Raw genomic sequence first — 70,121 nt, 5'->3', positions numbered from 1 at the left:
TCAGCTCTGCTGTTGCCTGCAAAATTGTTACTGTCATCCCCAGCCCGATCAACTCTCCTGCCTCTGACTGATCTTTATCACACTCAGTTTCTGCTCCTCATCCTTAATTGTCTCCTCTTGACAAGACTCCTCCTCTTAACTGTTCCCCCTAAACTGGGGCTGGATCAACATTGGAGGATAGAATAAGACCATTACCCCCTCTCTTCAAGTATATTCTCCCTTAGCTGTAGGGGTCCATTTAAAGCCTGTGGGTCCAGTCTGGCATGTGAGCCATTGTCGGCAGCACATCTTTACCTTGAAGCTCTGCTGCTCTATTTTGAATTTAGGCAGGGATTTTCTTCCATGTGACATTCCACCTTCTTCATCTCAGCCCATTGCCTGGGCTTGAGATCATTCTGGACCCTGATTTTATCATGTATCACATTCACAGTCCTACCTCCATCCCCACCCCAACCTTCAGGTCATCTGTAGATGCAGTCAGGACACTTTCAGTGCTGTGATGTACACTAAAACGTGTGCATCCTTCGGTCTGGGTTTGAATCCTGGATCTTCAACTAGATCTGAGCCACCCTGAGTTTCACTTCCCCACCTCCCTCATCTACAGAAGGGGACTGTGACTCCCACCGCCAGGGATGGAGTGGCAGTTGAGTGAAGGAGCATCTGTGGATACTCAGCACAGTGCCCTGCAGACACTCAGTGGGGGGGGGGGGGGTGCTGAGTCTTGTTCACCCAAGTCGCTAAGAAACATGCTGAACTCATCAGGGATGAGGGAGCATAACAGTAGAGTCCTGCTAACCCATCCCTTGGCGCCCACCCCTCGTGACAGCCGCTTGACCAGATTCCCATTTATAAGGACATCAGGAGGCCTTGACAGGTGCTGAACATTAACGTCACTAGCACCACATTGGTCTCACAACAATTTTTTTCAGGAGATGAAAAGTGGAGAAGAGATCATCATCTGTCCAGAGACCAGACTTGCTGAAGTCCCTATCATACCCTACCCTGAGCTGAGGGCTGTGGAGGAGATGAAGAAAGTGAAGCCTGAGCTCCCAGACCAGGGTGGGCAGGGCTGGACCAAGAGTCATACTGCAGGCTTATCCCAAATACCTCACCAACCACAAAACCCTATGTCACTTTGAGAATGTGAACCTGTGAATCCCAGTCCACAGATGGAGTGTATTGAGTCAGGATGGAAGGATGGCCAAGGAAACTGGCCTGCCCTGCTCTCCCATGAGCCCAATGCATAATTGGTGGGTTGAAGAAAGGGGAGGGAAGAAAGGAAGACAGGGCAAAAGCTTCCAGACCAAACTTCTCAGAAAGTGGGACGTATGCTTGGGTTTCTCCCACGTCACAACAAGACTACCATAGCCTGGACCTCCCTGCAGCCAAACCAGACGCACCCCTGCTTCAGCCAAGGTCACTTAGGCATGAATTCATTAATCATTTATTAGATTCCTAACCTGTGCTAAACAGTAAAGCAACCCCATAGATCATCGCCATCCATCTTGCTAAGAGTTCTAGTTGAGGTAGGTGCATTAAGCATCCAAAAATCAGGGAAGAGTCATAGAGAAGCATGGTGAGCTCTGCCTCAAAAAGCGGCTTGGAAATTGGCGAGGTGAAGTGCTTCAAGTAGGGGGAACCACAAGTACAAGCCGTGGAGGCATGACAGTGTTTGGAGTGCCTGGGACACAGGCAGGCTGTGGTGGGCAGTGATACTGTAGAGTTAGATGGGGCCAGGATCTTGAAGGGCCTGGATGTCAGTAAACAGGGTTTAGACTTTTTCATAAAGTGATGGGAAGCTAAGGAAAGTCTCTGAGCAGTAGGAGAATATGATCTGACCTATATGTTGGAACAGTCTCTCTGGATGGAAATAGGGGGTCCCAAGGACAAAGATGAAAATGCAGAAAGACCAGGTTCCAGGGTTACAAGAGTGAGCCCCCAGCTTAACTACTGAGCCACACACAAGGCTTTATTTAATATTAAAATCCCTGCTAGAATTTTTTAAGTTCTTATCACTGGCTCCCCATCCCTAACTCTACAACTTGCTTTTAGATTAACCCTCTGACACCATTTGATGAAGAATGAATCATGGCCCCAGTGAGGATAAACACCTGGGCCTTTCTTGGCTGGGAGACAGACAGACTCAGAGCTTCGGACCTCATTGCAGCTGCCAAGACCATGCAGGATACCATAAATGAGGCTTGCGATGTACAGGAAAGGCAGCAGGCTCTCTTAGAGCGTCCTGTTGTCTGAGCCTTGCCTTCAGCTGAAGAGATAAGAACCTACCACTTCTGCCACGGGAAATCACAAAGCAGTGACTGATCAGGGAGCCGCTGCACAGGACTCATTATGGTGCTTGCCAGCGGGCTAGACACCCTTATCAGGGAGAAAATTACATCAGGCCCCCTGAATTAACTAGTGATTGGAAGCAGATTTCTTGGGATGCACTTTGTTAGATACCTAATAGCGGGGGAGGAAGGAGGAGAGATACAAGCAGGCAGAGCCTGAAGCTGGCAGGGCGAGGGACAAATGTCTTTGTTAAACAGAATTTGTCAGTTTCCGCTCCAGGCTCCCTGGGGAAGGTTCAGGACCAGCTAATTGAATTAAGAGCCCTGCACTCCAGCGGGAAGGCTCAGGGCGGGGTGAGAGGCAAGCAGCCCCGTAGGCGGGCACTTGCAGCACCAAGGACAGCAGCTGCAACCTGGCTTGTCTGTAATGGCCAGGGCAAGCTGGGACTGTTGCATTTTGCATGATGGGGATCTCGGGGATGGAGCGGGTAGGGGAGAGGCAGACAATGTAAGTGGAGGAGAGGAAAACAGATGACTCAAAAGGCCTTGAGCTTGTGATGCTATTGGTCTGGCCTGTCTCAACAGATCCTTCTGCAGGCAGCAGTAAAGACTGAGAGGCATAAGAACAGGATGCCTTCTCCCCACCATGGTGCTCATGTTTTGAGGGACAGCTGGTGAGGCAGGACAAGGAGGGGTGGGCTGAGCTCTGATTCTGAGCCAGTGCGTGGCTGTGCATCGCTTTGAGCTTTCAAAGTAGGTCTCCAGTCATGGCTCTAATGAAGCAAGATATGCTATAGCCATGGAGCCACAGAGCAAGGGGCCACTTGACAGGCAGCGTAGGACCTGCTACGTAGAAAAACAAGTAAGCAGGCTTGTGTGGTGGGCCAGCAGACTGGAGGCAGAAGGGAGAGCCAGGCAAGGCTGGGCCTCAACAGGGAGGAGTTAGCCCCCCTCCTTCACGCTGATCCACAACTGCCAGCAGCCTGGCCCCTCTCTATCATCTTAAACAACCTCATTTCCGGTGAGTAGCAGGGCGGGGAGGGCACAATCCCCTCCCCAAACCAGGCAGGTTGACGATCTGCAGAGGTAAGGGAGGGGACTATTAGGGAGAATTGGGACACTTTATGAGGCACTGTGGGCTTGCGCCATGACAAGAGCAGCCACCTCTGGCCTTCTCAGTGGGGTCTATACTATGGGGAAGCCTAAAGAGTTTTCTAAAAAGTTACCCACCCATCTTGCCTCAGCCCCCAGGCCACAACAGACTCTGGCAAAGTTGATTGGAAATATGGACAGGAGACCTGCAGGGGTGGGGTGGGAAGGTGCTGGTACAAACAGCCATGGGAGCAGATACAGACAGGCCAGGGCCAGCTGTGGAGCGGACAGAGCCACTGAGTCAGCAGGGCTACAGGAAGAGCATCAGGGGGGTCAGAGGGGGTGAAATCGGCAGAACAGGCTGTAGTCCATAGATGCTCTGCTTGTCCTTCCCTCCTTCTCCAAACACTGCCGCCCACCTGAGACTGATGGGTGAAGACAGTGGATTGAACTAGGCTCAGTCTCAGTTTTATGTTATCTTTGAGATGGAAATAAGTGAATTACGCATAATAAATATCAGAATCTACATAAAAGTACCTGGTGAATGCCCAGTTCCAGTCAGGAGGCCGGTGAATGTCAGCTCTGAATCACTGAGTTGACCCAGCTGGTGCTGGGGCTACCACACAGGGTGGATGTCAGAGAGACAGGGTGTGGGGGTGGGGACGTCCTCAGCATTGTGTCCCTGTTTTCAGAACTGATGGGGCACCTCTGGAGACCTCTCCCTTTATTTCATTACTTCTACTTCCTTCTCTAACAGGATTAGATGGCAGTGTATGAAATCCAGAGCATCAAAATTGGCTTGCTGCCTGGAAATGAGGAGAAATGTCATTATGGGTACTGAATCAGCATCTCACACCAACCCTAGAGGCCACCTTGCCAATGAGGAGTTAATCTTTGCCCTAGATGGTTCTTCTTTCCTTCATTCTCTCTTGCATCCATCCATCCATCTGTCCATCCATCCATCCAATACACCTTCTGTTGTTCTCTGCAGTTAATCAGGTGTTCAGTTGTTCTGAACTGGAGAGAGATATGGTACTTCTTTCTGTATAAAACAGACAACCCCAAATCCCCAAACCATCTGACTCAGATGCTATACTGGGCGTGTTCACTGAGGAGCCTTTGAGTGTATCTTGCCCTCCTTGAACCAGAGCTACTGAGAGGAGCAGGTGAGAGAGACAGCCAGGCCTAATGCCTGGGGACAGAGCAGGCCCAGAAGTCTTGGTTTTGACATGCAGTAGGTGCCATCCCATTCCAAGAGTCTGTACATAGATGCTTTCTCTTTGGAATGATTCATCCTTGTGCCCATTGACAAGGGGGAAATGAGGCCACACTGGACTGGATACCTCTCTGCTTCTGTGACGATCCTTTACTGACACAAGCCAGAAAAGATTTCGTGTTAGTAAATTTCTGCACACCAAATTTTATTTTTAAAGGACACAAAGGAATCATTATTTAAAGGATCCCAGTGGTAAAGAATCTTTGTCCAAATTCATCTGATTCATATGGGTGGGTTTTCATATAGAGTATCCACTTCTCCATTAGCTCAGGGTCAGACATCTGTACACCTCTAACCCTGGCACTGTGCACATCCTTCTATTCACTTCCAGAGCAACACTCCAGACAATGGCATATTCATCTGCTGTCTGGCCAAGACAGAATCCCATCAGCTGATGAAGGGTGGGAGTGGGTCACCTTTGAGGTCCCTACTAACTTAATATTGCATAATTCTTTGAACAATGGGTACTTTTTAGGGCTATCTACTTTCAACAGAGCTTTAAAGCAACCTTTCCCCAAGTGAACATAAAACATGTTCCTGAGTCCAAGAAACTTAAAGTTTTGTTAGAAAAACAAAAATGGCAAACAAGCCTGGAGTCAGAGACCAATGTAAGCAGAGAGCCAGCAGCCAGGCTGGAAGAACCCAGAAAAGGTTTGCGCAAGTAGAAGCAGGGCCCGCTAGGCTTCCAGGGCCAGTATTTGAGTGAGGGCCAAATTCTAGACATGCAGAGATGAGAGTGAAAGTCATGCCCAGGGAGGAGGAGCATGGGAAACAGGATGTGGAAGGAGGAAGAGGACCATCAGAGAGAGAGGAGAGATGTTCTGTTTAATTGGTGATAAGAGGAAAGAATGACAGAGGAGATGGAATGGAAAATAAGTCTATACAGCAAAGGGTATCACAGGAGTGTGGAGGTTTTATTTATTTTTTAAAAGGTTTATTTATTTATTTTTAGAGGGGAAGGGAGTGAGAAAGAGAGGGAGAGAAACATCAATGTGTGGTTGCCTCTCGTGCATTCCCAACTGGGGACCTGGCCCGCAGCCGAGGCATGTGCCCTGACTGGGATCAAACTGGCAACCCTTTAGTTTGCAGGCTGGTGCTTAATCCACTGAGCCACACAGCCAGGGCAGGAATGTGGAGATTTTAGAAACTATTGTTACTGCACTGAGTATGAAAGTCATAGAGGACATAATTTAGTCTTTCAAAAATGTTTATTGAGCACCTACAATGAGGCAGACATAGCAAATAAACGAGGTCCCAGCTTACATGTAACTTACATTCTAATATGGGGAAAAGAGGAAGGAGGCAGACAGAAAACAACTAAATGCATTTTTTGAAAGTGAATTTTCTGGTCAAGTAAGTACTACAAACCCAGTAAAGTGATATAATGTGAAGAGAGAGTAGTTTGGAGGAGGGCTTACTATAGATGGGATGGGCCTCTATCTCAAAGAGCAGCGCCTCTCTGAGAAGAGCACGTTTGGGCTGAGACCTGAGTGAAAAGAAGGGGACAGCCTGGTAAAAACCCACGAGGCTCTCCATGTAGAGGGAACAGCAGATGCAAAGGCCTTGAGGCAAGAAAGAGCTTAGCTTGTTAGAGAAACATCAAGGACAGTCTGGTTAGGACCCAGTGAGCAAGAGGGCTGGATGCAGACATGCAGGGCCTCCTGAGCCATGAGCAGGACAGGCTTGGGGTATGGAAGGTGCACTTAAGGCAGAAAAGCACAGAGAAACTTCTCTGCATCTTCTGTTCCCAGAGGCCAGAAAATTTCTTAACACCAAACAACAGCAAGGTTCTGCCCATCCTGGACCCTCAGATCTTAGATGAGAAGCTGGGTTCCACCCGTGAGTCCTGGCCCAAGGCCACAGTGACCTCCACGATGAATTCTAGCACATCCATCTGTGAGCAAGCAGAGAAAGAGCCTCAGATGCCCTCGATGCCCTGTGAAATGGTGAGTGCCTTCCCTGCAGGGCAAGGAGAGCTGGAACATCGAGGGGCAATTTGAAAAAGGCTTGATTGCCCCGTGGGCCTGGTTCACTCCTCAGGTGGCAAGTAGACCTCCCCTTGGGGGAACTCTATGAGTTACCACAAGTCTAAACTTGTAGAAGGTGTGGACTCTTCATCTTAAAGAGTTTCTTTATCTTTTGAATTGAATGCCCATATGATCTTTTCAAAACAAACCTTGCAACACTTGTATGAGCTGGTTCCATTTACTCAAGTAATCTCAACTCAGAACTTCCTCAGGAGCACATTCACTGGGTAATGGGAAGCCCCCTGAGAGATTAGTTTTAGCTTCTTAAAAAGGAAATTGAGCCTTGAAGAAAAGAGGATACTGTCTTTGGTCACAGAGTCTGTGACCTTGACCGTGAGAGCTGGCATGGCTTTCTATTGCCAGTTGGCCAAATGCTGGGAAAAGGTTGGTGAAGGTGGTCAAGGTGGTGTCTTAACCTGGGGAGGGGTCAATGCTGGGTCCTAGCACCCTGCCGCAGAGTTAGAGTACAGGCCACCAAAAAGACAGTACAGTCAAAGTTTCTAACTCAGGCACCACCCTGATGACCATGGGTGAATTCAAGTGCAGCTTCCTCCCTTCTTCCACAGTGGATCCCATGGGGAATGCTGCCTCAGAAGATCCTGAGAAAAGGCCCAAGCCAAGGCCTCTACCCAAAAGGGATGCGCTGGGCTTTATTTTCTCAAGATCTGCCCCTGTCCCCACTAACAGCCTTCACATCTGCTCTGGCACGTCTGCCCCTTTCTGGGACATGTCCCATTGGATGAATAGGAAGCGTTGCTGTTTACCGGGTGTGCTCAGGGTGCTCCCACATGATATGTTCATTTAGTCTCTATGTTATTTAACTCTTCTCTGATCTTAATTATTTCCTTCCTTGTACCCATTTGGGGCTTAGTTTGTTGTCGTGCCTCTAGTTCTTGTAGATGTAGGGTTAAGTTGTTTATTTGAGATTCTTCTATCCTTTTTAGGTAGGCCTGTATTGCTATGAACTTCCCTCTCAGGACTGCCTTCACTGTGTCCCACACATTTTCGGCTATTGTGTGTTCATTTTCAATTGTTTCCAGAAACTTTTTGATTTCTTCCTTGAGGTCATTGTCAACCCATTCATTATTTAATAGCATGTTACTCAGTCTCCATGAATTTGAACGTTTTCGAGTTTTTTCCTTGAGGTTGGTTTTTAGTTTCAAGCCATTGTGATCTAAGAAGAAGCTTGATATAATTTCAATTTTCTTGAATTTGTTGAGACTTGTTTTGTGTCCTACCGTGTGGTCTATCTTTGAAAATGTTCCATTTGCTTTTGAAAGAATGTATATGTTGATTCTTTAGGGTGAAAGGTTCTGTAGACATCAGTTAAGTCCATTTGATCTAGAATATTGTTCAATGCCACAATATCCCTGGTGTTTCTTTGCTTGGAAGATCTGTCCATTGTTGACAATGGGGTGTTAAAGTCCCCTACTATGAGTGAATTGTTATTGATATCTTTTTTTGTAGTCTTCCAAGATTTTCCTTATATATTTGGGTGCTCCTATGTTGGGTGTATATATGTTTACCGGGGTTATATCTTCTTGATGGATTATTCCCTTAAGTATTATGAAATGTCCTTCTTTGTCTCTTTTTATGGCCTTTGTTGTGAAATCTGTTTTGTCTGATATAAGTATTGCTACCCCAGCTTTTTTTCATGTCTGTTTGCTTAGAATAATTTTTTCCAACTCTTCACTTTCAGTCTGTGTAGATCTCTTGTTCTGATGTGGGTCTCTTGTAGACAGCATATATGCAGATCATGTTTTCTTATCTATTAGTTACCCTTTGTGTTTTGATTGCAGCATTTAACCCATTTACATTTAAGGTTATTCTTTATAGGTACGTATTCATTGTCATTTTGCCCCTTTGTACCTATGTTTCTCTCTGTCTCTCTGTTTCTTCATCTTCTTAAAGCAGATCCTTTAGCATCTCTTGCGATGCTGGTTTGGCAAAAATGTATTCTTTTAGCTTTCTTTTGTCTGGGAAACTCCTTATTTCACCTTCCATTTTGAATGAGAGCCTTGCTGGGTAGAGTAGTCTTGGTTGCAGACCTTTTTTTTTTTCATTGCTTGGAATATTTTTTGCCATTCCCTTCTGGCTTGTAGTGTTTCTGCTGAGAAATCTGATGATAGCCTTATCGGAGCTCCCTTGTATCTTACTAGCTGTTTCTCTCTTGCTGCCTTTAGGGTTCTCTCTTTGTCTTTGAATGTTGCTATTTCAATTATGATGTGTCTTGGAGTGGGCCTGTTTGGGTTCATCTTCATTGGGACCCTCTGTGCTTCCTGGACTTGCATCATCAACTTAGGGAAGTTTTCTGTCATTACTTTTTCAAACAGATTTTCTATCCCTTGTTCCTCTTCTTCTACTTCTGCTATCCCTATGATATGGATATTATTAGGGTCCAAGTGTCCTGCAGCTCTCTTAAAATCTCTTCATTCTTTTTCAGTCTTTTCTCATTTTGTTGCACTGTCTGAGAACTTTTTCTAAGTCATCCTCCAGCTCACTGATCCTATCCTCTCTTTCATCTAACCTCCTTTTATTCCTTCTACCATGTTCTTCAATTCAGAAATTGTATTCTTCATTTCCTCCTGGCTCTTATTGATAGCTCCTATGTTCTTTTTAATGCTGGTGTAGTTCTCAGTAAGTGGTTTGTAGCTTGCTTCCCTGGAGTTCTTCACAATTCCCCTGGAGGTCTTTGTGGTGTTCTTTGAGCTTGCTGAGCTCATTAAGATTTTCTGTAATCATTATTTTGAATTCCATGTCTGATAGTTTGCTTGCCTCTATTTCGTTTAGCACTCTTTCTGGGGATTCCTCCTTTCCTTTCAATGTCAGTTTGTTTCTTTGCCTCCCCATTTTTGTGACTGTTCTTGTTTGTTTCTGCTTATTAGATTGATCTGCTTTGACTCCTTTCTTCATGGTGTGACCTTCTGTGGTAGGAATCCTATAGGATTCAGTAGTGCAGTCTCCTTGATCTCCTGAATCAGATGCTCTTAGAATGCCCTTTATGCTGTTTATTTGGGCTCTCTGGTTGTATGTGGGTTTTGGTTGTTGTTGTATTGCTCTATGGTAAGTCCTTCCCTCTGGATAGCTGACTTAGAGTCACTCTGCCCATCACATCTTGCATACTGTTGTAGAAGTGCACTTCCTTTACTTCCTGAATCCTCCCCTGCTGATGTCATTTCATGTCCCAGTCTGGGCCTAGGCAGCCTGTTTGATACGAACAGAGATCCACTGTCTGTCTCTTTTGGCTGCTAATCTATTTAATCTGTGACCAGCCATCAGGTTTAAGCACTGCTGGGTAGGGCAGATTAATTCTGCGTGCAAGACTGTTGCTTCCCCTCAGGCTGACGCCACTTGGAGGGGGGTTGTCTGCCTGCAGTATGGATGACAAGTCAGCACTGGGACCCCGTTGGCTGCTTTCTCAGTTCTCTCCTCAAAGCCACCACCCCAAACTGTCCTTAAGCGTCTCTAATCCACTTTGCCCTCCCTTTGCTGGAGCCCAGAGTATTTTTGTACATAGTCCCTTTAAGAATCTCTCTTTCTCTCCAGCCCTCTCAGGCTGACAAAAACCCCATGGCCTTTTGCTTTTCATAGCTGGATGCTGTTTTACTCTCAGCTCTGTTGCTGTAGGCTGGGAAGCCCAGCTGGGGGTTTAGACCATGCCCTTCTCCGGGGGAACCCCCAGCTGCTGAGCTATTTCTCTGTCCCTTCAGCTGCCGCCCATGGGAACCCAGCCAGCCCTCTCGTGTCTCTGCACTTCCTACCAGTCACATTGTGATGAAGTGGCCTTTTCTGTCAGTCTCTTTTTATAAGGCTTCTCTCCAGCTAGTGTTCAGATGATTTCTCCACAATTAAGTTGTAATTCCAGATTGGTCCTGGGAGGAGGTTAGTGTAGCTTCTAGTACTCCTCCGCCATCTTGGATCTCTGTCCTGAGGATTTTTATTTTCTCTTAAAGGCAAGAATTTTGGGGGAGGGTTTTAGCAGAATATTCATCAGCTTTTCAGGTGTGTCCTTTGTGAGCCATGGTTTCCACTGATAGGTTGGTGCCTGGGCAGGGGGTGGTCATTAGTCAATGCACCTGGTCCTGAGACAGCCAATCACTTGTCTGGTTTTGCTGCTTTTCTGGGCTTGGAGCTGAAACGCAGCTGAGGCCTAGATGTTATCCCTAGGGAGGAAAGGTTACCCTGGAGGCAAGGTCCTTGTCTCCCTAGTTCTGCCCCTTGCTAGGCACCTGGAGCTTTCCACCTTGGTGACCTTCTGTACCTGGCCCGTTGTCCTTGCTGTGCTCATGTCTAACTGCCTATCACAAAACCGTAAGAGATGGGACAAGACTACAACTTGAAAAGTCAAGGTTAGCCTTGAGGACCAACTTTTTTCAAGCAAGAGTTTGAGTAACCATTGTGAGTGACAGAGGGGAGAAGGAGAAATAAGTGGCCCAAGGGGACTAAAACAGGATTCTGTAAGGCTCTGAGTGCAAACAAGGAGCTCAGGGCTGCCCCATACCCACAGGCTGTCAGTGATGTGAGTGGGTCTAGATGGAGAACTTACTCAGCCTGCCCTCTTGAACACCACCCTAGCACACCTATCAGTGGGCTGGTCCTTCTAGGCTCCACTTGTTGGGCATCTGGTGAGGCCGCAAGCACTGGATGCTCCCCATGGTTTGCTGTTGGGTTAGGTCCATTCAGTCACCACCATTCAGCCTTTGAAGTAAGAGCACACTGGCTTCCTCGTCTCTGGGCTCCACAGCCCAATCCAGGCCTGGCCCAACACAGATGTAGGTAAATTCTTATTAAGCCATGTGTTAGAACCCCTAGCTAGACAGAAGGACTTTGGAAAGAGCCTTAGAAAGCATCTAGTCTGAGCTCCTAATTTTACAAAGGATGGTAACGAGGACGAGGTGGGATGATCCTGCCCACGGCTTTGGACCCTATGTTGCCTTGCATATAGCCAAGCAAATACCAGATGGCTGTGGAGGCCTGGATGCCTAGCCCTGGGCCCTTCAGTCACCCGACACCACTGGGTGCTTCAGACACTCACATAGTATTCAGGACAGTGAGGCTTTCCCTCTCCCTTACCCATCCCAGCCTGTCCCAGGCCCCTATTCTGGTCCCTCTTGTTCCTCACTCTTGGCTTCATTTCACTTACCCTCCCACCCCTGCCTTCAGTCTTCCAACTCATCATTCCTCCCTGCTCCCCTACCCACCACTCCTCTCTCCCCTCTCCTCTCTCCCTTATCCCCTCTCTCTCCCACCGTTTCTCTCAACCCGATCCTTTGTCCTCATTGAGTCCTAGAGACCCAGCCCCCAGCTCCAGCTCTTATCAACAAGTCCGAGCCTGGAAGGACAAAAGTAGGGCCCAGACAGCCATTTACATAGCCGGGGGAGCACAGTCACAAGCAACAGAACTTGAATGACTAGCAATGGTATACAGGTCCATGACAATTACAAGTATCCATGTAGTAATGGGTCACTGTTCCATAGCAACAAAACAAAATTACAACCAAGAGACACAGTGACAAATGAGAGAAAGCAACCAGGGAGCAGTAGAGTGCAGCTGCATGGCAATAGACCCAGTCTGTCCAACGCTACCACACAGCACTGCTACAGGGAGGTGCAGCCACAGGACATAGCAATGAGAGAAGAACATGGACTGTCAGCTGTAGACAGAGCCATGGAGCGGTAGAATACACCTGACTGCCGCTCAAACACATCCGGTGGCAATGGCATGGTCACAAGGTGTGTGACTCCTGAACGTGTGGTCAGGGAGTAGTCACCAGCAGCAGAGCTTCAGGGTGTAGCAGAGGGCCCCAGTGACATGGCAGTGTAGTGAGCAAAGGATTAAGCTGCCTCCCTGGGTTCTCAACCAATCCACCTGGGCTGTGAGCCTCTTGATATCACCTGATTCCCAGAGTATGTTTGTCTACATCTAGTGTTGTAGCACGTTCCCCAGAACCCAAGAAATAATATTGCCTCTGATTCCCTTCAGAGCCTACTCTGGCTGAATAGGAAATTGAACACTTTCTGGAGAAGAAAGCACCTTGGGAACGGAGAAGGGAGTGGAGGAGACGTAGGTCTGTACCCTCTCTTCAGGGAGGATGCCACGGAGGCTCTCTGCTGCCCCATATCTGCCAGTCCTATCTCCACAGCCCCACCAAGCCCTACTGGGGCACCCCTCCCCCTAGTGTGTCCTTGGATCGTCTTCCTTCCAGGGCTGCAATCCAGGCAATTCTTCCACCTTGGGCTCCCTTCATCTGCGACACTTGGTTTTGACACGGGCCTTTCAATCACCTTTTTGTCAATGTAGTGCTAAGCTCCCGTCCTAAGTGGACCTCTGGGGTCAGGGTCCCACAGGTGTGATCTTGAGTCAAATGTAGGGCCTGGGCAGAGCTAGAAGAAGCCTTCATCTCCCTTTTTGAGTAGCCCAGGAAGTCTTTTGAAAGAGGTGGGCTTTAAGTGGGATGAAGAGTGAGAGACATCCTGAACATCACTGCTCTCCAAACATTAACTTGAAAATGTCCTCCTTCACTCCTAGACTCTCCACCCCCACCTACCTCAGGCTGAGCCAGGCAATTATCCACCCCCACACAGCAAGGGAGAGTAGGTAAGTGAGGAGCTCCATGCTGTGTGCAGATACACCTGGTTCCATTCGCACAGAGCTTATAAAGCCCCTGCCATTTTCCTGGTCCCCAAGTCCTCAGCAGCTATATCAGCAATCCTCCAACCAGCCAGAAAACCAGAACTCCCACCTCTGCCAGATGTCTACCTGAGTTCAGCTGCGCAGGCAGTGAGGACAAGAGAAGACTGAGGCGAGATAGAGGCCTCCAGCCAGCAGGAGTGAGTCACACCCAAGGAGATGAGGGGTAACAGAGTGATGCAAGAGCAGGCACATGTAAATATTGGCAAGGGATGAATGGCAAAGGGGTATGACCAAAACAAGGTATCTTCTTAAGTGTCACACCTACCTAACATTGTTGGGCATACCTGGTGAGACCTCAGTAAAAAGAAAGGGGAACAAGGTAGGCTTCCTGGAGGAGGCAGGCCATGCTTTGGATCAACAGAGACAGAAGTACTCAGTTGCTATTCAAGAAGTCTGTGTTCAGTGTTGTTTCAAATTCAGAAATTCCAGCACAGGATCTTTCCCTCATTTCTCTGTCCCTCTCTCCTTTCTCCCCTACCCCCTTTCTATTTCTGTCTCTCTCTGCTTCTGTTTTTCTCTAGTTATCTTTATTTCTTTCTGATTTTCTGGTTTTCTCTCCCTCTCTGACACCCTCTGTTTTCCTCTCTCCTTTCCTCCGCTGCTCAGAGATTTGCGGCAGATCAGAGGCCCTCATACCAGCACATGAATAATTGACAAGGGTTGTTTAAAGATTCAGTGGAGTTTCTCCAACCTCGCCACACTGGAATAACTCATTTCTTTCATTCTTTCTTTGAAAGCCTTTCCCCCACACCCCTCATCTCTCCCCTCCCAGTCCCTACATGCTACCCCTGTCTGAGCATAACGCTTTTGTTTCTCTTTTTTTCTTGAGTCTGCTGGACCTCAGAAGGATCTCTTGATCCCTCAGTTTCTTTGTGTCCACTTCCCCAGCTACCCAACCCCGTTGAACCAGCTCCTGAGTAAGTTGACTTTGGCTCCGCTGGATACCATTTCAGAGAGAGAGAGAGAGAGAGAGAGAGAGAGAGAGAGAGAGAGAGAGAGAGAGAGAGAGAGAGAGAGAGAGAGAGAGAGAGAGAGAGAGAGCGCACCTCATTGCAGATGGAGGGAGGAAGGAAGGCCAGAGAAGCTGTGGCTCCTCCCAGGTCACACAGCAGGGGAGCTGGGAGCTGGGGCCACATGAGGGCAGGCCTACTAGCCCAGGGACCACTTCCCTCCCAGGCAGGCAGAGAGGTGCTGGCTCTGCCACACAGTCCCAGGTGGCTTGGAGCACTTTGTGTCCCTGAGCCTTGATTTTTCCATCTGTAAAACAGATGTTACAGGATGTTACCCTGCCCTGTCTGCCTCTCGGGGTCAACTGGAACAGGTGTGGGGCTTTCAGAAAGGGCTGGCAGTGTACAGTGCCGATGTGAGCCTGGTCCCGAGTGCCTACCTGGCATGACCAACAAGGATCCCCTGTGCCTGCCTGGCATGACCAACCATTTTTGTTTACCATGGCCTGAGGGGTTCAGCCATGCAAATCAGGATGCAGCTCACCCTACAGAATATGGTCCCTCCCCTGCCCCAGCCCTGCTCCATTCAAGGTTGCCAGAGCGTTGGCCCCCCTCTGCACCCACAGCCTCAGGGTACAAACCCTCTGCTCACCAGCCCAGCTCCACACTGTCCCCTGCGCTCACCAGCTCTTTGGAGTGACCTTGAACTCCCTTCCCCTTTCGGGGCCCTTGTTTCTTCCTCTGTCAGCAGAATAGGTTGGAGCAGATGGTCCCCAGTCCCCTGGGCCTCCTTCACCATGACTGGAGCCCTCGGTTCTGGCCCCAGCGCCCCGCCCAGAATGAGGTCTGCAGACTGGTGAGACTGAGCCTCAGACCCAGCCTTGGTTCCCTCGGCACCACCGGTGGCAGGTGATGAGTCTGACTGAGCAGGAGCCTCCGCAGCACCGGCAGTAGTCACCTGAGTGTGGACACTACCCACATTAGTGCCCAGTGGTTGCAAGAACATCAGCTTGGGCTGACCCTGGAGCCTGGGGCTGGCTCCCACAAGCCACAGCGACACACAGCCCAACCTGGAAGGCGGCTCACCTGGGTCCTGAGAGTCCAAGACCTTTGAAGGGGCAGGAAAAATACAACAGAAACAGAGCAAAACAGAGGCAGAGAAAGCATGGCCATCGATCTGGTGCCCACCTCAACAACCTCCAATCAGATGGCCCCTCCAGACCACCCACACCAGCCACCGGATACACTCCTGAAGCACGTGGTCACCTCTCCCTCCTGCTTCAACACCCCAGGCTCTGTAGCCCTGATTCCACTGCCCAGGCTTGTGATCCCACTTTGCCAGGTCAGTCTTCTGTCCCAGTCACCCCTACAAGCACCCCTGTTCTGTCCACCTGGCTGCAAGGCCCCCCTAAGGGCAGGTGTCCACCACACAGGAGCACACTGTCATACCCTGCCTCTCCTGGGCCCTGCTCCTGCAGGAAGGAGGGTTCTCAGCCCTCCTCAGCTTCTCCACTGCACTCTGCAGTCCCTAAATTGTAAGCCCGGGGGGAGGGGGGAAGGGTGTCTAAAATAAGTCTTGTGAGGTTGCAACAATTACAGCTCCTGGGCTCTGCTGAGAACCCTTAGGATGGGGAGCTCTTCTCCTTTTCCTCTCCCCACTTCATTCTCTTCTTCCTCATCCAGCTCCTCCAGAGAGAGAGAAAACACTTACCAAGCATTTGAGGAAGGGGGGGGGGGAATAGGATTCATCCTACATGTGTCCCTGTTGCCTCCCCCTGCAGACCCCTCCTACCCCTCATCCGTGTGGCTCTCTCATGTTTGAGCCCATGTTTAATACTCAAGAGCTGTGTGAGCTTAGATGACTCCCTTTCTCTGGGCCTGTCTCCTCACTGTGAACTGGTAGGAATACCTTACCTCCTGAGGCTGTGGGGAGGATTAGCAAGAGTGGATGCAGCACCTTGGAAATTGAGAAAGGCTGTCCGCTTTCCAGGAGGCTTATTAATAGTCACAATGTTCACAAGGCCCTTCCAGACAGAACAATAAGGAAGAAGCAGAAAACACCAGGCCTCCCCTCTGACCCCTTCCCCAGAGGGCTGTTCTCTTCCCCTGCCATCCCCAGAATCTCCCTGGTGAGCTGTTTTCCTCCTCCATCCATCACGTGGGACTAAAGAGATTAATAAACGAGACTCATAACTCAGCTGCTGGGGTGCAGCAGATATTTACAGCTACTTTTCAATTTGCAGAGAGATTAAGTGTTTGTCGATTTATTGTCTCTTGGCATGTGTGTGTGTGAGTGGTTGGGCGAGGCCTCCTGCAGGCCCACCCCTCCCCCACTCCACACACTCTGCCTGGTGGGCCCACCACTCCCACACTATCCCCACCCCCACCCAGCCCCAGGAACCTGGTGGGGAACCACTGGCCACTGGAGTGGGCTTGTCTTCCTGATCAACTTGACCAGAGGGGTAAGTGGCCCAGGAAAGGGCCCCAGGGCCCATGGAACTAGGGATTAGTCAGGATGGGAGGGGTGCCATCCTTTAGCTGATTTAGAGGGCCCTTTCTGAGCCTCCTCCAACCTCACCTCTCCCCATAGAGCAAGGGGTTCACAGGGCCAACCCCACAATTCTAGACCACTCTCTGGGTACCCAAGACCCCTGAATTCCCTGTCCAAATGGGCCTGGGCCTGCTCCTGAGAACAGTGCAAACCTCCCCCGAAGTCCATTCTCCCAAGGACCAATAGTTTCAGGGGGTTGCACCCTAGGCCCCAGGGGATGTCTGCTGAGAGCCTCCATTTATGTTCTTGTCGTGGGCCCCACAGTCATTAGAGGTGGATCTGGAGAGGGGGAGGCAAGCTTCCCTAGAGAAAGCCCCAGCTGAGTCTGCAGAGGCTGAAGGAAGTGAGGCAGTTCTGGGGAGGCTGGTGAGCAAGGGGCGCTACCCCCAGGGGCTGGGAAGGTGTATGAGCAGTGCTGGAGGAGCCAAGAAGGGGGAACCAGGAACAAAAATGGATCCTGGGATGCCTCTTCATTTCTTGTTGACTTCACAGTCTGCGCCATGCATTTGACCAGCATTTTGAGCATCTGCTCTGTGCCATGCCCTGTGATATCCCGCGTAGACTCCTCCATTCATCTGTGCAGCTGCAGCAGGTTTGAGTCCCATCTCCACCACTGAAGAGCTGTGTGACCTTGGATAAATCACTCCCCCTCTCTGGGCCTATCTCATCTGTTAAGTGGAGGGAATACTCTTTCCTACCTGAATTCCAAGGCTTTTGAGAGGATTAAAGAGTGTGGATGGCAGTGTCTTGGAAACTGTGAAGGGCTGTCCACTTTGCAGGAAGCTTATCAGTAGTCACTTTGTTCATGGGGCCCTTCCAGACTGAGGAGTAAAGGGGAAGCAGCAAAGCTCTCCCAGGCCTTCCCTTCTGACCCCTCTCCAGAAGCTCTTCTCCAAGCTAAGTGGCCTCCTGCAAGGGTGCCTATCCTCAGGAAAGACACACCAGGAAGCTGTAGTGAAGGGTGTATCCTGGACTGGGGTGCAGTTTGCTCAAGGGATTACAGAAGCACGAAAGGGAATGTACCTAATCCTAACCGCCGCCCCCACCCCCACCCCCTCCTCATCCCACCAGGCCGGGCACACCTTATACAGAATGCCAGGGGCTGGTCCCTAGATGTCACTGTCATCAATGGTTGTTGATTTAAAAACTGTAATAGATCTTTGATTTGCTGACAAGACAAGTGAAAGTGGATGAACTTTTTTCTGTAAGAGGAGCCTGAGGGAAGATGTGTTTCTCTATATCTCTCTCCCACCCAGAGGCACTGTGCATCTCTCAGGTTAAACAATCACTCTCTGGCCCTCAGTTTCTTCATCTGTAAAATGGAGAGAATGCCCCTCTCCAGTAAGGGGTGGGGAAGCCTTAGCGGTGTGGAGGAGAGAACTGAGGAGGTGAGTGTGAAAGTGAATTGACCAAATCAGGGCCCAGCTCCAAGCACCCAAAAGATCAGAGAAGATGCGAACGAGAGGACCACTGGGGCACAGGCCCTGCAGGAGGAAAGAGTATAAAATGGGAGGGGCCCCAGAAGTCCGGGGGTCCAGTTCTGACTCTGCCACTAACTTGAGGACTCACCCTGGCTGCCTCCCCACTTCCTGGGCCTCAGTCTCCCCCTCTGTGCAGTGAGGGGCCTGGTCTTGATGATTTGTTCTTTTATCCTGGCAGTCAAGGCAGGCAGAGATGGTACGGCCTCCTGGCTTTGCTCCTGAGCAAGACGTCTGCTGCTGCCCTGTATCACTGTCCATCTCAGTTCCTTGATTAAACAGTGGGTGGGTGGGCAGGAGTGCAGCTCTCTCAGTAAATAAAGCCAAGATGATGAGGCCATAAATCGCTGAGGGCTGGAATCATCTACAGGTGAGAGCAGGAGGGACTACAGAACCAGGGGTGACTGGGAGAGATCTCTTACCCCTCCTGCAAACTTCCAGCTTAGCCCTCCTTTTTTTTTTTTTTTTTTAAGTATATTTTATTATGTTGTTACAGCAGTCCCAATTTCTTTTCCCTTTGCTCCCCTCTGCCCAATAGCCCCCTTCCCTCCAGCAATCCCACCCCCCTTAATTCATGTCCACGGGTCATGCATATAAGTTCTTTGGTTTCACCCTTTCCTATATTATTCTTAACTTCCCCCTGTCTATTTTGTACCAACCAATTATGCTTCTTAATCCCTGCACCATTTCCCCATTTCTCCCCCTCCCGCCTCCCAGCTGATAACCCTCCAAATGATCCCCATACCTATGATTCTGTTTCTATTCTAGTTTGCTTAGTTAGATTTTGTTTTTACTCTTTAGATTGAGTTGTTGATAGTTGTGAGTTTGTTGTCACTTTACTGTTCATAGTTTTGATCTTTTTTTTCTTAAATAAGTCCCTTTACCAATTCATATAATAATGGCTTGGTGATGATGAACTCCTTTAGCTTTAGTTTGTCTGGGAAGCACTTTATCTGCCCTTCCGTTCTAAATTATAGCTTTGCTAGATAGAGTAATCTTGGTTGTAGGTCCTTGCTTTTCATAACCTTGAATACTTCTTGCCAGTCCCTTCTTGCCTGCAAAGTTTCTTTTGAGAAATCACCTGACAGTCTTATGGGAACTCCTTTGTAGGTAACTCTCTGCTTTTCTCTTACTACTTTTAAGATTCTCTCTTTATCTTGGATTTTTGGCATTTTAATTATGATGTGTCTTGGTAGGGTCCTCTTTGGGTTCAGCTTCTTTGGGACTCTCTGTGCTTCTTGGAATTGTATGTGTATTTCCTTCACCAAATTGGGGAAGTTTTCTTTCATTATATTTTCAAATAAGTTTTCAATTTCTTGCTCTTCCTCTTCTCCTTCTGGCAATCCTATGATTAGAATGTTGGTGTGTTTGGAGATTCCCAGAGGCTCCTTAGACTATCCTTGCTTTTTGTTTTGTTTTGTTTTCTATTCTTTTTTCTTCTTGCTGTTCTGATTGAATGTTTTTTTCTTCCTTATGTTTCAAACCATTGATTTGAATCTCAGATTCATCCCCTCCACTGTTGGATCCCTGTTAATTTTTCTTTACTTCACTTAATGTAACCCTCATTTCTGCCTGAGTCTTTTTTAGGCTGTTGCCATACTCAGTGAGTTCTCTGAGCATCCTGATAACCAGTTTTTTGAACTCTGCATCTGATAGATTGGTTATCTCTGTTTCATTTAGTTCTTTCTCTGGAGTTTTGTTCTGTTCTTTCATTTGGGCAATATTTCTTCTCAGTTTAACAGCCTCCCTGTCTTTGCTTCTGTGTATTAGGTAGAGCTGCTTTGACTCCCTTAGTTGCGTAGTCTTAGGTGTTTGCCATGGCAGAGCAACCTGTTTCACCCCTTTGTGGGTTTGTGTCAGGGGAGGACTTGGAGAGGGGACAATGCTGCTGCCTGGCTTCTGGAGGTTTGCCTGAGAGGAAGCTACCTCCCGGCAATCACCCTGTTTTCAGTCACTTCACTTTCTCCGCATATACCACTGGTGCTCTTCCAGCTGTTGCCCTGGTGCTGAATCCCAGCGTGGAGTGGGGTGGGGTGGGGATCTAAGTAAATCCTAAGTCCATGTGGGCCTTTTAAGAGGAGACTCCTGAAAATCTGGCAGTTCTTTCCTCTGCTTTGACCCCCACTGATTTTTACAACCAGAACTTATGAAGATTTAGCTTTCTGGTGCTGGAGCCCTGGACTTTGTGGTCTGGCCTGGGGCTGAGGTCTCTCACTCCTGATTTTTATCCACCATATGTAAAGTGGGACTGCTTGTTCTGCTCCCCCTCCACACCACACCATGTCACCACACCTCCCCACCCATCTGCACGTCTCTGCCCCTCCTACCCATCTGGATGAATGTGGCATCTTTAAATCCTTGGTTGTCAGACTTCCATATAGCTCCATTTTCTGACAGTTCTGGGTGATATTTATTATGTGATCTAGGAGCAATTTTTTTCTGTAGTTGTGCAAGGAGGCAAAGCGTGTTTACCTATGCCTCCACCTTGACCAGAAATCTCATTATCCACCAATCTTTATTGAGTTCTTACTCTACTCCCAGAACCTTAATCATATCTCATTTCATTCCTGCACCAATCCAATGAAGAACCTACACTTATCATCCCCACTTTACAGACGGAGAAACCGCTAGCAGCTCAGTAGCCCTCCTGGACCATGGGCAACACAGAAAGAGAACCCTGGTCCAACACACGTCTGGGCTCCCCAGCGCAGTGCCCACTCCGTCAGCTATGCTGGCTGTACCTCCTGATTCAGAAGACGAGAGCCTGGTGAGCTTGCTCACTCTCTTTCCCACTTATCTGGGTGGAGGACTGCCTCAGTTTCCCAGTAAACATCAAAACAGAGTTCTGCGCTGTGGCCCCTCCCCAGGCATGCCCCAAACCTTTGAGAGGCCTACACACCATATGACTAAACTTCAAATAATGAAAAGTTTAAAATCAAGCTGTAGCTAACAAACTATTAAATATGGTCTATTTCTTCTCCTTGACAAATACACCTTGGTAACATCTCCAGAGAATTCTCAGATTCCATATTGGACCCTGGTGGCATGGGAAGAACAGCTCCCAGTGCTCTGCCCCGTGTCCCCATCTGCGCCCTTCTCACCTAGCTCAGCTTCAGCCCTGCACCCTGGTGACCCAATGACCATGTGAGACCTTTCACATAAGGTGCATAAGGGTGCACTGTCACCATCAGGAGGACAGGCCAAGGAAGTAGAAGGTAGCCAGGCTGTGGTCCAAAAGGGCACTTAAGCTCCGGCTGGGCACGCCCTCTTGGCCCACCCATGGAGAGAGCTGCAGCCCTAGGAGGGCTCGAGCAGGACCCTCTAGCACACAGGACCTGGGCGGGGTCTCTGCTTGTCCACGGCTAAGGGCAGACTGTCCCTCCCCCAGCTTAGTGACTCTATTTGAGTGGACTCCTGAGCTCAGACTAAATGCTTTTCAGTACAATCCAATCTCCTCCTGACATGAACTAGAAAAGCCCACTTCATGCGCGCACACACACACACACACACACACACACACAACTATATTTGTTGTTAAATATCCAATCAGGTCCAAAGATAATAGAGCAAGGCCAGTTCACTCCCAGTTTAATCAGATAAAGTGCCCATTCATTGGCTCCTGCCAGGGGCTGATGTCCCCTCCTCAGCAACAACTGGACAGAGGATGGGGGCCCACTGGGACAGCAGGTAGCTGCAGGAGAGGGGCTAGGGATGAGTGGGAACCATGGGGCCTGAAAAGCTAGAAGCAGATTGAATAGGTGGACTGTGCTTTTAAATCTTTAAGGAGGGGGGCAGCATTGCCCATGGGGGACTAATTATCCTCCCTCCTTTAGCCAGCTCTTACTCAGACAGACAAAAGGAGGTTTTGCAGCCCTGATGGCACTAAGCTTCTACAGAGAATTGTTTTTATTCTCAGATATGCAAATGTCCCTCAGCCAGGTGGACTCTGGGGAGGGCTAAATAGTGGCTCAGGGATTTGGAGGGGCCAGGAGGGGCAAGGGCCTGGCGGCTAGACCCCCTCTCAGGACTAGTGTGGGAAACTGGAGGCGTCTCATCCTCCCTCCTCTGGCTGGGTGAGGAGCCCACTCTGAGCCCTGCTTCACCAGCAGGGGCAGTCTTGTGGAGGCCTAGGTAAAGGCCCCTCCCTCCCACCTACACTTTTATGTGGATGGGAGGCTCCTGTGGATGGCCAGAGGGGCTCCCTCAGGATGCTGGCTCAGGGTCCAGGAGCTGATAGTCCACATGGGGCCCTCCTGCCCACTTGATCCCCTCCAACCTGGGACACAGCCAGCCACCAGGCGACCTACCCAAAGCACAAAGTGGGCTGCCCCTGCTGTCAACCCTTCCATGACTCCCTCACCTGTACTGAGAGTCCCTCATCCTGATGGTCCTGTGATCCTGAAGCCTGTGCCCAACCAACAATATTCTACTCACACCCCACCCTAACGGTACTTCCAGCTCCAGGCCTTTGCTTCTCTACTCCTTCTGTCTTATATCCCCTTCTCCACCCCACCCCAGGGGCCCAGCACACAGTAGGTGCTCAGCAAATGAGTCCAGTGGTTATATAAAATGCCCCTTCCTAAGCAGCCAAATGGCCTGGGGAGATGACAGATTCATCAGAGAGGAAACATTTGCTTCCCATGAAGCTCCCAGCCAGCACCTGCAGAAATGATAATCTGCACCCCAAGGCTGGAGGCCTCTGTGAGCTGTGAAGGGCCTCTGGTGCCTGTGTTCATAGCAGGGGTAAGGAGAACAGTGTAGAAGAGTTGGGGGTGGGGTGGTGGTGGTTAAAGACCAGATTTTCTCTCTCCCAGCCTCTCCAAGGCCTCATATCAGACAACCATCAGCCACTGCCGTGGGCAGTCCGTTCCTCCACTATATATGGGTCTCTGCCCTACCCATCCCAACTCCCCAACTCCTCTACCTAGCCAGGATTTCACTGCCATCTCGGCAGAGGGGGCCTAAGGCCTGGACCCTAAAGTGGGAGGGGAGCTCAAAAGCCCCACGACAAAGATGGGCCTGGTGCCAAAGGGCTGGGTAATCAGGATTGGCATGCTGAGGCTGACAGGAGGTGGGCAAGGCCACAGGCATCCTGAGAGTCTGAGAGGGGAGGGCACCTCCAGGCAACAGACCACCCCCGTGAAGCCCCCTCCCTTCATCACTTTGGCATTTGTGAGAGTCTGGGCCAAGGAGGATTGATGGAGGAGGGCTAGTTATGAAGGGAAAATGGCCCAAAAAGGCCAGCTGACAAGCCAGGTGAATAGGGACTCCTGAAGGGACCAAGTGTCCTGCAGCTCAGGCTGCCAAAGGCAAAGTGGGACACTCGGACTTCCAGAAGCATTGCCCAGGAGCCCGGGCGTGGAGACGTTCTTTGCGACTCTGGGTTGAGCCTGGAGTCCTACAGAATGGAGTGGGGTTTCCAGTAACGCAGAGCTGGGGAGAATGCGCCAGCTTGTGCTGGAGGTAGGAAGGGGCTAGCCTGGGGGGCGGGGCAAAGGACATAAAGGTCCCTAAAAAGGAATCGAGATGGGGCCAGAGACTCAGAGACAGGTAGGTGAGTGCTGAGAAGTGGGGACCTACACGCACATGCCCCGTTCCCAAGTTCCCTGAGGCATTGCCCAATCATGCCGGCCTCCCTTCAGAAAGCCCTGGCGGTCTGCCCCTTCCAGCCCACCAGGCTCGGGTATTTGGAGCAGAGGACCCCTTTCTCTCCACTGGTCCCAATGCTGCCTTTCCAAGAGCTAAGATGAGCCTGAAACAGAGGGAAAAGGGAGGCGCCACCTGAAGCTCCCCTGTTACCCCAAGCCCACCCCATCCTTTGTGCCTCCCTGGATGCCCCAAGAGGCCTTGAAGTTCAGCCCGAGCTCCTTCCCCCACACCAGAGACTTAGCAGGTGGCTCCAAGACCTCTGCCCACACACACAGCACTGCTCTGGGGCTCCTTCCTGCATACCTGGGGAGCGGACAATAAATAAGAAGCAGTGTCCCACAGCTTCATGGAAATAATGAAATGGGGAGAGTGAATGAGAGCCTAGGATTCAGACCTGGAGAGCACACTAAAGAGATAGATGATGCTTTAATAGTAGAATCGCAGTTCCCTCCAGCCAAAGATGACAAGGAACACACCTGTAACTGAAGCAAGTTGGGTTTACTAACAGCCTGCAGCCAAGAGGCCACCCGCCACAGGGAGAGGGTGCAGGGTGCATCAGGAAGAGTGTCAGAAAGGACAGAAAGGAATCAGCTGAGTTAGATGATTGGGGAGAATTCAAGGACACAGGGCTTTGCTCTGGCTGGATGCTCTAGGGACTCATGATAATTCTGAGATGGAATTGTGATTCTTACCCAAAAGGCAGGAGGAGCAAAACGAGGCTGAGACTGTCCTTGGCAAAGCAGCAGCACTCAGATTATACTGGGAAGTATGCTGTCTGGTCATTTTTGTGGTTTGGACAATGTTCATGCTTCATCCGTGCTCAGACCTGACCGTGGCGTGGTCTTGTTTTAGTCTTGCTCCAGGCTGGTCAGAAAGTGGCCTTGCAGGATGCTGTGAAATTGTGTTCCACAGGAGAACGCCAAGGGCTCCCAGTGCGTGCAGGCCAGCTCCCGGCCATCGGCGACTGCTTTTTTCTTTCTCTACAGTGTCAGGTTTAGTGACAGAGGAGAGAGGACGTGCATGTGTTCTGCACGTTCCACTGCCACGTGCTGTGCTCAACGCTAGACAGACTTGCCCACTTAATCTTCACCACAGGCCTCTCCACAGAGTACAGATAACAAAACTGAGGCTCAGAGAGGCCAAGTGCTCGTGCGAGTCATAAGTAACTGGCAAAACTGGGACATAAACCCTGAACTTCCTACCTCCCAAGTCACTTCCACACCCTGCCCTTGGTTGGCCTGGAGGCTGAGCCTCTACCCATTCCCACTCCTGGGAAACAGGACACTAAACGTGTCCCCCAAGGCATCCCAGCAGGGTGTCCCTTGCTGCAGGGCCTTTGCCCAGCTGTCATGGGCCAGCCACAGCGCCACCAGCCACTCAGCTCAGGCTGGTCTCCTGTGCCTAGAGGTGTGAGGGGTAATGAGGCCCCATAATTAAGGTTTCTGGAAGCATGGCCAGGAAATTTATAAACAGGCTGCGTCAATAATTGTCCTCCCGGCTGCAGATCCAGAGAGACATTGATCAGTGCTTGTTACAGCTCTTCCCACCCTCTCTTCTTCACCACCCCCCTCTTCACGCCTGTCAGCCCGCCTGTTCACAGCGCCTATGTACACAGATTTCGCTCAATTAATTTGCACTTGTTGGGACCATCTGTCCTTTTCATGTGTCTTTATAGAGCATGTGTGGGCCCTGCCTCCTCCTCAGATGGGCTCCTGCCTCAACAGGGGGCTCCCACCTCAGACGGAGGCCCCTCAAGGTGGGGCACTGTCTCCTGCCTCCGTCTGGAACTCCTGAAGGTGGGGCCAAGTCTTCTTCCTTCAACTCTCTCCTCACCCCTGACTCCTCACTCTCAGAAGCCATACAGGCTCCTTCAGAGCCTGACTCCATATCAAGCCGTCCCTTGGAGGGCTGGCCTCCCCTGAGGGCTGAGAGGCAGGTTTCCATTTCTGGTCCTAGCTCTGGCTACTGCTCCAAGAACAGTGACATCATTGAATCACTGGGTCAGAGGGGGCTGAGAAGCCACTGCAAAGTCTGTTTCCCTCACACAGTGAGGGTAGCACAGTGATCAAGACTCAGACAGCCTTCTGGGACAGGGTGGGCACAGCCTGGGGACTCTGGGAGGCCAAGGCAGGTAGGCTATCCAAGAACTGAGAAAGGACAGCATCCTAAGGTCACCTGCCCATGGCTATCTTACCATCCAAGGTTCCTGGTGGCCAGGATCCCTCCCCTACTCCTCTGGGGGCTGCTCTTGGCCCCTTCCAGCTCTGACAGACTGAGCTGCCAGCGCCCAGCGCAGACTGCCCAGAGAGCATGGGTTTTCTGACCCTGGAGGGTATAAATCTATGAGTCTGAGCTGGCTCTGGCACGAAGGTGCTGTAGGGGGCTGGGCTACCTCCTGTCCTCCCTGGGCTCTCATGTCCTGCGCAGCACACTGGACATGTTTCTAAGGTGACCAGGCCTTATCCTGGAAGAGTCTTTATAGTCATGGTTGGTGCCAGCATCCAGCTTGGCCCAGCCCACTTCACCTGACTATCATGGGCTCCTCTTTGGGTACTAGCCTGGCATTCAGGGCCTTGTGACTGGGCCCTGTGGCCATGCCAGCCTCATCTCCCACCTTCTTTCCTCACTGTGCCAGGCTGCTTCTCATCACACACCTTTGCTCCTACTATTCCTTCTACTGGGAACGTATCCCTTCATCAGTCCTTTATCACCTGACAAACTCCTACTCACCCTTCAAAACCCATTCTGGCTCTGATATGCCCTCTCTTACACTCCTGCCTATACCCCAGGGTGGTGAGGGGTCTGACTGAGGACTACAATGTGCTTGCTGCCACATCCACTAGAATACAAGCTCCTAGGGGACAAAGACTAAGCCTTGTTCATGGCTGTGTTCCCAGTGTCTAGTACAGGGCCTGAGCAAGGGGCTGCTGGAGAGAAAGCTGGATGGACCTAGTGTCCTTAGCCTGGTTTGGGAGAAAGACAGTGCTCGCCATCCTGCCACCCTGGCTGCCCACTAAGAGAGTCGTGGAGGTCTTGGGGGAAGGCAGTAGGGCCAAAGACAGTGTACAACCGAGAAGCACCCAGCTCCCTTCCCACACTGCTTCCACTACCCCTCCCCCAGAGCCCATCCCAGGGCCCCTGTGGGAGCCTCGTGGTTAGAATCACAGTGAGTCCTCTGTGCAGATAGTCCCACATGGGTCCTGCATGGGTGCCCAGGGTTGGGCTTTGGCTGGCTGGTGGCGGGGGAGGGGTGCGATCATGGCCTCCATTATGTATCAGGGCCAGTGGTGGCATTTTTGCCAGTACAGGATTTTAGAAACACGGGCCTGTGCTCCCTGGGCATAGCCCAGGCCATCAGGTACTCCCTGTGACAACTCATGGACAGGGACACAGAACCCTGGGTCCCCACAAACCCCTACACACACTGGAACAGAGGCCCACAGCTAGCCAGGGCCCAAAGACAAATGGCAATGTGCCAGAATCAACAGTACGAACCACCTCAGCCCTAGTCTCCTCTTCTCCTCCTGGGTGTCAGTGGGTGGCCTATTGCAGGGAGAGATGACCTCAGCATGCAGGAGCCAGACCTAGAGCCTGTGAGGGTGGAAGAGCAGAGCCAGTGGGTATTCACAGCCTGCGCTCCCCACCCTGAGCTCCCCTGAGCTGGCAGCAGGGGAGGTCCTAGCCCTAGTATGTGAGGGAGCAGGAGCAGGAGCCCTACCCTGTGGCCTCGAAGGCCAGCTGAGGACGGGACAGCCAGTCCCAGGGTCTGGGGGAGTAAGAGTGTGACTCTGGAAGCAGCTCCCCCACTGGGACAAATTCCCTAACCTCTTCCTGCCTCACTTTCCGCCTCTGTAGAATGGACATCTATCTGCCTTGTCCAGTTACTTGGGGGGATGAAGCTAAATTGATCCCTATGAAGTATTGGGAAGACTTCCTGCCATGGTGAGTGCTTGTTACTACCTGCCTGGTTCAGGCTATGGAAGCTCAGAAAAGGGAGTCACCACCCCTCTAGCAAGAAGGGTGAGAAAATCTTTGGTCTGGAGGCGAGCTCTAATGAATGAATCCACAGAGGCAGGGCAAGGGCGCCTCTGTCCTGCTGTTGGAGGCGCTGCCAAGGCAGAGACTGGCTGGAACAGAACGGTTCATGCCCTGGCGGTTCTGAGGCTGCAGAGAGTGGATGGGTGCTTGTGGAAGGGGAGCTGTGCTGCGAGGCTGGAGGGTGGTGGGGACGTATCTCAGGGGACTTTGACCTACAGCTGGGTGAATAAAGCCCCCCAATGGCACCAGGCATCTCTGTGCTCCCCTCTTCTTCCTTCCTACCCAAGCCTAGTGCCCACCTTGCTTCCTAGGACCCCATGGAAGAAAGACATCCCCCAACCCCACACAGAACCCTAATATCCACATAACAACTCTCTGCTGTGTCTTACCATGCTAAATTAAGAGTGGGAGGCTTCTTAGCACCCATTTTATAGATAAAGCACCTGAGACCTGGCAGATCCCACTGGGGCTCAAGTGGCAGGTTCAGCTCTTCAGGTGGGCTTCCCCTCCCTCCAGAGTCCACACTTGATCTGCATCCAATGAGGATCCTCCTGTCAGAGCAGTCCACAAGACAGGCATGTCTGGGGCCTGGCTGAGCACAGCCAATGCCTCCGCGTGGTGCATTATTGATGGGGCTTCTAATTGTGCATTTCCCAAAGTCTACAGGCCTTTGATGAAAAATTCATGGCACGCCTGAGGATGGGAGCACATTCAATCGATTGGCAGCCCAGCAGGCGCAGGAGCACAGGGCCTCTCTCCACAAGGGGTGGCTAAAGGCTGAGCTGGGAGGGGGCGCCAGTCTGGGTTTGCCTTTATCCCAGGCTCCTGGCCCAGGGTCTCAGGGCAAGAGGGGCATGCACAGCAAAAGGCAGAGCCCATTTTCCCTGGGTCTGGGGCGCAGGGGGCGGTGAAGACTGAGAAACAAGATGGGGAAGGTCTAGGCCCACATCTGGGATGCCATCTGGGTGGCTGGTGCTGTCCAAAGAGGATGGCCATCTCTATCACAAGCCTAATTTTCACTTCCCTAGAAGAATATGAGACCCTCCAGGGACCCCTTGAGGAGGGTGTAACATTTTCAGACCCACTCATGGGCTAGGCACTCTGCTTGGAACTTCACACCCACAACCTCATTAAACCCCAACAGCTCTGGGAGATGGGTGTGGTCATGCTCTCCCTATTACAGAGCAGGACTCTGAGGTTCAGAGAGCCATTGAGAGCCCTGTTCAAAGTCACACAGACAGTTAGCAGGAGAGCAGGGACTTGCACCCAACCCTGAGCAAACACGAGGTCCACTGCTCCCGGCCAGCTCAAGTGTGTCCACCAAGCAGTGTGGCACTTGTCCTGGCCAGCTCTCCTGCTTCTTCCCTATTATACAAAGGAAGGAACCCCGTAAGAAAAAATAAACTCTCCAGTCTCAAAGTGAATTAAGTGAAAAATTAGAGCTGAAGTGAGAAGAGTAAGTGCCCCCCTGCAACACTGACAGAGGCCAGAGGCCCCCGCCAAACCCCACCGCCCCCAGAGTCCTGAGCTAGCACCCAATAGCCTTAGGGGTGGAGATTTTGAAACAGGTGAAGCTATGTATCCTGGACTGCACAGTCAGGGGTTATTATTGTGCCATTAGAGACCTCCACATCCATCTATCCATCCATCCATCCATTTATTAAGAAGGTGAACAACTGTTTACGGAGTCCCAGTTCTGCGTAGGCATCTTGCTCAGTGCTGACGGGGATGCTTGTCAGGAAAGGCTTCGGGGCCCAGCTTGCCTGGGACAGACAGGCTCAGCTGGGGAAAAGGCGGGCAGATCCCCTCCATGCCTTAGGAGGGCTCTCTGCAACCCAGGCTCAGGAGAGTTAAAGCAGATGGCCCCTCCTGTGTGACCAGAGCTGTTTCTAGGTGGTGGGTTGCTTTGTTTGGTTTTGTTTTCCCTTTGCTTTCCAGTGAGTTTCTTTTAAAAACACCCACCCATATCTCTGCTGAACTAAAGGGAAAGGAATTTGTCCAGATGATCAGGAAAGTGGAGATGGGAAGGCCCCAGGCAGACCTGCAACCCCAACCATGCTGTGTCCAGTGCAGGAGGGGCCGGGCTGCGGAGGGGGCGCTGCCGAGGGGGCGCTGCTGAGGGGGCGCTGCTGAGGGGCTGGGCTGCCAAGGGGGCAGGGCGTGACGGAGGAAAGGAGAAAGGGGCAGAAATAAGGGTTCATTGAGGGAGAGGGGGAACCATGGGGAGGGGGAGCTGAGGGCAAGGGGTGATCAAGGGGCAGAGAAAGTAGTAAGGAGGGGACACTGAGGGGGAGACTGAGGTATAGCTAGGGGGCAGGGCAGGGGAGGAAGGGTGCTGCTGACTGGGGCTGGGGGACTGAAGACCACAGCCCCTTTCCTAGGCCCCTGCCCCCACAACTCTCCCAGGCCCTGTACTTCCTTGTAGTTCCCTGGCCGAGAAATGAGTCTAGCCTGACTTAGGTCACCCCACCCAGATGCCCCCAACCTGGAACAAAGGGGAAGTGGCCCCATGGGTCTGCCTGCTTCCAGCTCAGGGCTGGGTTCTGTCACCAGGCAGGTGCTTGTTGTAGCAACAGTCCCTGGGGACTCATCCTGGGGAACGGGACTGCTAGCAAGAAAGATGGGAGAGCCGGGCTCCCCATCCCCTCCAGCCCCCAAGACTGCCCCAGACCTCCTTGACAGCCTCTCTGTAAGTCTTCCCCCACACCCACCAGTTCTGGAAGAATGGATTAGCTAACCTCGAAGACAACTGGGTTGAAGTGTGTTGCCTGGCAACCAGTGGGGGTGTTCCCAGAGCAAGTGGGGTGGGGAGGACCAGAAAATCAGACCTGCAAACATTGGCCCCAGATGCTCATGCTCCCAGGAACCTTCTCTGGGGCCTCTAGCTCCTGCCCGAGCCCCCTGAGTCCAGGAACCCAGCAGAGAAGAGGGAAGGGCTCTGGGAAAATACTTTAAAGTGACCATTGTCTTCTGCTAACCCAGGCCATGGCTCTGGCCTCTTGGAGGCCCATCCCTACATCCTAGATTCTGGCAGGAGGTGACCAGTGGGGAAAAGCCACTTTATTGGAGAGTAAGCAGGGCCTGCGAGGCCAGGGCTGGGTTCTGTCCCCTCAACAGTCCCCTGGGCTGAGGGCAAGAGCCAGCTCTAGGAGATGAAGAACCCTGAGCCACAAACTCTTGGGGTGGCCCAGGGGTCTTCCTGGAGGAAGAGAGCCCAAAGTGGAGACTCGAAGATCGAAGATCGAGCAGGGTTCTGGAAGGCCTGGGAGGGGAAACTGAAAATGGCAAGGAAGAGCATCTTTCAGGAAGCCCCTCCCCCAAGCCAGCCTCTCCCCCAGCCTCATTGTCCAGGCACAGCTCACTTAATAGTCTTAGCTCCTGCAGGGGACAATTAGGCAGGGGCTGGGGTCTGTGGCCAAGGTCTCACCATCCCTCAGAGCTTCACAATAACTATGCTGAGCACAAAAGATTTCTAGGCACCATCCCTGCTACAGCAGGAAAGAAAGAAAGAACAGAAGAAAGGGAAATTCGCTCCTTTTGTTTCTTTGCTATAACCTTGGATTGAACAAAGAAGCAACTGCCTCCCCTTCAGGGAGCCTGTTTTAAGCAGCAATTCAATGATTTGCTTGTGGCTGGGAGGCTCACCAACGTTCAAAGGGAGCCAAGAGCAGGGGTGGGGTGCGCAGGCCCTGGGCCTAGGACTGCCCTCAGGGCTTAGCCTCAAGAGCAGTGGCCAGCGGAGTACAGACCCTGCAGAATCACTCCTCCTCCGGCCAGCTCTCCCGACCAAGGCCCCACCACGGACGGTCCTCTGCCTGTCCTCTGCCCTGCCCTGCCCTGCATGCCCTGCCACACCACGCCCTGCTGCCTGACCCGGGGCGGGCCAGCCCTGGACCTCCAGTCCCCACTGGCAGCGGTGCACAAAGGCTTCCCTGGCCCGCCTTTTGGTGGAGAGAGAGAGAATTGGGGAGAAGGAAAAGGTCTGTTCTCATGACTGTGGGGCTCTGTTGTCATACTGTCCCGGACAAGACAGAAGGGTGCCAGGCTAGGTAGGCTGTGGCGAAGGGCAGTGGGGCCACAGATGCAGGGGCGTCGGCCTGAGAGCAGGAGGCTTCTTAGCCCTGCCCCCAGCAGGCACTGTCCTCCTTCATCGGATCTTCCGAACAGCCTTGGTCCTCTGCCCTCACTGAGTCAGCCCCCACCGGAACTGCGCTCCAGAGGCCAGCACCAGCTTGCACAAGCTCAATGTTTTCCTTTTAAGGAAATGTGGTTCATTCCCATTAACAGCATTAAATAACTTAGATTAGCCAAGAGGGGCCTCTGGGACGTCCTGAGGGACCTGCAAGAGTTGAGTCAGATGAAGGCAAATCTGGCAGAAGCAGGGTCCCCCACTGTAAGACCTGGGGGTCTGCTTGGCCCTGTTCCCCAACTCAGGATGACAACCAGAGGCTGCGGAAAGGAGGACTCAGGATCTCCTGGGAGCTGGAGGGAAAATGCGTAGGTGGTCCCTGGTGGGATGGGGAACACCAGGCTAGGGTGAGTCAGGGATGTCTTCTTGGCAGAGGTAGGTGAGGCTTTGAAGACAGAAGGAGGCTCAGGCTGGCTCATGAGCAGAGTGACCAAGAACTAATTTCTGAAAGCGGATCTAGTACTGGGACAGACTGTCTTGAAATTGAGTTGAAAGTTTATCATGAGGGCATGTGGCAGCCACTGAAGGGCTCTGAGAGGCCAGGGAGAATGTTCCAGTTATCTACTGCAGCAAAACAAACCACCCCGAAACTTTGTTACCTCGGGCAATCACTTTACGTTTATCATCCTAGCTCACAGTTCTGTGGGTCAGGCGCTGGGCTGAGGCACAGCAGGGAGGGCTGGTGGGTCCTCAGATGAGCAGCCCCCAGAGCAGGGCTGGAGCAGCCGAAGCCAGGTGGGCATGGCTTTCTCCCACACCATCACTTTGGGCTTCCTCACAGCACGGCAGTCTCAGGCTAGGGAGGCTTGGCCCCTGGGGAGAACAGCAGATATTCCAGGAGGAAAGGTGGCCGCTGTAACACTTCTGATGACCTGGCCTCAGATGTCCCAGAATATCACAACACTGCGTTCTACAAGTCTCTAAGGCCAGGGGAACTAGACCCCACCACTCAGTGAGAGAAGTAGCACAGCATTTTCAGCCATCTTTCAGCTACCAGAGAGGAAGGCTGGGTTTTGAGGCAGCACAAAGAAAACCCAACCTTAAGGGAACCAGAGAACTAGCAGGCCAGGAGCAGTGGGAGGGGGCTGCCCATCCTGGTACCCAGGCACTTTCTTCACCAGGAGATGCCTCCTGGGCAGGGGAATACCTGGGGGAGAGCGGAAACATTACTTGCTGGTTTATCAGGGGCAGAGGGGAGTAGAACTGCCCCTCTTTGCCTTAGGTAGGGATCCAGGGACACCAAGAAACAGGCCTGTCCAGGCCCAGGGGACCAAGAATCTTTCTTTTCCCAACTCGGAAAGGCAGCCCCTCTGGACCCCAGAGCACCTCACAGCTGGAAGGGCATTGGATGGGCCTGGTCTCTGTGTACTCCTCCCCTCCCCCAGCAGACACCTTGCCTAGGAAAAATAGCCCCAGTCCCTGGTGCAAGGAGAAGGTTGAGGGCAGGATTAGCATTTTACCCAGTCCTCTTGGATACCACAGCTCCGTGCTCCACTCCAGGCTTTCTGTGTGGGCTCCCTACTAGCACATGCCTTCACCAGCACCCAGAGAGGACAGAGAAGAACAAAGCTCTGCCCCTGGCAGTGGGACAGCCTTGAACAGAGGGCCTAGCCCTTCCTGCTCTGGGCCTCAGCTTCCTCCTCAGGAAACCAGGAATAAAAAGGCATCCTCGCAGACTCAGTGCTCAGATTAGAGACAAAGTGTGCTGGGCCCGACTAGTCATGAGCCCTCAACAAGAGAGCTGATGCCATTGGGCCTTGGGACTCCTACAGGCCCTACCTGGGCTCTGTCTTCCTAAGTGGATTGAAGAATGTTGTCTAGTTTGCCAAGATTTAGGCTTTGGGTGTGTGTGTGTGTGTGTGTGTGTGTGTGTGTGTGTGTGTGTGTGTGTGTGTATTACACTTTCTAAGCCGCGTGCAAGTCCCTCTCAACATTATTTGTGCACAAAGGTGAGCCTCAGAGGTGTCAGCTGCTTATGCAGGTGTTGTTTCAGATGAGGTCACTTCAGTGCTTTGAGATAGCTCTTGTCCCAAGCCCCATCATTTTGCCTGGTGCTGGCTCATGACAGAGGCCCCATTTCAGGTTCAGGATTTGCTGTGTGATGTCAAGCAAATCACTGCACCTCTCTGGACTCCATAGGTGGTTCTCAGCAGAGGGTACTGATCAGAACATTAGAGCTGGGAGTTTGGGACAGGAGGTGTGGGAAGGCAGGCTGGATCGTCTGGAGAAGAAACACGTTTGCCTGGGGCTGGACAGCAAGATAATCCCCTGTGCATGCCCCCCTCCCATCATGAATTGTGGGGCCCCTAAGGATGGCCTCCTTCTGCTACAGATTGAAACTGGAGCATCTGTGGAGTACGGCTGCCCTCTGCTGGCTCTAAAGGCAAACCACAGGGCAAGTAGCCTGGGCCTGGCAGCCTGCGGATCCAGAGGTTGGATGGCAACCCAACAAATCCTCTTCCATGACTCAGCCTCACCCCATACCCACTGCCCCCACCCCACCCCTTATAGAGCCCTGCCACCCACACTGCCTCTGGTCCAGATACCTGCCTATACTTGCCTGGGTCTCAGGCCTCCTTCCTTCCTTCCCCACCCCAGCCCCACCCTCCCTATACACCCTTCCCTGCTGGGCTCATTCTCCAGAAGATCCGCTTTCCCCCTGCCCCTAAGCCTCTCCTTCGCCCTTTGTACCCAGCTACCTCTGTCCCTTCACAACCTCACTGTCCTCAGTCCCCTCTCTCCTGCACTCCGGCATCCAGAGCACAGGCCAAAGTCGCCAGGAGCCACCTTCTCCGGACCACACCAAGAGGCTTCCTCTGCAGATTTGGAAGCTATTAAACCTTCTCCTTTTTTATTTTTATTTTTTCTTCTTTCTTTAATCCTCACGGAGGATTTATTGATTTTTAGAAAGAGAAGAAGGGAAAGAGAGAGAGAAAGCGAACATCAACTTAAAATAGGCTGCCATAAACATAGCTTGGTGTATATGAAGCTCATGGTAATCATAATAAAAAATCTATAAGAGATATAAAAGAAAAAAAAAGAGGAAATTCATATACAATACTATAGGAGGTCATTAAGATATAAGAGGAGAGAGCAAGAGAATAAGAAAGATACAGAGAAGAACTACAAAACAATCAGAAAACAATGAATCAAATGGCAATAACTGCCAGTCAGGGCACATGACTAGGCTGCACGTCAGGTCCCCAGCTGGGGGCGCGAGTGAGAGGCAACCACACAGTGATGTTTCTCTCCCTCCCTTTCTCCTTTCCCCTCTCTCTAAAAATAAATAAATAAATAGATAGATAAATAAAATTGTCAAAAATTAAAATATATTTTTTAATGGCAATAACTGCAAGCCTATCAATAATTACTTTAAATGTAAAAGGTCTAAATGCTCCTATTCAAAGACTTAAGGTGGATGAATTGATTAAGAAAAAAAAAATGCCCATCATATGTGTTGCTTACAAGAGACCCACTTCAGGTCAGAAGACACACACAGACTGAAAGTAAAAGGATAGAAAAAAGATATTTCATGCAAATGGAAATGAAGAAACGAAAAAGCTGAGGTAGTACTACGTATATAAGACAAAGTAGACTAAAACAAGGGCTGTAACAAGAGACAAAAAGGGCGTTTCATAATGATAAAGGGATCAATCCAACAAGAGGATATAACTCTTATAAGTGTCTACACAGTCAACATAGGAGTGCCTAATATACAATAGAAAAGCAGATACTGATAGACATAAAGGGAGAGTTCCATAGGAATACAGTCATAATAGGGGACCTGTTTCTTTGTCTCCTCATTTTGGCCGCCTCCCTGTGTTTGTTTCTATGTATCAGGTAGAGCTGCTACGTCTCCCAGGCTTGGTAGAGTGGTCTTATCTAGTAGGTGTCCTGTGGGACCCAGTAGTGCAGACTCCCTGTTCATCTGAGCCAGGTGTTCCAGGGGTGTCTCTTGTGTGGGTTGTGTGTGCCTTCCTGTTGTAGTCGAGCCTTGATTTCTGCTGGCACCTCAGTCAGTGGCTGACTGGCTGAGAGGACTAGCGATGACTACAGCAGATAAGCTATTTGGGGGGGCTCATCCCATGAAACAGGAGTCCCTCTAGTGGAGCTCCGATGCCTGCCAAGTCCACCCTTTGGGTGTGTCATTTGTGAAGCTGGTTGTGTGGTGCTCTGGTGTGGTCTGAAGCTGGCCACAAGGTATGTTGGTTCTGGAGGCTCTTGGAAGGGTTTCCAATGCAGGCCAAGGCCAGCCATCATTTGTACCTGGCTTGAAGCCACCTGGTGGAACCTGTAAAGTAATTTGCAGTTGGTTGCCACTTGTGCAGGAAGTGCTTGGGAGATGCTATGCTGCAGACTAAGACTGGCTGCCACTAGTGCTGTGCTTGCACCCTTTGGTGGGCACCACATGTGAGCTGAGGCCAGCAACCACTTGTGCTGGGCTTGTGGCTGCTTAGTTTAAGCTATGTTCCAAGCCAACACTGTCTGCAGCTCATGCCAGGCTTGGAGCCACCTGATGGGTGTTACAATGCAAGAGGAGCCCTATCGCTGTTTGTTCTGGGCTTGAGGCCACATGGCAAGGAGTACAGAGCATGGCAAAGCCAGTCATTGTTTGTTTGGGGCTTGTGGATCTTGAAGAGGTTTTAGAAAAGTCCCCAGCACATTCTGAGGCAGGCCACTTATGTGGAAAAACCTCTGGAAATGGCTTGGGTTGTGTACGTGAGTTGGTCAGGACAAGGTCTCAGGCAATCACCAGGGCAGGTGAACAGTGCTAAGTTAATAGAAAACTCAGATTTGGCACCCACCTGGACCTATGGGCTGGGTGGGGGAAGAGTTCAACAAAGAAGCAACGGGGCCTGTTAGCACTTCCATCCCCAGGGAGAGCTGCCCGGACACCTGACCCCTGACCCTCTAGACCTCACTCTGAAGCTAGTCAGTTCAGTTCCTCCCTTTAGGTCCCTAGCTCTTTTTGAGCTCTTTTCCCTGCAAACTTAGAACAACTGAGTTTGTGATTCAGTGAATCTGTGTACAAGCCCCTCAGGAGGAATGCCTGGGACCTAGTAGCCCTGTGTCTCACTCAGCTGCTAGCCCTGCTGGTTTTCACAGCCAGATGATGTGGGAACTGGTGCTTCGGGCTGGGGAGCCTGGTGTGGGACCTCTTACACCGTCTCTCCTCAGGGGGACCTCTGCACCCATTTTGACTAGAAGTGAGTCCTCTCCTTTTTTTCAAAAACCTTTTAAATTGTGAAATGTAACCCACTCAGGTCAAGGAATAAAACATCACCAGAGCTTCCTAGACACCCTTCCTGTCCTAGACATGGCCACTGTGCCAGCTTACTGCCTTGCTTTGCTTCTTTCTACTGTCACCGCCTAAGTGCGCCTCCCTCATTTCTACGGCCTAGTAGTTGCTGTTGTTAACTTTAAAGGACATCACACCATTTCCATTCTTTTGTGTATGGTTCTTTGCCCAGTTTCATGTGTGAGATTCATCTGTGTGGTTGCTTCACGCTGTGGCTCTTTTTATTATTGTGTAGTATTCCACCACATGGGCCCCCACCTATCCTATCTCTGTCCAATAATTCCTTACTATCTTGCGAGTTCTTTATACTTTTAAGAAGGTAGCTTTTATTTTGTGTTAGGGTTTTTAGGTTATTTCTGGGGTCTATATCACCCAATGTGCCATTATCCCAAGTGGAAGGCCATTGTCCCTCTATTCTGAAGCTCTGCCTTTCCAGCCTGATTCCGCCCCTTTTCTTTCCACCTGTGACAATTGCCCTTAGAGACTCCTCTGTCACCACCACCCCTCATTTTGTCCTTAAACCCATCCTCCACTCTACTCTACACTTCCCCTGACTGTGGAAAATCTCCTCCATGCTGAAGCCGCACTCACACCTCTGAGGACTGCCCACACAACCTGCCAAGCTTGACAACCATCAACTTCCTGTGGCCACCTCCACCTGGGGGCCACACAGGCACCTCACACTCAACGTGACCTTCCACTCCTCAAGTCAGCACCTTCTCCTCTTCCTCACCAAGACCCCAGATACTCCTCCTCCTCCTCCTCCTCACTCTCCTCCTTCCTACAGCTCCTGCCCTCGTCTCTGTGCCCACTGCTTTTACCTGGGCAGGTCTCATTATGTGTCACCTGGCCCACTACTCTTGGCCTCCATTCCCCACCCTCACAATTTATTCTCTGTGTTGAGCAATCAGTACCCTGCGCCCCAACCTCAGCTTAGGCCTTTCATTGGCCTGCAGGACAGTGTCCAAGATCCTGAGACTGACATTTAAGACCCTCTTATGTCTTCCCTGATACCTCTCCAGCCACACTCCTACCACTCCTACCCACACCCTGCTCTCTAGGCACTTGCCTGCTTTGTTCCTCATTCTCTCACCTTCTTGCATTTACCACAATGTCTCCTCTGCCCTGAGAGACTTCTCCCCACCCCAGATAACACCTACTTATCTTCAAAGAGTCAGCTCAAATTATCACTTCCTCTAGGAAGTCTTCCTGGACACCAGGATGAGTTCAGAGGAGTCTCTGAACTCCCCTCTGTCACAGGCACTTCTTGTTATCTCTTCAGTGTAGGGGTGAGAGCAGTACAAACAGAGAGAGTCTGGGCTCCTCTGAGCATGATGGCCCCAGCTTGGCACAGACATAGCACACAGGGCACACAGTGGTGCTCAGCCAGTGTGAGTGGCTGGGTGTTTACTGATCTGCTTCCAGACTAGGCTTTAGAACTTCTTGTTGTGACCTTAGGCACACTGCTGAGATCTGGGGTCCTCGTGGGTGCAGTGGGCACTCAGGGTCAGTGCCCTGGAGGATGTGCTAGCCCAAACAGGCTGGGCACTGGGGGAAGGAGGGAGCAGGCAGAGGGGCAGGACCATGAGAGGAATCTAAGACATGATGTCCTGTGTGTTCTCAAGGCTGGACTGTGACGCAGAATGTGGCCCTGAGTGGGGAGCGTAACCCAGGCTGCTTGGATAGGTCAGGCTGCAGCCTCTCAGCCCAACTTTGCTGCCCAAGGTTGTCTCTGAGTTCCCAAGATGGGAAAAACTGAGAGGGGAGGGCTGCCACCTCTCTGGGTCCCGTGGACAGAGGGTACTGGCCAGGGTAGAAAATGAGGGGGATAAGCCAGGACCAAGATCCTTCTCCATCATCCTGGAGAGGCCTCATGCTCAGAGACCAGCCAGGCCAGGGGTGATGTAGGGGTCTGGGGAAGGTCTATAGACCTAATCTTTAAGGGTGGAGTCCTGAAGAAGCTACGACCCTTCTTCCAGCAGGAGCCATCTGGCTGAGGAGAAGACACCCACTTCATTTGGCCCTCAGCTTCCTTTGTCTGTCAAGGAGGGATGTTAAGAACAGAGCTTTGTTCACCCCTGGGACTGCTGAGATGAACAATGGGATCCTAGAGGGATGAGTCCTGAATGAGAAGGAGGATAATCAAATTCATGGGGTAGGCAGAAAGGCTGACAGCCCCTTCCTCTGGGACTTCCTCTGTGCATGTGTGTGCACATGCGTGCACACGCATGCGCGCACATGCGTGCACACAATCAGTCCTCATGAGATTAAAAGTTTCTGGCTAGACCATAAAATGACGAGTCAGTTTGTGGAAATGGGGCAGGGGAGCTCTCTATAGATAGGTCAGTAGGCAAGGAGGAGGGAAGAAAGGAATAAGAGTGTGGGAGGGCTAGGTCCATGTGCCTGAGGGGAAAGCTTGTAAGAGGCCTTGCATGCTAGGCCTCAGACTTTGCGTCTGGTCCAAACCTCAGGAGCTCACTCTGAACCACAACCGTGAAGACTTCCGCCCTCCACCAGCACACACCTAGACCAAGGAGCCCAGACTGCAGCATCCAGCAGGGTTCTTCCTTGCCTGAGGCCCCTCTCCCCCACCCAACTTGGGCAGGCCCCCCCTGAGGAAGAGCTGGTGAGCCAGCCATGGGACCAGGCTGGTTCATTCACATCTGCTGTTTTCACACTGCACTGGCCAGGCGCCAGTGGGGACAGTGAGATGGGCTACACACTCACCTGTCCTGACACAGGGAGGCCTGGGCACGTTTGGCAACTTGAGGAGCAGAGAGGGGAACCCCTTCTTCCACCCTCACCCCCCCAAGGCAGCCTTGGCCTCAGGGACAAAGGGCAGAATGGGGCCTCGGGATATCAGATGGACATTGGTACCTGCGCTGACTGCCTCCTCCATCCGTGCCCCTTCATTTCTGTAGACAGATTCAGTCAAAGTCAAGCCATTCTTCCCTCTGGGTGAGGCCCCCACCCTCCCTCAATCCAGTAGGTTCAGAGAACACAGGTTTTAGAGCGGAGGCTGAGTTCCAGTGCTAGCTCCACGTTTGCCGGCAGTGACCGTACAGCACTGAACCAATGTGAATCTCAGGATGTTCTGAGGCATCGTGCCAGCCCTCGACAAGGATCAGTGTGTATGCCTGCTCGTCTTCAGAGGGCCCTGCGAGAAGGCATCGCTGAATCCACCCAACCCCCAGGGTCAGACTAGGAGAAGGCCTCCCAGGGTGCAGGGGCTGCAGCGAGGGCCTGGGAGCAGGACCCACGGAAGCATTCCCAGCTCACGGCTGAGAAGAACCCATTGTTGCTGAGAGCTAAGAGGGTCCCTGGAGGGGGGCAGCAGTGTGGAGGCTTCATGTACTTAACCAAACTTGAGCCAGAACTTTATTTATTTTTTAATTTGTTAAATGTGTTTAACTTGCTTAGGCACACATTCAGACAAATGCACAAGACATAAGTGTATTCACTGTGGTGAATTATTACAAAGTACATAGTAAATGCTCAATGAAGGTGAAGAGGTACATACAGCATTGCCAGAAGCCCCAAAGCTACCTGGTGCCTCCCAGTCACACCCACACCTCCCCAAATGGATCTTAACTGGCTTCTAACTTTATTGCTTGAGTTTGTCTGTTTTGGGAACAAATCTATATGAAATCGCAGAGCAGATATTTTGTTCAACTTCTTTGTGCATGATGTTGAGAGAAGCCTCCGTGTGGTTTCACGCAGCTGACATCTTTTCATTTTGATTGCAGTGCAGTATCCGCTGTGTCACCGTCTCCCATTCTACTGTGATGGGCGTCGTGTTGTGTCCAGTTTGGGGCTATTACAAATAAGGCTGGTAGCAATGTTCTTCCCCTGCTTCTGGGTGCATTCACACTTGCATGTTTATTGGGTATGTACTCAGGGAGTACAATTGCTAAATCATAGGCTCTCCATATGTTCAACTTTAATAGTATCCAGTATCCGAGCAGTTCTCCAAAGTGATGAGGGAGGCAGCCAGGAGGAAGAGGAAGGGGTCTGGCCTGCTAATAAAGCAGCCACGGCACAGAAACGGGGTGAGATGAGGACGGCTCCCTCCAGGTCACACCTGTCCTGGCAGGCACACACTGGCTCTGAGCCCCACAGCACCCGTGCTCATCCTGCATGAGGAATCTGGGACTCAGACGGGAGGGGTCCGTCTGAGCTCACTCAGTGAATCAGTGACCGAGCTGGGCTCTGGCTGGGGCCTGACCACAAAGTCCCGTGTGTGTGCGGTCTCTGGGCTGGCTCTTACCTAACAGAACTGTCTGAGGGCACCAGATGGCAGATCTGGAGGAGCCAAGACCTGGAACTCAACTGGGGCAGGTGTTGAGGAGATGGACCCAGCACTGGCACCAGTTAAAGGGAGTCCAGCCAGAAGGCTAGACAGCGGCAGGTGACAAGTGGTGGCTGCAGGACCCCTGCTGTCCGTGAGCTCCTCCCCAAGAAGCCAGTGGCCCACCCTGCAGCAGGTTGGTGGCAGTGGCTGGGAGCTGAGCCATATCCCCAGTCAGCATGAGGCCCAGGTGGAAGCCAGGGGCAGAACTCTTCTTCCAGGGCTCTGGGGACCCTGACTGTTTTAAGAGCCCCACCCCCACATGCAAGTACTTCATAGTTTCAGGGAGGCCAAGCAACCAGGGCTTAACCATCTCCTGCTGCCACCACTCCCCTCCTCCCATTCCTCCCCCTACCGAGCCCCCACCTCCCCCCCCACTGTGCACCTTTCTGGCTTCTCATTTTGGGTCCCTCTGCTATATCTTGTGCTGCTTGGATTTAAGAAACGCCCTTTATGAATTTTTTCTAAATAACAAGAGAGAATTTCTCATTATGAAACAAATGCATGTAAATACAGTACAGTATTCCCTCACTTGTCATGGTATTACGTTCCAGACACGCCCTCCCCCCCGCAAAGTAGGAACCTTACATTTATTCTACACTCTTAAACCTAAGTAATTTTAACAACATATGTTTACAGTACCGCAAAATCCCGCAATATAGCGAAAAATCTGAGGTTAAATAATTAAATATAAGAGAGCTATATTGAGGTTCACTTATTGCGGCCTCACTGTATTGTGGGATTTTTTAAAATATTATATTTAATTATTTATCGCAGATTTTCGCTATATTGTGGGATTTTGCGGTACTGTATACGTACGTTGTAAAAGTTACATAGGTTTAAGACTGTAGAACAAATGTAAGGTTCCTACTTCACGGGGGGGTCTAGAACGTAATACCCACAATAAGTGAGGGAATACTGTATAGCTTATTAATTTTCCCATGCATACATAAGGTCAGACATAAATTATTTTCCCCAGATTGAGATTATATCAAGAATTTTTTTTAGTTACTTGTTGTATCATTTCCCAGTATATTGCAATGTTTCGCTGTAGGGGCATCATGGCAGGACGCACAGAACTTAAGAACACAGACTGAAATGCCAGCAGGCACCGGTTTCAGATCTTGGCTCTGCCACTCAGTTTTGTAACCGAGCAAGTTATTTGCCTCTCTGGGCTTTGGTTTCCTTGTTAGTAAAATAAGGATGATAACAGACCCCCATAGGCTTGCTGTGAGGACTAAATGAGGGAGGCCCTCCTCCTAACCTGGAGCACAGTAAAGAAAGCTCAGCAAACACCAGATATTAAGGTTATTGTTAACTCTTAACCCAATGACAGAGCCTGGCTTCCTGGCCCCACCTCCGGGGGCTGGATCCCAATCCTCAGTCCTGATTTGGGTCTTCCGGGTCTACTTTGTGTCCCTCCTGATATCTGGGCTTGCTGGCGCAAGGGGGGGTGGGGTGCTGGTGCCTGGGGTCAGTTACCAAGTGTTGTGCAGTGGGATTTCTGAAAGATTCTCCCCTGAATTCTCAGTGACATGAAGAAGGGGAGGAATTTGAAAGCAGGGGGCGGGGGGCGGGGGCAGGAAAAAGGCAGAGAAGTGGCCCTGAACACCTGGCTCCAGGTCCTTTTAAGTGTTTGTCCTTCACAGTCTTCCTCACCTGGTGTCTGAGCCCTAGGTCCCCCTAGTTGGCATCCCAGGAAGAAACATGACCTCTGGGAAAGAACCTGAGCATGACTTCTCTCTCATGGCCAGGATGGGTGCAGACCGAGTCATAACCACCCCTCTGAGGAGTTGCTAAGACTTGAGGGCATTCTGTTCATTGACATTGGGGTTGAGTCACTACTCCCAAGTGTGGGTGCAGATGTGGGCTGGAGGTTCAACTCTGAGCCCTGGAATCCACAGGAGATAAACAACTACCAACAAGCAGTACAGATGATGGCTGAGGACATCCTGTCTCTGCGGAAGCAGGCCAGTGTCCTGGAGGCAGAGAACCACCTGCTGAGGAGCCACCTGACCCAGGAGGAGATGGGAGAGGAACAGAACAATGCCAACAAGACCCAGACGCTGGGTGAGGGCATCCAGGTGGCGGTCTGAGCCTCAGCTCCTAATTGTGGGACAAGGTGTCAGGGAACCTTTCCCCGGTGCTCACCTTACAGGACACAGGCTGATAGGAGCCAGCTGGGCCCTCTCCGCAGAGGGAAACAACCCAGTCCTGTCTCAGGCCCTAGGGCAGAGAGAGACACCTCTTCCCGCCCCCAAACTGTGCTGATCTGAGCTGGAAGGAGCCTTCTGCCTGAGCCAGCTCTCCCCCCACCCACACCACAGCGTCCATGAAGCAGAAACTGCTGCTGAGTGAGCTGGACAGGAAGAAACTGAGGGACAAGGTGCAGTATCTACAGAATGAGCTGATTAAAGTGAGCTGCGGCCTAGGGGGCAGAGGGCATGGGGGGCTAGGGCGGGAATCTGCATAGAAGTGTCTGGGAGCAGAAGGGGCAGAGGGGCCAGTGCAACGGAGGGCTCAGCGGAGGGGCCTGGGGTGAGCCCTCTAGACCAAGGGTAACACCCAGGCACCCCTCCTTCCCACTTTCCCCTCTTCCCCCTCCCCCACCATCAGAAGAACGATCGAGAGAAGGAGTTGCTTCTCCGGTACCAGGCTCAGCAGCCACAGGCTGCGCTGCTGAAGCGGCACCAGGACACGCTGCAGAAGATGATGATGCTGGAGGAGACCGTGCGGCACCAGGAGAAGGCAGGCCGGGGTCAGACAGCCAGGGGCCAGGCACGGAGGGGATGTGTGGAGCCCCCAGCTCAGCCCAGCCTCTGCCTCTGCTCCCCAGGTGATTGAGAAGATGGAGCAGGTGCTGGAGGACAACTTTCAGGAAGGGAATGCAGCCCTGCCCAACAGGCTGCAGGGGAAGCCCAGGACGGGTGAGTCTGCTCCCCAGGGTGGCATCCAGTCCCTGGAGACTCTGCCTTCCCAGAGCACCTTCCAATTGCAGCAGATGGTGGCACCACCCTACTCACAGGTCCTTGCACTCGCTTCTCCTCCCAGAGAGCCCACAGGACACAGTGTATAAGCCAGGCTAGGAAGAGGTAAGGGAGAAGCCCTGCAGACCAGAGAGAGCAGAAAGGGGCTACCCGGGAAGTTCCCCATTTCTTACTTCCAGGACCCTTCAAATTATTTCCTCATCTCCCATATTTTCAAAGAGTCTGCTTCTATAAAACAAACATACTTCGGTTAAATCAATGGTTTGTTTTCTCCATTGATATTAAACAAAGCCACCTAGAACTGCCATTCGGAGGTGGGTCTAGTGAGCAGGAAAGAACCAGGTCCACCATATCAGGCCAGGCCAAGCAGAGAACTTCCCTGAGGGAGGCTGCACAGCCTCACCGGGGCCCTTGTGCGCCTGGGGCTAGGGCAGGGGGCTGTTTCTGAAGGCCGACCCTTCAGGAACCCTGAGGTCACCCAGCAGTGGAATGAGAGACAAGACGGCAGCCTCAGGAGGAGACTCAGTCAGGGCATACGCCCAGGGAGTGACCATGTCAGGAGCAGAGAAGGGAGGAGGGACAGAGAGGTGAAGGGCTGCAGTAGACCCAGAACAAATGGCCAGGGTTGGGGTGGGAGGGAGAACGTTGGGGTCAGATTCTAAAGAGCTGAGAATGGTGGCCTAAGGAGTGTGGATGTGATCCCACGGCAGTGAGGAGTCGTTGAAGGCTTGGGAGCAAAGGAGGGGCAGAATGGAGCAAAATGCTGGAGCAGGTCAGACCAGGGACATGGAGGCAGGGAAGCCCATCTCGTGAACATCTGTGGCCATTTCATATGCTGTCAGTCTGTGGACTTCCCCTGGGTCCTACAGGAGAGAACTTGACTGTTGACCTGTATGCAGTGCTGCTATCAGAAAACTCAAGGCTGCGGGCCGAGCTGGACAAGAGCCGCCACCAGTCAGCCCCCATCATTCTGCAGCAGCAGGCCCTGCCGGTGAGAGCCCCCAGCACAGGCTTGGCCTGAGCCTGCCTGCGCCGGTCATCAGGTTGCCAGCCGTCACTCAGTACAACCCCAGTTGATGACGAACACCAGAAACTAGGCTTCTGAGGTGCTCCGATGTACCTGGTGTCTCCAGGAGTGCCAGCCCTCAGGCCTCACTCGCTCTTTCTCCTTGGGGAACACACATGGGTTAGAAAGCTACCCCTTGACCTTTATCTAGATCCTGAGAGAAAGCAAGCCCTTACTGGCCCGTGACCTCTGATTCTTTCTGGCACCTGGCTGGCTTCCACCTGGACTCCACACAGACTTCTCAGAAACTCCAATGTGAAGCATTTCCTGAGATTGGTACAGCATTAAAGAGCCCTTTTCCCCCTTCCCAGATGGACCCCAGGGAGTTGGGAGCAGGAGACCTGGCAGAGAGGCTGCTGGAGACAGATGGCCCAGTTCACTCCAAGACACAAAAACCCTGCCCACACCGATGGGTGTCCCAGGCCCCAGACGTGCCCTGGCCCCACTACACTTCTGAGGCTCCTACAGGTGCCCTGCTCTATTCAAACCCAAAGACAGGACATTTGAATTACAGAAGAGGGGTGGCCCAGGGCACAGGAGAGTTTTTCTCTTCAACCCAGGACTCGCAGGAGGTGAGTCTTATTTGAAAGTACACCTAATGCACGGACATCCAGGTAAAGTGCCGGGGACAGGGGAGCCCTCACTTCACAAACAGATTCTTCACTTTATGCACCAATGGGTACTCTCTTGTGCATTTTACATTTAAAAATTGATGTGCAAAAAACATATATCCAAAATCTGTGGGGAGAACAGCTGCGATAAAAAGCACATGCCATGCCAGGTCTGACCTTCAGAAAGAGGCTTCAGCCCTGGGTCTGAGCTCTGCATCAGAGCGCTGAGTTTGGAACTCAGACCTGGCTGGTTTCTCCTTTCAGCATCTCCTGGCTTCCTGAGCTCTCATGGCCACAGTCCCCAGCTGGAGCCATGAATGAGTCTGTTTTGCCCACAGGATCTTCTGGCCACCACTTCAGACAAATTAAACCTCCTGGCCAAGTTGGAACAAGCTCAGAGCCGGATCCTATCCCTGGAAAGCCAGGTAGCTGAGGCAAAGGAGTTGGTCAGACTGGACAGGCTCACCACTTGGTCCATAACCAGGGTCAGCACTTGGTGTGTGAGCAGGATCAGGGCTCAGCGTGTGAGCAGGATCGGGGCTCAGTGTGAGCAGGGACAGGTCTCAGTATGTTGTTGGAACTCAGAGAAGATCCATCTATGTCTTAGACTGTCACTTGGCCCCTCTCCACTGAACCTTCCCACCCCTGGGGTCTCTTGGGAAAGTAGCAAGCTCATATTGTCCAGGTTTTGCTTCCAGCCCAAAGAATAGGCTCAAGCTCTGGTTGTCTCAGATCTCAGAGGTGGGCCCTGCTAACTAGAGGTTCCCCACCTATCCCTCTCCATGGTGGCAGTTGGAGGACTCAGCTCGACGCTGGGGACGAGAGAAGCAGAACTTGGCCACACGGCTGCAGGAGCAAGAGCACGGCTTGGGTCACCCCTCAGACTCCATCATCACAGACCCGCCTGTGAGTGATCCCTTTGGAAGATTCCCTGGGGCTAGGGCAGTGGAGCTGGCTACCCCCACCCCATGTCACTGGGCCTTGAGAGAAACTGTGCAGGAGGCCAGCTCCCCAGCTGGAATTCAGAGGACCTAGTCTCAGTTTCTACTCTCTTATCAGCAGAATTAGCCCTTGCCTTGTCTCAGCTCCTCACCTGTCTAAGGGGAATAAAAAACCCTGCCCCCTCCCCCACGGTGGTGGTGAGAATCCAAAGGAAGATGGCTATGGATGAAGTGTTGCCCATGTGGGCAGTTCTCAAATGCTCTGGTACTGGCTGTACTTTAGGACTAAATTTGAATTTGCTCATAAGCAAAGTAGCTGTGGCCACCACCCAACTCCACAGTGCCTAAGATGTTCCATGAGCACACCCATCTCGGGCCACTGCAATGCTGCAGACTTGCCAGAAACATTACCAGCTTCCTCAAAACAAATAGACCTGCTCACAACTGTCCCTCCAGCTCAGCCTGGGCCACCCAGCCCCCAACGCATAACCCCTGATTGATCCTGTTCTTGAGCCATCAGTACTCAGCTCACTTTTAGGCACCTGGCCAGAACTTAAAATATGGGGGAACTGACAGGGAACATAGGGGATTCCTTTGCAAATTCATTTGCTGGGCCCCAGAGACTCTTGGAGAAATTGGATACAACCTGCTGCAGTTAAATGGGTTTAGAAATCTTTGATAAGTCATGGCCCTCTAAGACAAGGCTTGCTAGGCAAAATGCATTTGAATGCCCCATCCCGACCCCTCAGGGGCAAGGGCAAACTCACCTCACCTTGCTTTGCACAATGCAGAACCCCTCAACCCACGCCAAGGACTACAAGCAACCCTCAAAACTGGACATCAAGCCCTCAACCTCCCAGCAGACCTGAGTCCCAGCAGACCTGGGTATAGGAGCAATTCCTTCACTGTGTGCTGGGACATCTTGTCCCTACCCTCTAAAAATGACTTCATTAAATGTAAGTCAGAGAGCATCTGCCTCTTCCCTGGAGCAGGGCAGCCTGGGGGGCCCAGCTTCCCCCTCCCAGGACGCATTCTGTGCCTGGACCCTCCGCTACAGCACAACAGTCTTCTGCCTGTCTCAGGAGCTACCACCTTTGGAGGGCCAAAGGCCATAGTGGACCCAGGAGGTCAGGGAGAAAAGTCCTTCCAAAGCAGAAGCCTAAGAGACAAGCTTCTTCCAGACCTTGGGAAAAAGTGAGACCACCAGAGGCCAGCTCTCTTGGAAGAATACGAGGGAGGCTTGGACTTTCCACCTGCCCCTTAACATCTACCACAACTTCTTGGGAACTTGAAGCCGGCCTGTGGCAATCAGTTACACGTTAGTGTGAAACAGCCCATTAACCAGGGCCAGGCTGAGCCTGCCATATGTAGTCAATGCAGCCAGGGACAGGAAAGCAAATGGCACTAAAGAGAAGGAGCCCTTCACAGAGAGAAGGCCTGGGTTCTAGCTACAAGCATGCTGTGTGCCCTTGGGTAACTCAAGCAACCTCTCTAGGCTTCAGTTTCCCCATATAGCCCATACAGAGCTTGACCTCTCTGATGGTAAAGCCCTTTCCAGCGCTAACATTTCTGAGTCAAAGACGACTCCAGCCAGAAGAGAAAGGAAGCAGGAAGGAGAGAGAAAGACAAGAAAGAGGATTGTGATGGGGAAAGGCAAAGAGGCTCCAACAATGGACTCAGAGCCCACCGATCCTGGTAGAAGACTTCAAGCTAGCTGGGCTGCTGTCCTGAGCAGGACTAGACCCCTGTCTGCCAGCAGGACTTAGACTTAGGTAGCCGAGGGCCAGGATGGATCAGGCAGGCACCTGGTCCAGGTGAGAAATTATGGAGCTCAGAATGGGGGAGGGGGCCAAAATTGGGACCAGTGTCAGGCAGTTCAAATAATGGACCCAAGACTCTGCTGCAGTCTCCTTGCCTTCTGCCCAGAGCTTGGAAAAGTGGGTATGTCCCCCTAGAGCATGAAGTCGAGGCCTTGAGGAAGGCCAGAGAAGGGTCAGGTGGGCCAGAGGAAGCATATTGGCCTTTTGTCCCCAGGGTCAGCTAGCTCACACCAGCCCCTCACCCACAGGCCTCAGCCCTGACCATGCCCAAGACTCTGGCTGGACCTTGGCAGTAAGCCCTCAGGACCGCACCTGGAACTCCTACCCAAAGCTCAGCCAAGCAGAGCGCTGCATGAGCCTCGCCTCTGATAGGTGGGCCTGCCCAGAAGCCAAGAATCGTCCACACCTCTCAGGCTGCCCTGTTCTCTCAGCAGAGTTCCACCAGGTCCTCTGTCCCTCTGCCTGCTGACCCCAGCACAGTAGCAATGGCCCCCATCTGCTCTGCCTCGCCCTCAGCTCCAGGCAGCAGGAGGCTTAATCCTACTGGCTCCTGAGTTTCTCAGGTGGATGGATCCCAGCAGAAATGGTTTCAGGTGTGGCTGCCATTTGTGCTCAGATCCACTGTTGATCCAGGTCAGAGACCATCTCCACAGGAGTGATGGATACCTTAGGGGCCAGATGGGAATGAAAACACTTCACATAGTTCAGCCCTTTATTGCCTTCATGGGGTGGAAGAAGAGGGGAAAGCGGTGGATGAAAAAAAGAGGAATGCCTCCACTGAACTGGGCAGAGAGGAGCAGGGGTGGGAGTCTGGGGGCTGAGGATGCAGACACCTCCATGGGCCCATCCCCACCCCTCAGGCCGTCCTTTCACACCATTCTCTCTGATCACACCTGGGGCAGGTCCTGGGTGAAGGGCCGGAAGGTGAAGAAGATGGGCTGGTCGGGCATCAGGATGAGGTTGAATGTTGTGCCCACATCACTGAGATGTTGGATTTCAACTCTGAAATTCTCCAGAATCTGAGAAAGAGGAGTGGTGGGCTTAGGGGAAAGGTGGGGAGGACCCATCTCCCCTAGGCCAAGTTCATTCACCTGTAGGCAGTACCTGTCGAGTGTGATCTGAGGAGCCCCAAGGGGCCCACACCAGCTCCTACTTCACCCTGCTCAGTGCCTGGAAACACACTACGTGCTCTCTCCTTGATTCCGACTTTCACTTTAGTTTCTACAAAACCCTTTCCCACCCCATCTCATCACCACTATGAGGGGACAGATGGGTGGGAGCACCAATGGGTGACAAGTGGAGTAGCCCAAAAGAGGAGGCAGCAGGAAATTGTGGGGGAGGGCTCTGGACAGAGATGGGAGTAGGAGGGTTGGTGTTTTGTTTGTTTGGTTTTCAATTTTTTTATTTATTGATTTTGTTGTTGTTGTTAGAGAGAAAGAAACATCAATTTGTTGCTCCACCCTGTCATGCATTCATTGTATGTGCCCTAATCGGACCTGAAACCTTGGTTTATTGGGACAATGCTCCAACCAACTGAGCTACCTGGCCTGGGCTGGAGGATTGGTGCTTTCATTAGAGCTAAAGCCAAGCCAGGGTGCCCACAGGCTAGACTCACATGGATGAGGAAGAGGGTCATCTCCACCTCGGCGATCCTTCGGCCCACACACTGCCGAATACCCCAGCCAAAGCCCAGGTTCCGGAAGTGGATGAGGTCCTTGTTTTGCCCCAGCCAACGGGTGGGGTCAAATTTTCCCGGATTGAGGAAGAAGGTGGGGTCTTGACCCATGGCATAGACGGCAACCTGCACCAATGTCTGAGGACAAGGTGAACAGAGGCCTCAGTAGGCCTCAGCGCCTCATAGCTGGGAGCATCATCCAGTCTTCCCCACCCTGACTCCCCAGCCTGGGTTGCCCAGCTGTCCAGCAGACACTGCCCATTGTGTGACCTTGAACAAGACCCCAGCCCTTCCTGAGCCTCGCCCACGACCGAAGCCACTAGGCCAGGGATGGCCCAAGGGATTGTCCTGCCCTTTCCTCAGCACCAGTGGGCCACCAAGACCCAGGTAGCCCATGGGGTTGCCCTCCTAACCCTGGGCTCCAGCAACATTCCAGGGATCACCCACTGGGCCTACCACCTCTGCCCGTCACACTTTGCTGCTGCCAAGGACCCGCCAGCCAGCCACAGGAAGACAGGCAGATGCCGCCGTGTGTATGAGACTGCAGCCGGCCCAGCCTCCTGTCTGACTGGTGGGGTCTGCAGCCCTGCTGCACCTACCTTGGCAGGAATCATGTAATCTCGAAGAACCAAGTCATTTGCAGGATATCTCTGCAGGGTCACTGAGATGGGGTGGAGTCTGCCAGAGGAAGGTATCCAGAAGCTAATGACCAGAGGCTAGGACAAAGCCCCCCAACCAGGAAGGCATCTCAGGCCCGTGGCAGCACCCCAGGGGAATTTGGGGACAGGACCAGGACTCTGTTCCCTCCTCCCCATTCCCAGCTGCCTCTCCCAGACTTCTCATTTCCTGCTACCAGTCTCCACCAGTCCATCCTTGTAACCCTGCCCCCAGGCACCACACCAGCCCTGCGCAGGATTGGGGTGGGGGCAGGCATGGATGGGTGTGGGCTTGCCTCAGTGTCTCCTTGATGCTAGCTTTTAGAAGCGGGACCAGCTGCAGCATCCTGCTCGTGTCTCCCCCGGCCTGGCGCCGGGCAGCCAGGACCTCCTCCCGCAGCATCTCCTGCACTCTTAGGCTGCGCGCCATCTCGTACAGGTGCCACTGCAGGGTCATGGATGTCTGGCAGGGAGTGTGGGGTGCAGAAGACCAGGAGGGCCTGTTACTCCTGAGGCTCCATTTCCAAGAACCTCTCCCCACCCTCGTCCCAGTATCCAAAGACCATTGCCTACAAAAGCAAAGTCCGTTCTAAAGATAAATGCTCCAGAAGGCTTTCTCCAGCCCAGGCAGAAATGTTTGGTACGGCACATGTCCCTATCCTGGCCCCTCGTGTCACCAGGGCCCACCAGCTCCCCAGCCACACAGTCTTCTTCCAGAGGACCTCAGAGGCCCAAACGCCCTTCTGTAACAGTTGCCTCCTGACTGGCTGTCATGCCTTTTGAAATGCTGGTTAAACAAGTGGCCCTCTCCCCAGTAAAACCTCCTCAAACCTTATCATCTGCCTATAGCAGCCAAGTGGGGAAGAAGGCTCAGATAATGAAACCAGGCCCACCGCCTGGTTCCTGTCCATGTTGCAATTAGCATGTGGCATATACACAGACAAACCTGCTAATCTCAGTATTAGCAGGAGTCCTGAGCAGTAGCCCTTCCCTGGAGGTATGAATGACACTCATCAAGCACCCTGGCCCCAAATACCTCCGTGGCAGGACCCCAGACTGGTACAGCCCTTCCTCCTAGGATTAGGACATGAGTTGTTGCACCTATCTTACCAAGAATCATACTTTTGTCCAAGACGTTTGAACACTCTCCTTCCATCAGGAACAATCACAAAAATGTGCCACCCAGCCACTTCCCAGTTTGAAACCCTTGCCTGGCTCCTGAGATCCCCCAGATCAAGTCCAGAGGCTCTGGCCTGAGGTACAGGGTCCCTCCCTCAACACCTGTCCACTGCTCCCAGCCTCGCCACCACCTCTCTCCAACATGCGCTCTGTGCTCAAGCTGTACTGAACTGCACACAGCTCCTGAAGCTCCTGAAACCTTCCTCCAGCTATTTCTTCCTCCTAGAAGTCCCTTCCCAGACTATAAAAGCCAGTCTGTTCTTCTTCAAGGCCCCAATCAAATCTGTGTATTTGTCCTCACTATTTCCAAGACTGGACTGAATGGCTACTCAGGAAACACTTGTTTATTTAGGTAGTCAACTAAGTTACTAGTGTGTGACCTTAACTAAGTTACCTAACCTCTCTGTGCCTGTTTCCTCATGTGAAAAGGGGAGGATAATAGTAATATGCCTCATAGTTTTGTGAACACTAAATAAATTAATACACATGAAAAGCTTAGGCCCCTACCTGCACATGATATGTGTTCAATAAACATTACCTAACAATAACAGCTGGTTTGGTGCAGGTAAGCATTTTTTGGAGATCCCTTCTACGTAACTTACAAGAACTAGGTTTAAAATACACTCAAAAGTTCCATCTGCAGCCTGTCATAGGGACTGAACATCTGCCACTAGAGTGCAATATAAATAAGGTACCTAGGAAATAAAGTTATTCACCCAGGGGACTTTGACACATACTTCTCCCTAGTCCTGAAATGTTATTCTTCCTCTCCTGCCAGCAGCAGCCTTCCGGACAGAAGCTGAATTGGGCTCCTCTGTGGAGCGCTTTCCAGTCCTGCAGGGCCTCTCCTGCTCATCGGTCCAGGCCTGCTCACTGGTGTGGTGGTCACCTGTGCACATGCCATCTCCTTGTCATGGGCTGAACTGTGTTCCCCCAAATTCATATGTTGAAGTCCTAACCCCCAATATCTCACAATGTGACTGTATTTGGAGACAAGGTGTTTAAAGAGGTAATAAGGTAAAATGAGGTCACTGGGGTGGGCCCTAATCTAACAGGACTGGTGTCCCTCCCTATAAGAAGAGGCAGTCAGGACGCAGATACACAGAGATGTCTGTGTGAAGACACAGGGAGAAGAGGAGAAGCTTCAGAAGAAACCATCCCTGCCAACACCTCGATCTTAGACTTCTAGCTACAAAACCATGAGAAAAATAAATGTCTGTTGCTTAAGCCATTCTGGGCAGATACTTTGTATGGCAGCCCTAGCAAACTAACCTACTCCCCCTCTCTGAGCCATTTGGAACAATTGGAGTCTATTGTGTTTATCTTTATGGTCTCAGTGCCTGAATTATAACTAACAACCAATAAACACTAAGTAATTAACCCTCCATATCACATTAGCATGAGAAAGATTAAGATATTGGAGAAAGGAAGGGTATGCAGGAAGGACAGTTTTCAAGTTCGAGAAGAGAACTTTCTGGGGTGTTGGGCTGCCTGTGGAGAGGGCCTGAGGGACATACCACAGAAGGTGCCTTCATGGCGTCAGGGGCATTGTGGGGAGAATGGAAGACAACCACAAGGCCCTAGAAGGCAGAGCCCGGGCAAATTCCACTGGCTCCCAGCTTTTCTGTGGTTCTGCCTGCCTTCTTGAATCCAGTGAGCTGTGTCTCCCACCTGTGGCTGAAGGACTCTCCCTTAAAGACCCCATGTAGGACCTGGGCTCGCCGCCTATGTCTGTTCACTCCTTTCTCATAAGCAAAGAAAAATAGTTGGATCAGCCCCAGAGGATGCTCCACAGGTGGCTGACTTGACCTCAGCCTCCTAGGAGATGAGTATTTAGGAAATGGAGTCAGGACAGAGGGATCTACCTGACACAGGCAGGGTTTCAGACGAGGCAAACTGGTGGGGAAGGGACACAAGGCTACAGGAGGGGACAGAGTGTGCCCCTACAGTCACCTCACCGTGTCCACGCCCCCTGCCAACATCTCCGTAATGTTGGCCTTGACGTCCTCAAAGAGCAGCTTGTTATTTCCCAGGAGGCTGTAGAGGATACCTGGGTAATTGTTGAAGTCTCTTTTCTGTCTCAGGTCCAAGGAGAAGTTCTGGGTGTATTTTTCAGCTGCGGACAGAGAGGATGCAAAAAAAGAGTGAGGCTCTCTGTGGCCAGAAGGAAGGAAGGGTCCCTTGGTGAGAGGTGCACCAAGTGCTTGAGGATTCCGGAGCCCTGTGCTCTCCAGGCTGCTGTTTTACTGAGCACATACTATCCGCTAAGCCTTTCCTATCTGTTTCTTTGTCTAATTCTTGAGCAGAGCTTTATGGGGTAAGTGATATCATCCCCATTTTACAGGTAAGGAAACAGAAGCCCACAGAGGGTAATGACTTACCAAGGTCAGATGGGATCAGGGTCAGAGCAGAATTTGAGACCAGGTCTGACATGGTCACCACACTCCAATCGGCCTTCTCCACTCTACTAATCTCTCTTACCCAAGTCCTAGTCTGTCACCAAGCACAGCCGGGTCTCAAATACTGGTCCGTAACCCACAGTGGGGATCATGGGCTCCTTGGAAGAGCAGGATGGACATCTTTGATCTTCCTTCTCCATAAAAATCTAACCGTCCCCAGTGGGTAGCCTTCAACACACCATTTCCAGGGCTTCTAGGACCTCTGTGAGGCCCATCCCTACCCCACCAGAAGATGGGTTTCCTACATGGTAACTCAGTGCCCATTGACACAACGTGGAACAAAAAGGCAGGCTGATGCTTGGGGCTTCCAGCTGTGTGTGTGTGTGTGTGTGTGTGTGTGTGTGTGTTTGTCTTTCTCTCCCCACCCAGACCTGGTTTTCCTACCCTCTGAGGTAGACAAGACTCTCTTGGCCCCCAGACTAAGCTGCCCAGGGTACAGCCAGAGGAATCCTCACCTTTACTGAAAATCACATCCCATGCAGCCACATGGTCCCGCCATGTCTTGGTCCTGAGCAGACGGAACAGGTCTGGGGGGAGCATGAGCATGGGGACGCTGGTGTGGAACATCTGGTAAACAGCATCAATGAACCGTTGGGCCTCGGGGTCCACGATCTCCTCCAACATCCCCAAACGCTCCCCAAATATGACATTGGTGATGGCTGCAGGGATAAGCACAAGCTGAGGAACCTTTTCCATACTGACCATCCGAGAGCCTCAGCTCCCAGGAATCTTCCAACATGTAGGATCTCCCGCCCCCAACCTCAGTCTCCTTCAGTAAAGAAACAGAGGCCTGGGGTTTATGGGGCTGAAATTTCAGGGCTGAGGAAAACTGCCCTTCTGGCAACCACTTAGGTCCTTCTGAGGAGCAAGCAGAAGACCCCGAAAAAGTGATCATTTGGGTGGGAAGCAGTCTTCAGCAGAGCAGGCCCAGGCTGCCCTTCCACCAGCACCCCAAGCACTCTCTGCGCTTTGCTCCCAGGAAGAGATATTTCTCCTATAATTGACAGAATTGGCTCAATATGTCCTGAAACAGGCCAGATGGGAGACTAAAAGACATAAAGCCCTGGTAATTAACCATCCAAGACCCACTCTGGTTGGACCAGAGAAGTCACAACAGCCCCAAGTTTTTCACCTACGGGGAATTTGAGGATTTTATACCCAACTCTGGGCACCCTGATCTCCTGCAGTGATCACATGACCCCCCCATCATATCACAGGGACTTTGCATGAGCTGTTCCCTCTGCCTAGGCTGCCCAGCCTCCTTACTCCATCTGGATAGCTCCTACACATCCTTAAATACACAATTCAGATTAACCACCCAAATCTCCCTTCCCCTCCCAGACCTCAAAGGTCTATGTCCTAGGAGATAGAGATTTGCAGAATGGAGGGCTGAGCCACAGTCTGGCTTTTGGAAGGTGGCCATGGTGACCTACATGTTGGAATCCTTGCCCCGACAAGCATGAATACTAGATAAGAGCGCTCGGCTCCCACTGCATAACGGATGGCAGAGGGTATGTTCACCAGCTCATCCCCAAAACCAATCCCAACGCTTCTTATGCTGGCTGGGTCTCAAGGTGGGACACCGGATTCTCCCAACCCCAAGACAGCTGCCAAGTAGGTGCAAGTGCCTTACACTCGAAGGCAAAGCGAAACAGGTCATCACTGATGTCCCCTGAGAACGTGCCGGAGCCCTGCTCGATGCGTTTGTGCAGGACGCGGACGAAGTCCTGGGACACTGTGTCCAGTAGGGGAATGAAGTTCTTCACAGCATCTGGGGTCATCACCTCCTGGTTCAGGGCCAGCCGGTCTGCCTTCCAGGCTCCTGACTTCCTGTGGAAACACAGGCCCTTGGGCCCTTGTGGTCACAAACCCCAGGCTTGGGACACACAGAGGGACTGACTGGGCTCTCCCAGGAGGCTGAGCCATAGCTCAGAGTTGAGCACTCACGTCCACCTGCCCTCACCTCCTCCCAAAACCCTCTGCCTCCCTACCAGTGGTTTAGTCTGCTGGGCCTGAGGGAAGATCAGAAAGAAACTGGGTGAAGGAGAACGAAACCTGACCATCCCCTGCTGCTGCTTGAGCCAGGAACAGAGTCTCTTTCAAGCCCCCTAGCCTTTGCCTTGGCTGCAGGCATGCCTGCCCTGTCACTGCCCCATCCTCCTGGCTGTGGCACACCTCCTGCCATTCAAGGGCCCCTGTGTGTCATCTTTTCTGATCATCACACAGACACAATTGACCCACCTCTCCGCTGCACCCCCAGCACGTCCCATTATTCCCATTGGTGGGGACTCTCAGGTATCCCGAATTGAGTCAGTGATAAACAACACTCTTATGGCCCACTCTTGAAAATGGATCCATACAAAGCCCTCTTTCTAGTTTGGAGGCATGCTTGTAAGAATGGTATTAGTATAAAAAGAACAAAAAGGAAAAAAGCTTTTTAAAAGAATGATATAAACTCACCACCCAACAGGAAAACTAGGAACAATACAGTGATTTACATGTGTCCACCTGGTCCTTCCCAACCAATGGGACCACACACGTGACTCCCTTGCTGGCTTTTGTGTCTAATTTTACCTGATCTACATATATTTCTAAAACATACTTTCTTGAAATAACTTCTTTAAAAAGCTGTCATGCCTTGGGGGATTTGGTTTTTTTTTCACTCAGTTTTATCTGTCTCAGTATCACCTGTACCGTGGGGTCACCAAGTTTGTTCATTCTGAGTGGCATATGCCACCACTCATTCATTCGTGTTCCTCTTGGGCATTTAGGCGGTTTCCTGGGTTTTGCACTTTATGAACGGCACCACTGCCAGCATTCCAGCATCTTCCCCCTCAGGATGCTCTTTAGAGTGCATCCCAGAGAGCAGAACTGCTGCACTACAGGATTGTGCATATGCCACTGCCAGTCGTGTCCAACTGTTTTCCAAAGTGCTGGCGCCAGTTTTTATTCCACCAGCAATCTGCGAGAGTTCTAGCTGCTCCATATCCTCACCAACGTCTGATGTTGTCACATTTTAAATCTGTGATGAGCAACTTGGTGGAAAATGGTACTCACGGTGGCGGGGCCCTGCCCTACATGTCACTGAACCCCCAGAGCCTGGCACACAGTAAGTGCTCAGTAACATGGGACTTAATGAACCAATACATGAGAACTTTGCGAGGTCTTTAATTACTCATTCAGATCTTCAGCCTGACCATTTCCCCAGTAGTGCTGGCATAACAGTTCACCATCACTACCACCTGTTTTACGGAGGCAGGAAGATAACAGGGATTTGCCTAGAGACCCCCCTAGAAAGGACAGAGCAAGCATGGCCCCTCTCCCCCACTTCTGCCCTTGCCACAGCTGCCCATGATCTCCCTCCAGCCCGTAGGAGATGTCCCAGGACTCACTTGAACAGGACCCCGATGGGTCTCTGGTAATGCTGGTGATAGGCAACCCAGGGCGGGATGCAGTATCTTTCCGGGGTTGAACCCTCAAACTTAAAGAGAAGGGCCACATCTTCAGGGTCAATGATAAAAACTGACTCCATGTTGCCAAACTTCTCCCTGAAAGGAAGGAAATGGGCTGTGGTTTGAGAATTTGAGAGAGCCGTGTAGATCCTGTACGATCAGGCGGAGGGAGTGGGGGCAGCTCAGCTGGAACCACTTCATGACTAAGAGCACAGAGCAAATGGCCCTAGAAATGGATCCCATTTCCACCTCATTCTTGCTGTCTCTCTCCCACTCTGAGTCTCAGTTTCCTCTTTTATGAAATGGAGATTAATACAGTGCCTGTCTCACAGGGTTGCTAAATGATAAGAGGAAGAAGTCTGTGACTTTCTATAAGTGACAGCTTTATGCTCCTCTTATTATCCCCTGGCTGCTGACATACCACAGCATGGCCCCCAGGACAAGCCTGCACCCACCCACCTTCCACGGGCCATCAAATCCTCCATCCCAAGCTCATCCCATGCTCAGTCTTCCTGAGTGTTCATTCCCTCAGCACCCTCTCACCGACTGCATAGCTCAGAAACAGGACACCTTCATGTCACCACTGGAGTGGCCCTGGACTGGAATGTAGCTTGCTAGGCAGATCATACACAGGCCAGTCAATCCTAGGCTCTAGGACTGGAATTTTAGGAGTGGCTGCCTGCCTACAAGAGTTGCAGGCCTGACCAAGCACTTCTTCTCTCTTAAAACAACACTGACCCAGGTACAGAGTGTTGAATAAGAAATGTCCAGCCCTGGCTGGGTGACTCAGTTGGTTGGAGTGTCGTCCCATGCACCAAAAGGTTGCGGGTTCAATTCCCAGTCAGGGCACATTACGGGAGGCAACCCATCGATGTTTCTCTCTCTCTCTCTCTCTCTCTTTCTCTCTCTCTCAAATCAATTAAAAACAAACAAACAAACATATCCTCAGGCAAGGATTAAAAAAAAAAAGAAATGCCCAAATTTTCATAGAATTTTGTAAGAGTTTATTTGAGCCAAAACTCAGGACAATTGCCAGGAAGCAAGATATTAAATGCTCCAGAGATCTGAGAATGACAGTTTTGCAGTTTCTTTCATGATTTGAAATTAAGGAGGGAAGTAAGGAAGATTACAGGAAGGTAGGAGATGGCAAGGCAGGAATTGGGTTATAGGATAGTACTGGGTGCTCTCTTGAGGATAATCCACTTAAGAAGGAAGGGTCTGAAAGAGGCATTTCGAAGGTGTATTAACCTAGATGCTCAGAAACAATGGGGTGGTTTAAGGCAAAGATAAAACTTTTACTAGAGAAGTCAAATGTCTGGGGCGTGACTACCCACCCAGACCTGCCCAGTTAGGAACCCATGATCAGTGAAGTTAATTTCTCTAGAACCCCTTTTTCATCTTCAAGAAATACCTTGAGAAGCACTTTGCAAGCAGTGTCTTTAAAATACAACTGTTGGGAAACCACAGAAAATTCCACTTCTCACTTGCATCTGCCTTTGTGTGTGTGTGTGTGTGTGTGTGTGTGTACTTTTGCATAAGAGAGTTAATTCAAGATACACTTCAAGGCAAAATATTAGAAATAAATATATACAGGTACGAACTGAGTTCTCTCTCTCTCTCCCTGCCTCCCCTCCTTTCCCTCTGCCCTCCTTTCCCTCCCCCCTTCCTTCCTCTGAGAAGAAAGAGAGGGAGAGGAGGGGGATGAGAGGAGAGGGTAGGGGAAGAGAGAGAGAGCACTATTTTAACCACTGACCTATGAACCCTGAGACTACCTTCGCAAGCCCCCCAGGAAGTCCCCTCTGTGTTTTTCCAGCTGCTGCCTGTCCTCACACCACCAGCTCCATGCCCCCACCCTGGCTCAGCAAAGTCCTTGAACTGCTGTTATTATCAATTCCACTTCTGGGAATCTAGCCCAAGGCAATGATCTCACAGGTGACGATGGTGCCTGATGAGTGAGGTTCATCATCATTCTGTCTAATAGAAAAAAAAAAAACAAAAAACCAGAGTTCACTTTGAAGAATTGGCTAAAAATATATGGTTTATCCATACTGTGGGCTATGATGCTGCCTTTTAGAACTATATTAAAGAGAGAAAAGAGGAAAGAAGTTCTCAACATATTGCTGCAGGACAACACCAAACAACATATAAAATATATTCACATTCCTAATGGTACATAAAAATTATCAAAACTGAGATAGTATCTGATTTCAATTTTTCATTTGTTCATGTTTCTATTTTCCAGATTATTCTATAAATATGAACAAAAACAGCCTTTGTATTAAGAAAAAACCTACAGGATGGAGTGAGGTAGAAGAGGATAAAGGGGGCATAGACGGCAATGGAAGGAGACCTGGCTTGGGGTGGTGAGTATACAGCGCAGTGTACAGAAGACGCATTATAGAACTGTACACCTGAACCTACGTAATTTTATTAATTAATGTCACGCCAATAAATTTAATTTAAAAATTTAAAAATAACTTACAAAATTTGTATTTGAAATTCCTTACACTTATTCAGAAGTTTATCATTTTTAGGCTATATGTTAGAATTTAATGGTGACACACTGAACTGGAAGTCAGACAACTGGAGTTCCAGCACTGGCTTTGCCTGATGAGCTATGTGACCTTGCAAGATTCTTCTCCCTGGGCCTCAGTTTTCCCATCAGTAAAACGGGGATTATAACACCAACTTCAAGGGCAAGCTGCAAGGCTCAGGTAAAAGTGACTCAGAAAACAGAAGGAGGCTTGATAAAGAGTCCCTACCAGGGAACAAGAAACAGAGAAGAGCAAGGGATCACCCTGAAATGAGGCCAAGGGACAGAGGCACCAATAGGCCCAGGAGAAAGGGGCGGGGAGAAAGCCACAGGAGCAATCTTCTCCCAAGACTGACACTCAGCCTGGGGCCTCCTGGCCTCCAACCAGCTGTGAGAAAGGCACTTTAGACTTCAAAATGGGTTGTGGGAGAAGGAGGAAGTGACCCCCCTTGAGTGAGCAGCTGGACCCCTACACAAACAAGCCTGCCCTCCAGCCCCCACCCAGCCAGCCAGCCAACACATCCCATGATGCCTTTTCCCCATCACTCAAAGTAAAATGCAGTTTTCCCTCCTGATGTAACCTCTCTGTCCCAACCATCACCTCTACCGCCTCCCATCCTGCTCAACTGTGGTGTGGCCTGAAGGCGACTCACCTTAGAAACTACTGAACCAGAACAAGCAAGGCCTACTACAGGGGGCAGCCCTAAGATACCTGTTTCCCCCACTCTCCCCCTCCCCGCCTCACTCCCCTACCGCCGGAGTGGCAGTGCTCAAAAGCCAAAAGACCAAAGTCCCTTCTTCCTGACAGGAAGCAAAACAGATACTCAAGGAAAAGGGGCTCCAGCCAGGCCAGGTGGAAGGGGCAAAATCAGCTGCTGCAGAAAAGCACAGAGCTGAGGGGCAAGGCCAGCACCTCAATAGGGCAGGGATCTAGCTGGGTGACGAGGGCAAGAATCCTAGCCTCTCTGAGCTTTAGTCCCTTTCTGACAATGCAGATGATAAACTTGCCTTTGAAGGAGTCCTGAGGATAATGGGTGTAGGGAGGTAGTTAACGAGCTTGTTCTCTTACCCCCAGAGTTTCAAAGGACATGGGATCTGGGAAGGGTTGAGGCTGGGAACTGAACCCACTAGCTGGGAAGCCTTATCCATTCTCCTGCCACCATCACCAGGAATGGAAAAAATAAAGTCAGAAGGTGAATAGAGCCTGCAATGGGGAAGTAGAGCACAGCAAGGCTGCCCAGGCCCCTCTCCCTCCCTATCCCACCAGCCCCCATCCCCTGCCAGGCTTACCTGTAAATGGGGCCGTACTTCTGGAAGTTCTGGACTTGGTGATAGTGTAAATTCTGGGAGCCCTTCTCCCTCCAGAAGTGGTACAGGTTTAGCCAGCCATTGTCACCAGGGGATGGGATCTCACTGAAAGGGCGAGGCATACGAGTGGAGATTTGGGCTCCATCTCCGCTGCGCACCCTGGGATGCCCTGGCCCCTCCTGCAGGGAACTCAGGAGGGGCTGGCAGCCTTTGAGCAGAACTGAGCGCAGAGGAAGGCCCCTGACCAGCATGCTGTCCCCGCAGTTGCCACTGTCCCTACTCCTACTGCAGCAAGACTTGACAAGAGACTGGCCTTGGGGCCCTGGGGCCCAGCTTATTATCTGCCAACTCAAGGTCAAGACAGAAGCTGACAGAGCAGGCGACTGCTCTCCTCCTTGGGGTGGCTCCCGCCCACACAGCCCCTCCCACACTGAGGTAGCAAGGCTCAGCCTGGAGTTTCAGCAGCCAGAGAGGCTCCCCAAAGCACAAGGAGACCCCTCTATCCTCAGTGCCAGCCCCAGCAGGTCCTTGAAATTGTACAGAAATGGTACAGGTTTGTGCTTTTTCTCTGATGGGGCGGCTTGCTGACCCCTACAGTGGGACCCAGCTACCAGCAGACATCCATCGGGACCTGTCAGCAGCCTGGGCTTGGGGACAATGGGGAGCCTGAGAGGAGGCTGGGAGCACCTTGCAGCTTTAGGGCAACATACATCTTAATTGTGACCCCGTTATTTGTATACAGATTATTATAAACTGTTTTTGTATAGTTCCCTGATTTGTGTTTGTTTTTGTTCTTATTCTTCCTTCTATAGTTCCCCAATTTTAGAAGTTCTACTTTCTCTGCTTAACCAAAATACATATACTATTTTCTGAAAATGTTGTAAGTGGCAGGTATTACTATTATTATTTTTAAAGATACTACCTACTAACTATAAAAGTAAATTAAATTACAGTCATATTTTGCTTGTTGCAGAACACTGAGGAAAGGACAAACCAGAGCCCTAGCCACTGTGACTTAGTTGGTTGGGTCTCGTCCCCTAAACCAAAAGGTCGTGGGTCTGATTCCCGGTCAGGGCACACGCCTAGGCTGCTGGTTCTGACCTGACCAGGGTGCCTGCTAGAGGCAACCGATGCATGTTTCTTTCCCACATCGATGTTTCTCTCCCTCCCTTCCCCTCTCTCTCTAAAGAATTTAAAAAGAAAAAAGATTTTAAAAAAAGGACAGACAAGGAAGCCTACAATCTCTTGAGTCTTTTCAAGTTAAAGAAGCTAGACACAAAAGAGTAAATACTGATTGTGAATGAAAAAAAGGACTCTATGAAAAGTAATCTCACAGGATGATCTGATAATAAATTCTTAACTGGGCAGGTCATGGCCTCCTGCAACTTCTTTAGTAACAGGCTTATCTTTGCCTTAAGCAAGCCCTGTTCTTTGTTTCTGTTCATCTAGGTTAATAAACTCTGGAAATGCCTTCTTTTCAGAGGAGAGCGTGTGTATCCCATCTTGCTTTCTCCCACCTTCCATCGATCTTCCTTACGTTCCCTCCTTAATTCTAAATGCATAAAAGAAGCTGTGCACTGCTACTCTGAGAAGTATATTTCTCAGTCTGTTGACATCCTCTGTTTGGCTCAAATAAATTTTTATAAACATTCCCTACAGTTTTGGACATTCTCTATGTTGACATGTTGGATTCCATTTTTGACAAAGTTCAAGAATTTGCAAAATAAATTTAGAATGTTAGAAGTGGTTCTCTTGTGGGGGAATGACTGGGAGAGGGAATGAGAACTTTCTGGGGTGCTAGAAATATTCCCTCTTGATCTGTGTTACATATGAAAAATTCACCTGAAGTATAAACTTGTGATCTATGCATTTTATGAAACATAGGTTAACACAGTAAAAATGCCAAAAAAAAATCTTTTACTAACAAATAATTTTTCAGATTCACTTTCCCAACACCCCTTGAAACTGGAATGCAGGCAGATGACTTGGACTCCCCCAGCAGACACCCACTAGTGACATTTTGGTTGAGAGGAGGGAGCAGGCCCCATGTGAAACCCTTTCTGGTGCAAGTGGCAGCCAGAGACCTCTCACCTGGGTCAGTTGCTGCATGTGAGGCCTGTGAGGGTCATGAGTAGCCACTGAGGCAGCCTTGAGATGTAATTTGGGTGATATTCTTGATGCACATAATTTTAAAATAAACTTTTTAAAAAAGATTTTATTTATTTATTTTTAGAGAAAGGAGAAGGGAAGGAGAAAGAGAGAAATATCAATGAGTGGTTTTCTCTCATCCGTCCCCAACTGGAGACCTGGCCCACAACCCAGGCATGTGCCCTGACTGGGAATCGAACTGGCGACCCTCAATCCACTGAGCCACACCAGCCAAGCTAACCTTTTTTCTTTTAACCCTCACCAAGGATATGTTTATTGATTTTAAAAGAGAGAGGAAGGGAGAGAGAGAAAGAGAGAAAGAGACATCGATGTGAGAAACATCCATCAGTTGCCTCCAATACCCAACCAGACTGGGATTGAACGGGCCACCGGGCGACGCTCCAACTGAACAACCCAGCCAGTGCTAAAGATAATCTATTTTTAAATTATGCCCCAGTCCTGACTGGTGTAGTTCGGCTGGTTGGGTGTTGTCCTGCAAACCAAAAGGTCACTGGTTCGATTCCTGGTCAGGGCACATGCTTGGGTCGTGGGCCGCTCCCAGCCCAATCCCGGCTAGTCCCCAATCAGGCTGGGTGTGCACAAGAGGCAATTGATTGATATTTCTCTCCTTTTTTTCCCTCCCTTCCCCTCTCTTTAAGAATAAATAAGCAAAAATCTTTAAATTATGCCCCATAAGCCTGATTATCTTAACCTCTTGGAGATTTTGTGGAACTGCATAGTATCCCTTGAGAAGTCCCTTCCCTGCAAAACGTTAGCTGAAATGAATTTTATTCTTGACAATTAAGGACTCTGAATGATACAACAGTAATGTTACTCTAAAAATAAAAAGCCTTTCAAAGTAAGAGGCAACAAGCATTTGAGATCAATAATAGCTGAGGCCAAACAGTGTTCTGAATTGGAGACAAAGGCAATGGGTATTTTTGAGAAAGGAAAAGGGAACAATTACCTCACCAGGAGGAAGGCATCTCCATGGTGCAGATAACCTAGTGATGTTAATTCTAAACAATGTTAATTTTCAGTCCAGGAGTCATCAGTCCTGTGGTGAACTACTCTCTTATCTTTGCAAATAGTTCTTTGGGACTCAGTGCCATCCCAGCCCTAGTCCAAAGGTTATTTTGCCCTGTTTTTAACATTTCAAGGTTTGAGGTCTAAGCCGTGCAAGGCAGTTCCTCTGGATGGCAGCTCCAGCTCCTGGCTTCCTTTATATTATTGTTTACAATGAACAACTAATCCTAATGCTAAAAGTCCACCACACACCTACACTTCAAACATTATTTGCACCTAAATTAATGCAGCTAAGTTGGAACCATTTGCCATCAGTCAATTTAAAAATTATGCCCCGTAAGCTTTAACTCATCCAGGGTACATTACAGGGACCAGAGAAAGTCTCGTGACAAGGTGGTGTTCGATGAAAAGAGAGGGGCAAAAAGGCTTGTTACAGAGACTGCCACTGTCACACACCTGTGGCTTCACCGCCCTGAGATAAACATAGACCCTGTTAAAAACATTTTGCTGTACGTATCTCCTTCCAGTCCTTTTCTAATTATTTTTTCTGTTTTATTCTTTCTTTTTCTGGGAGGCTGAAATTTTTAAATTTTTTTTACTACAATGTATAGTTTTAGCTGAATAATTTGTATGGATGATTTTAAAATACAGATTCAACTACAGAAGCAGAACTAGTAGATGTTTTAATAGATTTGTGTCAGGGGAATTGGCTTATGCAATCGTGGGACTGGCTGGGCAAGTCTGAAAGCCAAAGGTCAGGATCAGGAGGTCAGAGAGGGCAGGCTGGGACCCATGAGCACAAACTGAAGCTGCTGTCCACAGTGGAATTTCTTCTTCAGGAAACTTCAGCACTGCTCTTAAGGTCTTTCAACTTATAGAACCAGGCCCAGCAAGATTGTCTAGGATGATTTCCTTAAGTCAACTTGTTACAGAGTGGGGGTCTCCAAAAATCCCCAGAGCCTGTGGGTTGGGGGATGGGGAAAAGGAAACAGTTTTTAAGATGCCTTTGCATGACTATAGCTAGTAGCTTAGTGTCTTAGTTGTGTAAATGGTTTGGTTCTTCCAAGGCCCTAAGGAGATGGGAGGGGTTTTGACCATGGAATGGTGCAGAAAGAGCATACGGAGTCTGAGCAAGGTTCTGTGAATGGTCAGAACTGGGTACCACGCCCACTGCATCACAGGACGCAGTCAGGGATTTAAAAATAGGTGGCAAACATTTTAGAGAAGAAGAGCGGAAGAGAGGAGACCCACACAGTTTGCCAGGAGGGCAGAGGAGATCTCCATCTCCATGCGGCTTGGAAAGGAAAGAGAACTCCACGCTCCTTTGAAAGGGCAAAGCATATGTTTTCCTGGACTGTTATACGGAGGCTGATGACATCGTACCCCAGATCCTGAAGGAGACAGCTGACAGATAAGGGATGGGGAACTTCTGGGCATGTTTTTGGCTTCTAGCCTTTTGGGGAGCAAGGGAAGTGCTGGGTCCCGTGGGAGAACAGAGCTCTGAGCTGAAGTGCTCACTGCCCTCCCCAGGTTGGAATACTGTAAATAAAGACCTGTTTTCCTCAACACTAGTTGTTGGGTTTTACACCAAGGCACCGCGTGAAAGAACCCCCTTTCGCTCTATAACAAACTGATTATGAACATTAATTACATTTCCAAAGTGCCTTCACTGCCATCCCTAGATTACTATTAGAATAACTGAGCACTGTAGTAGCTAAATTGACATATAAAACCAACTATCACAGCACTACTAAGCCTATAAGGAAAAATAGCTTTCCTCAAAGCAATCAAGCACATTAAGTTCCTATTCGTCCCTGTTTTAGAGACCTTTCACCCACTCACTTTTTCCACTCCATGCTGCTGGTCCCTGAGCCCGTGAACAATTGCCATCCCAGGGACCTCCCTTCACTGTCACCTTGGAAGTTTCCTGTTTCTCACTCCTATTCCCTGGATCCCATGTCTCTCCTCTTTTCAACATCTTCCCTATAAAGAACGTGTGAGGCCTTACTTATCTGACAATGTCTTTATTCTGCCTCGACTGAGAGGTTAGCTGGATAGAGAATTCTAGGTTGGAAATCGGTTTCCATTTCTAAAAATATGTGTGAAGTCATAGCTTCATTGTTTTCCATTTCCTGGAGCTACTGCTGAGAAGTCCATGCTATTCTGATCCCTGAGCCTTTGCATTGGTCCTTATTCTCTGCAGTCACTCTTAGGATCTCCTCTTTATTTTGGCTTTCACAATGCATCTTGCCATATCAGTCCTCGGGCTGGATACTCGGTAAGCCCTTTTAATCTAGAAATTTATGTTCTCAAATTTCTGGACATTTTCTTGTATAATTTATTTTATAAATCTCTCTTCCATTTATCTTTTCTCTATTCTGGAACTCCTATTATTCATGTTAACTTCTGGATTTATCTTTCATTTACTTTTTCTTTTCCCTCCCATATTACATTTGCCTTTTCATTCTACCTAATGAGACATTTCCTTTGGTTTCCAATCCATCCGTTGCAATTTTTATTTCTGCTATCTGTTTTTTAATTTCCTAGGGATTTTTCCTTTATCAGATATAGACACGCAGTATGGACATAATCTCAAAACCCTCTGAAGATATAAACCATAGGCGTGTTTTCTAGTTGTTGGCTTGGAGATTTGTATGTTTGTTTGTTTTCTCTTGCTCTCTGTATTGTCCCTATTTCCTCTGAGTTCTTTTTTCTGCTTGTTTTGGTCCCTGCCTTTTATGCTAGAAGTTTCCTCAAATGTCTACTGAATTTTGGTGGTCCATTAGGAGTCCTGTCTGAACTCCAAATTTAAGAGTCAGGACCCAAAAGTCTGGCCAGGTTGGAGCAGGTAAGTGGGGCTTCTCCAGCTGTGGCTTTGGGACAGGGCCATCAGGAAGACTCCAACAGATTACCAGTGTCAGTGGCTAGGTGACTTCAGTTAGGCTGATCATTTTCCTAAAGAATCTCTACATTTTCGGGACAGGGCCTCTCATTTGCCTCACTGTGGCAGATATCCCCAGACCCTGGAGCCTTTTTGGTTCAATGAATCTAAAGAGCAAACCTCACCGTGTTGATCCAGAAGCCCTCCAGGTGTAGTGAGCCCACAGCTGTGGTCATCGAGCTCACACAGTTTTGTGTGCTGCTGCATTTTCACCCTGATAGTCGTAAGGATTTCCCTTTTGTTATTAAATGCTCCTGAACTATCTCTTGGAAAAGCTGCATCATATTCTGTGAGTGAGATTATCTGTGCCTTACTTCTTCGAGTTAAAAACTCTGAGGTTCAGAAGTCAACATGACTGGGTAGATGGGGCCACCCCAGGTGAGGTAATAACCATGGGGACAGGTGAATGTATTTATTCCCACACTTCTGTTCCAGGCATTGGGCTAGGTAATGGCAGCGAGGGAGGTCCTAGGGAAACACTGACCTTGCCCTCGGTGGTGGTACATTATAGGGAGGTGACAAGAAGGCCATGAGTCAGGGGAGGCTAGAAGGATTCTGGCCTCCACAGGGGAGGAGGGAGCAGGGTTTGAGGGCTGAGGTTTGGTGGCCCCCATGGCGGGGGGAGTGGGAAAAGATGAGAATCCTGCCCAGAAATCAAAGGAAAAGCACCTGGAGAAGGCAGGAGAGAACCAGGAGAGAGCGAACAGGTCTGAGTTTCCGGGGAGAGCTGAGGCTGAGGCATGTGTCTGGGTCAGTCAGTGTGGGCAGTTTTCACTCCTGTGCATTTATGTCCTGGATACTGAGCTGCTCTGTGGAGAGCTAGATCGGGGCACAGTTTGCATAAGGTAAGAATGATGCCCTGTCCTGACCGGTGTGCCCAGTTGGCTGGGCATCATCCTGCAAACCAAAAGGTCACCGGTTTGATTCTAGATCAGGGCACATGCCTGGGTTGTGGGTTTTGTCTCCAGTTGAGTGCAAAACCAGTCAACGTTTCTCTCCCTTTCTTCCTCCTTTCCCCTCTAGAATCAATAAAGAAAAAAACAATTTTAAAATATGTTAAAAAGAATGACGTCCTGACCAGGTGGCTCAGTAGGTTGGAGCATTGACCTGTACACCAAAAGTCTGCGGGTTCAATCCCCAGTCAAGGCACATACCTAGGTTGCGGGTCTGATCCCCGGTCGGGGTGCATACAGGTGGCAACCGATCGATGTTTCTCTCTCACATCGAGGTTTCTCTCTCTCTTTCCCTTTCTCTCTCTCTAAAATCAATAAACATATCCTCAGGTGAGGATTTAAAAAAAGAGTGACCCTTCACAGCCTGCTGGTTTCCTGCCTCCCCAAGGCAGCAGGTAAGACCAGTTCCAGAGAACAAGTGAGAAAGGAGTGGGAGGCGATGACGTGGAGGAGACCAATCACAGCTTGGAAATCTAACCAACTAGGTACA

At 50.6% G+C, this 70,121-nt stretch overlaps 2 protein-coding genes across 2 annotated transcripts; one reads left to right on the top strand and one right to left on the bottom strand.

Annotated features, from left to right (window-relative positions):
- Positions 1-30,639: 30,639 nt before the first annotated feature.
- On the top strand, positions 30,640-48,452 carry LOC150015678 (coiled-coil domain-containing protein 33-like). The gene is made up of 10 exons (XM_090271794.1): positions 30,640-30,729; positions 43,781-43,946; positions 44,204-44,292; positions 44,493-44,624; positions 44,713-44,803; positions 45,688-45,854; positions 46,241-46,501; positions 46,879-46,965; positions 47,333-47,446; positions 48,273-48,452. Exons 1-10 carry the CDS (start codon positions 30,661-30,663, stop codon positions 48,348-48,350), a joined length of 1,254 nt encoding a protein of 417 aa, XP_090127920.1. The 5' UTR covers positions 30,640-30,660; the 3' UTR covers positions 48,351-48,452.
- A 1,562-nt stretch (positions 48,453-50,014) lies between these two features.
- On the bottom strand, positions 50,015-62,814 carry CYP11A1 (cytochrome P450 family 11 subfamily A member 1). The gene is made up of 9 exons (XM_090271793.1): positions 62,546-62,814; positions 58,663-58,818; positions 56,904-57,100; positions 55,726-55,929; positions 54,770-54,927; positions 51,929-52,095; positions 51,576-51,654; positions 50,917-51,114; positions 50,015-50,320 (listed from the first exon to the last, which is right to left on the bottom strand). The coding sequence occupies exons 1-9, from the start codon at positions 62,812-62,814 to the stop codon at positions 50,189-50,191; spliced, it is 1,560 nt and encodes a 519-aa protein (XP_090127919.1). The 3' UTR covers positions 50,015-50,188.
- Between the last annotated feature and the right edge of the window lie 7,307 nt (positions 62,815-70,121).

Source organism: Furipterus horrens, unplaced genomic scaffold (genome assembly GCF_987537825.1).
Source record: "Furipterus horrens unplaced genomic scaffold, mFurHor1.1.pri manual_scaffold_3, whole genome shotgun sequence".
NCBI lineage: Eukaryota > Metazoa > Chordata > Mammalia > Chiroptera > Furipteridae > Furipterus > Furipterus horrens.
This window is presented reverse-complemented; position numbering and strand designations above follow the sequence as displayed.

Coding starts and splice junctions, on each gene's coding strand:
- LOC150015678 (XM_090271794.1), top strand. CDS start 30,661: ATGGGAGAGCCGGGCTCCCCATCCCCTCCAGCCCCCAAGACTGCCCCA. Junction 44,293..44,492: donor TACAGAATGAGCTGATTAAA/GTGAGCTGCGGC, acceptor CCCCACCATCAG/AAGAACGATCGAGAGAAGGA. Junction 46,966..47,332: donor TCCTATCCCTGGAAAGCCAG/GTAGCTGAGGCA, acceptor CCATGGTGGCAG/TTGGAGGACTCAGCTCGACG.
- CYP11A1 (XM_090271793.1), bottom strand. CDS start 62,814: ATGCTGGTCAGGGGCCTTCCTCTGCGCTCAGTTCTGCTCAAAGGCTGC. Junction 58,819..62,545: donor AAGTACGGCCCCATTTACAG/GTAAGCCTGGCA, acceptor CCTTCCTTTCAG/GGAGAAGTTTGGCAACATGG. Junction 51,115..51,575: donor ATTACATGATTCCTGCCAAG/GTAGGTGCAGCA, acceptor CCTTGTCCTCAG/ACATTGGTGCAGGTTGCCGT.